The sequence below is a fragment of the Phalacrocorax aristotelis genome, chromosome 1 (genome assembly GCF_949628215.1).
Source record: "Phalacrocorax aristotelis chromosome 1, bGulAri2.1, whole genome shotgun sequence".
In the NCBI taxonomy this organism is placed as follows: Eukaryota; Metazoa; Chordata; class Aves; order Suliformes; family Phalacrocoracidae; genus Phalacrocorax; species Phalacrocorax aristotelis.
Window position 1 is genome coordinate 199,343,435 of NC_134276.1, and position 72,089 is coordinate 199,415,523.

Here is a 72,089-nt window from a genome sequence, read left to right on the forward strand (position 1 = left end):
TGGCTGGGATATGTCTCCTCCCCACCCACTCAATATTTCTAAACAATTTCAATTTTTATGACAACGTAATAATTAATAGTACCAAACCACTATTACCAGTAACAGAAAACTGCACAGCATATTCACTAATTCACATACATTTTTTACTCACACATTCATTCATAGTTACGCAGTGAGAACAATGAATGAGAGGCCAGCTCCAACTCAGTACCCAGATGTGGAGGGTTATACTGGCACACCAGTGGCTTCTAGGTTGGTGTTTACAGGGTCCTTCAGATAACCTTTTATTTCTTCATGGTCATATATAAACTTGTCATCTTTTTCTATATAACAGACATGTCTGGACATGATCAGTGTTACACAATCCATTGCAGATATTCATTTATGCTGGTGGTCTTGTGCAGATATAGCAGACTTTATCTGTCCTGAGTTTATAAATTCTTGAAGAGTCAACAAGTCTACTTAACCCCAGAGCTCATCAGTCCTCGGGAAACATTCACGTACCAGCTTCTAAGCAGGTACATATCCTCTCTTTGGCCTGTTGCTTTCTGCTAAGTAGTTCTCTATCCACACCTGCAGACCCTCATAGAATCCATTCCATACACAGAGTTACACAGGAACTTTTACTAAGTTTGCAGAATATAGGTCTAAGGAAAAAATAACAGGGAGAGATGAGCTCCTTTCTTCCTACTCTCTGATTTTTATGAAATTTCTGGCCTCTGCCATGAAACTGTAATCCAATACGTATCAATATTTCTGCAATTATATCTCAGTGGGAAACAATTTATCCATTCATGCAAAAGCATTCAAGACTTAAGAAAATAACCTAGGCATCCCTGTGAGGAAGCGGAAACTTTTCAAGTTTCTATTTTTCTTTTCAATTAACACCTGCTGAGGCCCAGAATATTTTTGTAGCTAAGGCTCTCACCTGGGGTATGGATGATCCAGTTGTGATTCTGTTCTATTGGATCCAGATCAGAGATGTCAGTGTTACTCTTTATAATTCCAGATATATATCTTCTGCCAGATTATTAAAATCTGTCCTGTTGAAACAGTTGAATTTTCTCTAAATAAGTTTTTCATGAGTTAGAAAAAGTAATGAAATAATTCAAACAACCAATCAGAGGATCATGTTAAAAGCCTCACCAATGTCATAATGAGTGGATTGCTGACAACATCATCAGCATAAAACCATCTTTCTCCAAGTATGTTGTACATCATATTTTTTCATATTATGCCTAGTTTGTGAACACAGGGATTATTATTAACATTTCTATGATTAATATTATCATAATTATTATTAAGAATATAGACTTTATTCATAGTATTATGAATTCCCTGAGAAGAAATAATTTGAAAAGCTAATTGTGTCTATTTTGGAGCTACAGAAATAAAAATAAGAATCAAGAACGTCTAGAAGGCAGGAAAATAAGATTGTAGACTTACTGATAATGGACTTGTGATGAAGGTCTGAGCTTCATGGGTGAGTTACAACAAAAAACAAAAGGGTAGTGAGCTGAGAAATGAAGAAAAGGTGTGGGTTAACCTCACATATTTATTCAGTGAAGATTCTGAGGTCACACAGAATAGCAAAATGATACAGCTCTGAGATTTACATTAGATGATTATGGTATGTGAGATTAAGGGTTACCTGAAAATTCTGCCTGTTGTAGCTGTAACCACAGAATAATGTCTATCTGAGCTAATGACATTTGAGGTGTTTTCATTACATAAATATATTATGTATTTAAAGATAACTTTTAATTTTAAGTCAAACATTACAACAGCGGAAGCTGAGAAAACTCCTCTTCAAAGATTTAATACAACAGTTCTTTATGATTTTCAGTGGAAACAGCCTATCATATCTGAAAAGTCAAAGTAAAACCTCTTTTTCCTTATTAGCATATGATTTTTTCCACAATGTTGCAATGTCTGACCATGATCCTGTTTGACTCTCCCCAGAAAGAATGCTTAGTGATAAATTCTTAATCAGAAAGAAATAAAGCAATCACTAAAAGTGAATATTAGAAAGTATGATTTGAAAGAAAATATTTTCTCTTTTAACAAATCCTATTTTAAATTAAAATTGCATGCTGGACATTTCAATACAGTGTATTCCTCTCAGATTTTTTGTTTTCAGTGATTAGAATTACTATCAGCTGTCATTCAGAGCAAATAGTGAAATGCTGTACAGATACTTGAGCATTTAGGAATTGCTGGAGAGTCAGCTCAGTGATCTCATGGGAGGAGTAACCTACCAAAAGGAAAAGATGAAAATGGACACTCAAAATGTCATGCTGCTAAATAGCAAACCCCATCTTGTTGCAGCTGCAGAATAGCATTTTGGACACAGTCCACTTATCTCCGCTTGCAAATAACTGAGAGAATGCAGCTGCTGTCCAACGTGTTTTCTACAGGGATCATTAGTGTATCAGGCCACACAGTAAAAAAAATTAAGCAAATAACTTTTAAAGGAACTGTCCAGGTTTACTTCTGGTATAACACCACATATTTCAATTTGGCTATGCTAAAATTTGTTTTGTTTTATAGATACTTTTATTTTGTATTTTTGTCCCTAGTGTTCGTACTATTCAAAATGGTAAAAAGGAGCTACAAATAGTTCTAGCAAGACATCTAACTGATCTTCAGTTACAGAAAACTTTTTAGCCAGATTATAGGAATCCTTTGATCTGAAACCTTCTAGTTACATTCTACCTCAGAGAAAAAGAAAGCAAGCACTTGTACTATTTCATCAATTCACTACCTGACAAATATAAAACAAAAATGGACAAAACATCTGCTCATTACAGCCAAATCAGTAGAACTAGATTAATGTAATATAAAACATTCACTTTCAGCAATATGTATCAGGTGTTATATTTCATGAGAGCAATTATTTCCATATGGAATCATAAAATCATACAGTATCTCAACTTGGAAAGACCCATAGGATCATTGAGTCCAATTCTCTGCTCCTCAGAGGACTACCTAACACTAAACCATATGACTAAGAATGTTATCCAGACTCTCCTTGAACTCTGACAGGCTTGGTACCATGACCACTTCCCAGAAGAATCTGTTCCAGTGACTGACCACGCCCTCAGTGAAAAACCTTTTCCTATGTCCAACCTGACCTTCCCCTGACAGAAGTTCATTCCATTTCCTTGTGAGAAGAGATCAACTCCTCTCCCTCCACTGCTCCCCTTGAGGAAGTTGTAAACTCTCACAAGGTCACCCCTCAGCCTTCTCTTCTCCAAGATGAACAAGCCAAGTGACCTCAGCTGTTCCTCAAAAGTCTTTTTGCCCTCAAGACTTTTTACTATCTTGATCACCCTACTCTGGGAGCACTCTAATAGTTTGATGTCCTTCTTATATTGAGGCACTCAAAACTGCACACAATCCTCAAGGTGAGGCCACACCAATGCAGTGTAAAGTGGGACCATCACCTCCCTTGACCAGCTAGGTATGCTGTGCTTGATGCATCCCAGGACACAGTAAGCCCTTTTTGCTGCCAGGCACACTGTTGAATCATATTCAACTTGCCGTCAACCTAGACCCCCAGATCTCTTTCCATGGGGCTGCTCTCCAGTCTCTTGTCCTCCAGTTTGCACATATAATCAGAATTACCCTATCCCAAGCAAAGAATCCCTCACTTGCTCTTATTAAATTTCATACAGTTGGTGATTGCCCAGCTCTCTAGTCTATCCAGATCTCTTTATAGGGCCTCTCTACCTTCAAAAGGGTCCACAGCTCCTTCTTTTGTCTAGTCTGGAGAAGAGGAGGCTAAGGGCAAACCTCATTGCTCTCTACAGCTTGCTGAGGAGGGGAAGTGAAGATGGAGATGCTGATCTCTTCTCCCTGGTATCCAGTGACAGGACATGTGGGAATGGTTCAAAGCAGTGTCGGGGGAGGTACAGACTGGACGTTAGGAAGCATTTCTTGACCAAGAACGTGGTCAAATACTGGAACAGGCTTCCTAAAGAAGTGGCCAATGCCCCAAGCCTGTCAGTGTTTAAAAGGCATTTGGACAATGCCCTTAATAATATGCTTTAACTTTTGATCAGCCCTGAATGTCAAACATCAAATAATCCTCAATTGACTACACTGAGGTCAAGATGGCCATCACCTGACCTGCACAGGGAGCAGTTTGGTTTCTGCAGTGCCCAGCACAGTGAACAACCTAAGCAAAATTGTTTGAGGCCAGGCTTGGTCTGTGAGACGAGCAGCTCCCCAAGACCCATTGCCTGCCCTGTGGCAACCCCAGGTGGGGATGTTTCCCCCACAACTCTCTCTGTAAAGAAATGCTTCCTAATATCAAGTCTGTACCTTCCCAGGTGCAACTTCGAACCATTCCCATGCATCCTATCACTGGATACCAGGGAGAAGAGATCAGTGCTTTCCTCTCCACTTCCCCTCCACAGCAAGCCGTAGAGAGCAATGAGGTTGCCCCCAACCTCTTTTTCTCCAAATGAGACAAGCACAGAGTCCTCAGCCGCTCCTCATAGGACATTCCTTCTGTCGTGGTTTAGCGGCAGCTCAGCCCCACACAGTTGCTCGCTCACTCCCCACCGGGAGATGGGGGAGAGAATCAGAAGGGTAACGCTCGTGGGTTGGGATAAGAACAGTTTAATAATTAAAATTAAAAGAAACAACAGTAGAAATGCAATGTAAAGGAGAACAACGAGAGGCGCAAAGCCCCGGGGGAGGGGGGAAGGGAGGGGAGAGGGGGAACGAACCGCCGAAACAAACCGCACGCGCCGCAGCCACTCGCCGCCCGCCGACCCGACGCCGCGCCGCCTCCGCGCTGCCACTGCCCGCCCTCAATATATTGGTCATGGTGTCACATGGTATGGAATGAACCTGCCATTGGCCAGTCGGGGTCAGCCGTCCCCACCATGGCCCTGTCCCTCCCAGCCCCCCCCCCCCGCCACGCGGCAGAGCGCGGGAAGCTGGAAAGGTAGCCGACCCCCACAGTGAGGAGAATTAACCCCTCCTCAGCCAAAACCAGCACACCTTCCAGCCCTTTCACCAGCTTTGTTGCCCTCCTCTGGACGCATTCAAGGACCTTCACATCCTTCTTAAATTACAGGGCCCAGAACTGTACACAATAACTAAGGGGAGACTGTACCAATGCTGAATACAGAAGGATAATCATCTCTTTTGACCAGCTGGTTATGCTCTGTTTGATGCATGCCAGGATGCGGTTTGCCCTCTTGATTGCCAGGGCACACTGCTGACCCAAACTGAGCCTGCTGTCAGCCAGCACCCCCAGATCCCTTTCTGCAGGGCTGCTCACCAGCCACTCCTCTCCCAATTTATACTTGTGCCCAGCATTACTCTGTTCTAAGTGCAGAATCCATCACTTGGACTTATGTTATTGATGATTGCCCAATGCTCCAATATCTCTTGATGCTTTGATGACTCGTCCCTCATGAGTCAACAGCACCACCCAGTTTAGTATCATCATCAAACTTGCTAATGGTGCGTTCAACTCCTGCATCCAGATTCTTAATAAAAATATTGAACAGGATTGGCCCTAGGATTGAACCCTGAGGAATACCACTGACGACCAGCCACCAGCTAGATGTAGCCCCATTCACCACAACCCTTAGCCCTGCCGTTTGGCCAGTTCTTCACTCAGCACACTGCATACCTGCTCATTCCACAGTTGAACAACTTGTCCAGAAGGATGCTGGGTGGGACAGATCAAAAGCCTTACTAAATCCAAAAAACCTACATCCACAGCCTTCCCTTCATCCACAAGGCAGATGCTCTATTGTAGAAGGATATCAAATTGATTAAGCAGGACTTTCCTTTTGTGAAGCTGTGTTGACTGTGCCTGATGATTGCATTATTTTTTAAATGCTTTTCAGTAATACTCAGTAGGATCTCCATGATTTTTCCAGGAACTGATGTTAGACTAACAGGTCTGTAGCTTCCTGGATCTTCCCTTATGCCCTTCTTATAAATTTAAATAGCAATGGCTAGCTCCCAGTCAGCAGGGACCTGCGCAAACTCCCAAGACCTTTGGCAGATCAGCAAGAGGTGTCCTGCCACAACACCTGCTACGTCCTTCAGAATTCTGGGATGAACCCCATCAGGTCCCATGGACTTATGAACAGTCAGCTGATACAGGTTATCTTTTACAATTTCACTGTCCACAAAAGGAAAATCACTGTTTCCACACTTGTGATCTTCCAACTCAGGGGACTGGACAGCCCAAGGTCTCTCAGTATTATTAAAGACTGAGGCAAAAAAGCCCACTGATCAGCCAAGCTGGTCTTCTGCCCCACTTGTTTGACTATCAACACACTGGAATTACATGTTCCTGTGTTTTTAAAAGGTGGTTCCTAAGAACTAACCAGCATTGGTGGACTCATAAGCCCTCAAAAGCAGATTCCCAGGGTGCTCTACTAGGTAGCTCCCTGAATAGCTACAAAGAGCCTCTGACCGCTTTGTAGCCACACTTTAAGTAGTGGAATACTGTGAGGAGGTCCACCCAGGCCTTCTCTTCTCTAGGAATAAAAGACCTAACTCCTTCACTCTTTCCTCAAAGGGTTCTCCAGCCCTTTAACCTTCTTGGTAGCCCAACTTTGGACCTTCTTCCATCTGTCCACACCTTTCCTGAACTGTGGGGACAAGAATTGGACACAGTGCTCCAGGTGTGGCCTGACAAGTGCTGAGTAGAGTGGGATAACCATACCTCTATCTGTGCTAGTAATGCCCCTGCAGATGCAGCCCAGGATCTGATTTGCCTTCATTGCTGCAGCGGCACATTGCTGACTTACGTTCACCTTGTTGTCCAGCAAGATACCCAGGTCCCTTGGAGCAAGGCTGCTCCCCAGCCACCAGATCTCAGCCTACACTGGGCTCTTTGGTTGTTTTGACCCAGGTGCAGGACCTTGTGTTTGTCACTTTGACTCCTTCAGGGGGTAACTTGCTTTGCCTTTGTTTTTCTCTTTCTCCTTCTCTTTGTTTCTTGGCTGGCTCACTGATTCCCAAAGGTCATGCCCACCATGCCAACAAAGCACACAATCGTACAGCTCAGCCTCTGTTGCTTTTGTGAATTGCCCAGATTTCCTCTGTCAAGTCAAACACGATCAGCACTTCTGGCTGCAGGTATTGGTTTTGAAAACCAAAGCAGAGAGATATACAAACAGCAGATCTCTCCCCAGATAACACCCACCATCTTCCACTGGAAAGAAGACACTGTGGATTGATGGCATTTCTATTTCTATGAGCAAGCACTTGTCCATAAACCTTTGCCATCTCCCCATCCATCAGCACTCATGAGCCTACTGACAGTAGTGGTTTTAGCTGGGATAGAGTTAATTTTCTTCACTGCAGCTGGCATAGTGCTGTGCTTTGGACTCTAGTATGAAAACAATGTTGATAACACACAGATGTTTTGGCTGTTGCTGGGTAGTGCTTGTACTAGTCGAGGGCTTTTCCAGCTTCCCATGCTCTGCCGGGTGCACAAGAAGCTGGGAGGGGAGGGGGCACAGCTAAGACAGCGGATTCAAACTGACCAAAGGGATACTCCATATCACATAAGTCATGCCCAGTATTTTAAATGAGGAGGAGCTGGCTGGTGGAGGGAGGCAGCAATCGCGGCTCAAGGACCGGCAGCGCCTGTCAGCGGGTTGTGAGTGGTTTTATTGTTTGTGTTTCTGTTTTTTTCCCCTTTTCCCTTTTCCTTTTTATTATATTATAATTATTGTTATTATTATAATAATAAATATTATCATTATTATTTTATTCTAGTTATTGAACTGTTCTTATCTCAACCCACAAGTTGGGTTTTTTTTTGCTTTTGCACTTCTGATTCTCTTCCCCATCCCACAGGGGTGGGGGGAGTGAGCGAGGAGCTGGATGGTGTTTAGTTGCCAACTGAGGCTGAATCATGACATCTACCCAGCTACCATGTTGCTGCCCCTCTCATCAGTGGTACACAAGGGCTGTAGGGGAAACCCCAGGCAGAGGTGTCTGCAAGCAGCCGGGGGTGACACGCAGATGGACAACACCCTCTGCACACTGCTCTCACCATAGAGGAGTCCTCCTTTTTGCTCCGGCAATTTCTGTAGCAAGTGGGAAGGCACCAGCCTACCAAGGCTTACCCTCCACAGAGCTTGTCAACATAGGTGTGCCCTGTGTTTTGGGAATCCTTCTTTAATTGGAGATTGCTTTTGTTTCCCCTCTCCCAAACCCTTTCAGGAAATATAATACAAGGTTGTTAAATCAAACACATCATCAGTGTTAAAGACAGAGGTGCAGAAGGCATAAAATATCTCTGCTTTGCCTATTTCCCTATTTGTGAGGTGACCAACTTCTTCAAGTAACGGACCAATGTTACCTCTGATCCTCCTTTTGCTGTTAACATATTTTTTAGAATCCTTTTTGTTGTCCTTCATAGTGCTGAGCAGGTTGAACTCTAATGGGGCATTGGCCACACTAATTTTCTCCTTACAGTGGCAAACAGCATCTCTGAAGTCCTCCCATGTTGCCTGTCCTTGCTTCCAATGTCCATACGCTTCCCTTTTCTCCCTAAGTTCTAGAAGATGATCCCTGCTCAGCCAAGTTGGCCTTCTTCCCTGCTTGCTTGACTTCTGACGCTTTGGAATTGCCTGCTCTTGTGCTCTTAAGAGATGGCTCTTAAAAAGTGACCAGCATTCATGGACCGCAGTACCCTCAAAAGCACATTCCTAGAGGACCTGACTAACCAGCTCCTTCAGCAGCCTGAAGTCTGCTCTGCCCATATCCAGGGTCAAAGTTTTTCTAGCAGTTTTTCTCTTCTCACCTGTGATTTGAAACTCAACTACTTCATGGTCACTGTGACCAAGACTGTCACCAATCACCACTTCACCCATGAGTCCCTCTCTGCTCACAAACAACAGGTTTAGGAGGGTACCATTCCTGGTCAGCTCCCTGCACCAAGAAGTTCTCTTCAACTGGCTTCACAAATTTCCTAGACCTGTTTCTGTCCACTATATGGTATTCCCAGTTGACATCTGGGAAGCTAAACTCACCCATAAGGGCAAGGACAGCTGACCTAGAGATATTCCTTAATTTCCTGTAGAATAATTCATCAGTGTCGTTGTCCTGGCTGGTTGGTTGATAGTAGACTCCCTCAACAACATCCACATTATTTGCTTTCCCCTTCATCCTTACACAGAGGCTCTCAACTCTGTCACCAACTGCAAGTGCCATACAGTTCAACCCTCCCTTATGTACAGCACCTCACTCTGCCTTGTCTGCCCTCCCTAACCCTCCTGAAGAGTCTGTAACCATCCATCACAGCCCACCAGTCACAGGACTCATCCATCCAGGTTTTGTTTATGTTGATGATGTCATAGCTCTGGGATTTGACCAAAGTTCTAGCTCCTCTTTTTTACTAATTTCATATATAATATATATTAGTATAGTATACTACATAATATATAGTATTACATATAATAATGCATTAATATACTAAATTAATATGCCAATATAGCTTAATTAATAGTAATTAATGTTATGTATTTTATAATTATGTCTTTTAAATAATGCATAATATATTAATATATTAATATATTAATATATGATGTTATATATTCTTTCTGAAGTTAAGATGCTTTAAGCTTTTTGCTTCAGCATTCACAACTTTTACATCCCACATTTAGGCATTTTTCTGTGGAATGCAGCCAGCCTACTCATCAGATTAAAGGAAACTGTTCTTTTCGAATTGGATGTGTCTGAGGTTTTCCAGGGAAAAAGCCACTGATTAGTGGTTGAGAAATCACTGAAAAGAAGAAGAAAAGGTTTGATTTGTTGCTAACTTGTGAGAAAGAAAATCATATCCTTCAAAGTAAATTTTGTTAATATTTATCTTTTTAATAAAAATTCTTATTTTTTATTTTAAAAGAATGTATAAATAGATCTGCTTATGAATGTAACCTAACTATAATACATAATTTAAATGTCTCCCAAAGTTTGTCCCATATACATTGAAATGTTTAAGTGTATGTGTGAAAATTTTTATTCCTGAAATAAATAGTACCCATTATCTAGATATCCATACAATGTGGAGCAGCCTTGTGCTGATTAAAGAAAAAGTAGTTTACAGTCTTCTCAGTGATAGGCCTATTTACCTACAAACCACTGGCCAAATTATCCCGTTAGCCATTGAAACTGACTGTAATAAGTAATCCTCTCTGACAGCAGAGATAAAACACCTAACGCTAAGTAGATTTGATCATTTACTGACACCCTTGATAATCTCCCACTCATGAAACTAAGCAGATGTTTCTGCTGTGTAATCCAATGGGTAGCTTATAAATATTTTTCCCACTCTGAATCAGGAGCAAATTCTGTCTTTTTAGAGCTCCATACACTCAGTGATGGATTCCAAGAACAGTGACTGTATTGATGTACCTTTGAAATGGCATTCTCAGGGGTAGTAGGGACAACACACTTTTTTTGTGGCCCCTGTTTGTTTCATACCATTTCTCTTTTTCAATCCTGTCTCATACTAGAGTCCACAAAGCAGTGGAGATACTGTGTTTATATGCCAGCTCTCTTCAGTGAAAATAATGAATCTTTATCTGAATAGGCAAGTAAAAATTGCAACAGCTCTTAGGTATAATCCCTGTCTTCTGTAGTGCTTAAAAAATAAAAAGATGTGGTAAAACAAAGAACATTGCTTGTAGCAATGAAAATATTATACAAATATAAAAGAATAGATTGAAGATGAAACAAAATACAAGCAGAATAACTGGCATATTTGTTAAAAAAGTGGAGAAGAGTGTAAAGGGACACATTATAAGATAGCTATGTAAGAGAAACCCATAAATGATCATACATTTTGCAATGACAGAGGCATTTCTTAAAATGAAAGAATTCAATGTATACAACAAAATAAAATCCATAAGGTCTTCTTGAATTAATAATAAATGTTTCCCTGCAGGATCTGCAATACTGTTATATATACCATTTGTTCTTGGCAAATGCTTTGTATACTAAGATCTCTAGTTTAATCATTTTTGGGAAAAATCCAGATTTCACAACTGAGCACTTCAGTGCTAAATTACTTTTACATCAAGTCTATGTGAGTCAAGGACATTTAATGTACTTATTGGATATTTTACTTATTCTAGTCAGAGCTTTAAAAACAGTTTATTAATCTTACATGAAACAGTTTAAGACTAAAAGGCATAGAGAACTGGAAACAAACCCTCCCTTCTTCTTCCTGTATGATCCTTTTTCCATACTAGAGAGAATGAGGTTGGTACTTGCCCTTGGTGAGAGTGGCACTCTTGTCAGCACACTCAACCAATTCTGAATGAAAGATGGACTTTCCTGTTCCCGCCCCACAGCCATTTTACTCCCACCTTTAGGAAGAAGGGGTTTGATTATCCCAAAACAGCAGAGAGAACTAGGTATAATTTATGAATATAAACAATTAGTTCTGCTGGCTCATTACTTAATTATTTATACTCCAATATCTTAAATTTTTCATGAGATATGATATTGTAAGGGTGAACATAGAAATAAATGTAACTTCAATCCAAATATGAAGGTGGCAAATAAAATTGTCAAAAAGTAAAAACTATTCTGCTCCTTGAAATTGCTATGAAACTGTACTGTGAGGCAAGAAGCAGGTCACACAGCTCAGTATCTGAAAGAAAAAAAAAATCTGAAATGGCGAGGAGACAGCTTTTGCAGACTGCTTTCATGTCACTGTTAATGGGGAAATCTACAGCTTTTCAATATTACATAAAAAAATTTTTTAAAAATAGAGGTAGATATATGTTGCCACAGTCATAAGGAAGATTATCTTCATCCTTGGCTCCAATGGCAAATTAAAAATATCCAAACTGAGAAAAGAAAACAGAACACTAAATAACCTCCTGTCCAGTCTCTCAAGACAGACATCTGTCAGTCAGCTACCACTGGTCATAATATCAATTCAGTCTATTAAACTCATTGCAGGAACTTAAGACTCTTGAGCCAAGTGATTCACAAAGTGACTGAACTCTCACAAGGTAGTTGTAGAAATTACTGAAATGTTATTCTGTTATCTGTGTGTTGCACTTATAAAGTAAGCTCTTTTATTCTCCATCTGAAATTAAAAAAAAATGTTATTCCACTCTTATCAGCCATCTTTCCCTTGCGAAGAAGAACAAACATTTTCCATGATAGTTTTTCAACTTATTTTTTTCTCTTATTGCCAAGAATCCACTGCTGTTACATTTGTAATATTCTGTATCCAAAAGCTCATCAGAAAGGCATTGCATAAACTTGTTAGACTGTTGTTTTTTTCCAGTGGATATTGAAGTAGGCATAAGCCCTTGTTATCTGCATGTCCTAATTCTGCTACTTTACTAAACAAGCAGGTGGAAGGGAAGAGGAAAGGGGAAAAGAGAAAAAGGACATTCTCCCTTTCTGTCCCAGTGAAAAACTGGTTCACTTGGCTTAAACAAAATCATTGTCTCAGCAATTAATGGATTTATTAACCAGTAATCAGTGAACTACATATTCAGGATCAATGTCTCCCATAAAACAGACAAACTGTATTTAATTAACATGTCAAAAATTGTAAATATCTTTCTAAAACTAATCACAAACACTTCTAACACACCCATGCAACCTACCCTTCCCACCCCCTCCCAGTGTGTGTGTACCCCCCAGCAACACCCTGGGCAGACGCAGGTGCTCCGGCTCCAGGGGTGCCCTGCTGCCCTCCAGACCCACCTCCCCATGGTGAGGCACCCCCAGGGGAGGCAGTGCTGCCTGGCCGGTGCAGAGTGGGCAGCACCCACCCACCTGCCCAGCACGTTTCCCCCCGGGGTCTCTTCCCCATTATAAATCTTCATGTTTCTCCTATATTCTTCTCAAGGTGACCCCTTCTTTGTTTCAGAGTTTTCTGGTAATCCCCTGGTAACTGCTTAATCCAGCTGATGGTCATCTTCATCTTTAGCAAGATCAGTTTGGGGAAAATGCCCTCCCAGAATTTTAGTTGTCACGTGCCGTTTATGCCCTCTCTGCTATCAAAGGTACGTGCTCTGACTATCTTCCTTTTCTTACTTCCAGATATTTTCAACAGGTCTATCTCACAGTGCACATTAGGCCTTTGATTTGTATGTATTTCTTTACCTTTTGCCTAGTCTTCTTGAACATTTCTACAGCAATATGCCTGTTATGTTCCTTAACCGAAAACACTGTTATGCCAATTAACTCGTAAATTTGCTTATATGCTAAGACTTCTAGTTCTTCCAGCTTATTTTGTCTACTTTTCATACTGGTACACATAAATTTAAACTTCTCAGGAGACTGAAACACTTTTTTTCCTGTCTGCTATAAGACCTTTCCATAAAGGGCAAGAACGTGTCTTTTGTCATTTGCTTTTCCTCAGACTTCTAGATTTTATGTTTAGCTATGGCATTATGTTTCCATCTATGGTTGTTTATAGCTTAAAGCCTTTCCCATGAGAGTACTAAGCCTCTGTCTTTGTGACATAGACTCATTTCTGCTCAACAACCCTCATACTTTCCCAGCAACATCAGCCACCCAGTCTTGTCATATAACTGTATGCCTTTCCCTACATGTGCACTCTTGTGTGGTCTAGAAAACCTCAGCTAAAGCAGAACATAGCAGTATCTGTTTTTTAAATCACTCATCTGCTTATGGTTATTCCCAAATGCACTATTAACTTTCAGATGAGTGAACAGCACAGCGTAGTAGCCGATGAGTGGAGGTGGAGCAGGATCTACTTTCAGAGCAGCCTGAGCTGCTGTCTCAGCAGCTGTCTCAGCAGCAGTGTGAGGTAGCACATTATCCCAGCACTGTCAGTCAAGTGTGTCAAAAGGCTCGTTCATTTCAGTCACTAGAGAGCTACCAGCCACTACATTTCATCTCCTCTTGAGTATAGTGACCATGACTGTGACAGACTTTAGGGTTCTATTTGTTTCCTCTCTGACATCAAGGTGGGACAATGACACCAGAACAATATAACTTGTTGATTTCAACAACAGCAACGTGGGAAAGACCTACCTCTAATTAAGGCTAACACTAGTTTCTTCCTATGTTACAATACCTTCTTCTTTGTTGTTTCTTCTCTAGCCAGCTTATTTATATTTCCTTGGAAATCTGGTTGAGTGCCACAGGGAGTTACCGTAATCACCAGTGCTGGCCACCAGCATCTAATGGTTTCCCACCTGTTTCCTAGAAGACTCCAGATGGAAGCTTACCTGGCAGAAGGTGTCTTCATGTCCTTCAGTGTTAGGGAAGTGCTTACCATAGCCTGTGCAACTAATCTAGAGAGTGGAGTGCAGGCTCTGGTTGCTCTTGTAGAAGAAGCTTTCACAGATGCAACAATACACTGACTTATCAGCAGCCGTTGAAGTTTCTATCTTCACAATAAGTGAAAAACTTTGTTTCACAAACTGTCTTCAATTGCCTCACAAATTTTCTTGCCCGTTGTTTTTGTTAATAACACCAAACAAGTGTTAAAACAGCAACAAAAAAAGCCCACAATACCAAACCAGAAACATAATACATCTCATTATTTATTATGCAATGTTAAAAAAAATAAAGATGTTAACAGAGAAAATGTGTTTCTAATTATAACCAGTGTACAGATGAAATGTTTAGCTTACTATCACCAAAGTTTATCACTAAGATGGAAGTAACATGATTTTCTTCCTTACAACACTCGCTTTTGATCTTGCATGTCTTGCTCTTATTTTACTATTTAGGCTATTAATTCTGGATCAGCTTTCTTGGATAAAGAAAATTCACCACTATAAAGAGTAGTCTTCATAGACTTTCCATGAAAATGATAGTGTTATGTAGCTATGAACTTCAAATTCATATCTCAGATGACTGTTCAATAGTTTCCACAGACGTAGATGAGCTAAAAGTATTGTAAACTTCAGTTATATTAGTGTAGATACCCAGATTGTTATTGAAATAAAAAAAAAAACCCGGACTCTTTTAATTTCCACAAGATTTTAATTTGATTTTTTTATGTGTAAGGTATAAAATAATGTCAGTGTGACCTAAAAATAGTAATTTACTAAAGTGCCTTCATCTGGGCTTTTTTGCCTTTAGGTTATGCTGTTATGTTATACCTCAACAACTAAAAAATGACTGTAAACAAAAAACTTTTAGAATCATAGAAAATCCTGTAACTTATCAAGTCAAAAGCACATTTTGTTAATTTAAACAATGTTTATGAAAGGAAAGTGATTTGTCCTTTGAACTATGTGCTACATTTATGCTAAAGTTAGCAACCAACAGGAAGCTTAAGTGGTGGGAGAGAAATTCTGAAGTTGTAATGTTATTCAAAAGTGTGCACATAGACTGTTTCTCTAGAGATATTGGTAACCTATACGGCAGGTCCTTGAATACTTCAAATTATATAGATTAAAATTAATTGTATGTTATAGTATATATTTTTAAGGCACATATACATTTATTGTAGTCATGTCAGCTTTTATATTATTAACCTCTACTTTTAGTCATGCCTACCTTAGCCACACAAGTGCCCCATGATAGAACTGAACTTACAGTGAAAACATATTTTGTTATTAATTTATTACAGCTAAACCTACATGTATAAAACCAGAAAGTTTTTACTTTATGTGAACAAAAGATTACAGATTTGATTTTTTTTCTTTCCCCTCCCTTTCTTCTGATTTTACTGTATAAAGATTCTCTCAAAGTTTTTAGGTTAAGATATCTTTTTAAACAAAATATTAACTTTTCCAAAGTGCACCCATGATAACCATTTTATTTTGTAACCATCTTTTAGCCCAATCCTTTTCTTAAGTCACAGGAATTATCCTGTATGTCACACATATGTAAAATGGGATTTGGTTGCACATGTTGTCTGTTACTGGCTGAAGTGACAGGCAGTTGGATCCTTCAGAACTGGCTATAGAAGCTGCTGCGCCATGTTGAGTGATCACTCCTTGTACCATTGTGTCTCCCTACCACTATCAGAGCTTACTTCCAGTATCACTCATTTCAGTTAGATAATGCATTTGTATTTTCACACAAGAGCTGGAAGAACAAAATGAGCAGCACAGCTGCTCACTGTGTCTGTTTTCCTTCATTCCCTAGTTCCCTTTGACTAAGGACAATAGCAACACGTTTCACTGTCAGAAATAAAAAAAAAACAGTAGTTAATATGCGACACAGAAGTGAAGCCCATATTTAGCAAACACTCTGAGACAAGAGCTTATATTTTTTAACAATTTTCAAGCATTAGTCTGAAACTCATCGCTTTCTGCTCACCCTGCTCTCTCATGTCTGTATTTGGAGAGGCCTTGCAGTCATATGCTAGAAGCATGGGTGACACCAGACGTGTATATGGTCCAGAGGCAGCAAGACCTACTCTTCCTAGGGAGCAGAAAGCCCAGTATGCCACAGTGTAACAAACAGAAGAACATGACTTCCTCTGCTTTTCCTCAGTGTGTCAAGCACCATTTATAACCTGTGTCGCTGTTGGGGGAAAATTTTGTATGCAGGATGTCTACAGGGAGAAGAAGGGGGAGGTTTAAGGCAGAATCTCAAGGAGCACTGCTATCAGCTACAGTTAATCATCAAAGAGCAACTTACTCTTACCTAGCCTTTAAAAGCCTGGTTGAAGATCCATGGTTAGGTGTAATTATTTAAGTGGTATAATATTAGCTTTATGGATTTCTGTATAATGAAAACTTTCAATCTGTTAAAAAGCCAGTTGAGAGTAACAAAAATAATCAAAGGGTTGTAAGGTGTTACACAAAATTTAATTTTATGTGAAAGTTAAAAAGCTTTATTCAGTATAGTAGCAGTTCAAAGGACATCACAGCCACTGAGGATCTTTATATCCTGTTCAGCAGAAAGTATAGACTCTAGCCGAATATTTCCATGATATTGGCAAATTGCTTAAAAATCAACCTCTATGTACAAATAACATTAGCCTCTTCTATGTTGTATCTAACCCCAAGATTGGAATAGCAGCAATGTCATTGATCTAAAAGTTAAATATTCCATTGCTGCAGATCCCTTAACCATTCAAAATATTGACTTCAATTTTATTTACTGCCAAGAAAATACATTTTGCCTAAAAAAGGAAACAAGTATCAATAAAATATTAGAGTTTTAGTTATTACAACCCATAACTTCCTTTTAATACACTTTCAAGGCAGTTTTCTCAGTAGAATTAGCAAAAAATATATTGTTTGTAGGGTTTCTCTCCTCTCCTCTCCTCTCCTCTCCTCTCCTCTCCTCTCCTCTCCTCTCCTCTCCTCTCCTCTCCTCTCCTCTCCTCTCCTCTCCTCTCCTCTCCTCTCCTCTCCTCTCCTCCCCTCTCCTCTCCTCCCCTCTCCTCTCCTCCCCTCTCCTCTCCTCTCCTCCCCTCCCCTCCCCTCCCCTCCCCTCTCCTTGTAAGAGAGACTCCTTTCACCTTCTAGACAGCGACTGATCACCTTGTTCAGAGTATTATATTTCTTGTATAATTATTAGCCTATTGCAAGAGCTCAAAAATTCAGGATTTTTTAACAAATGTTCTGTGATTGTCTGTGCAACAACTTCTAATTAAAAAGATGCAAAAAAGAACAGGTCCACGTACCTATATTTTCTTCTGAGTATAACAAACATTATGGCTGAAAAAGGCAGCTTGCTCCACCCCTCACGTCCAAAGCAAATTGGAATTAACACCTTTCAGATCCTGTTCCATAGCTGATTTGTTTATATCTCCTACAAGGGGTAGTTTGTTATTCAAGCTCTTGTAACTGATTACGCTAGAATTATTTGAAGTAATAATCAGTTGAAACCTTTACATGTAACTATTATTGCTGCTTTTACTGTTAATGTGTAAAAACCAAATACTGTAATGATGAACTCATTGTGTTAAAAGGTATTAGTGAATGATTTTGTGATTAGCACCACTGGGTATTTTAGACTCTAAGACTAATTTGATTCACTTTAAGATTTTTCATCTGTGATGCACAAGTCAGATGGAATACTTGCAACATATATAGCAATATTTTGTTTTAAAATAATTCCTTAAATCATTCTAATTCACTTACCCTGATGATGATGACTGTTCTTTGAAAAGAACTAGGACTCTGAAGAGAAGATGATGCTAATAGTTCTGACAAAGTTCCTTTTTGACCTCTAGAGCTGTAAAAGATCCTCAGGCAAATATTCTTACTGTTACAGTATCATAGTAAATTGTTTAACAAGAAAAGAGAAAATCTACATAAGACACCTAGATGTAATAAACTATCCTCAGGGTAGGAAAAGGGTGAGAAGAATGCTTTATATATCTCTGTTGTCATAAAGCTGTAGGGAGATCAACATATTCTATGGTTTGAAGGATCTGCTTGTCAGTGGCATATGCATGTCCCATGTCAAGAGGAAGTGGCTGGAATAGTCCTTCCTACACATTATTTGAGCTATGCTCTTGAGTTATGGCTTTCTCCTTAGTTTGACCCTGAATTTTCATAGGCATTGAAATGACAATCATTACTTCAAATCCTAGACACCATTACTTTAAGATGTCAACCTGCAAAACTTTCCAATGATAGAACACTTGACTTTATCAGTAGCATATGAATAGAACATTTTGTCACACCATAGTATTACTTTCTCAGTTTTTTCTTCCCATGGGTAAATAAAATGTAGTTAAACTGAATTTTAAAATATGTCTGTACCATGGGTAATAATTGAGATGTTCCAACTTATGGATATCCCATTAATGACTTCTGCCATTAAAAAATATGTCGATGTCTTTATTAGGCAAAATCATTTTGACAAACAGAAATGTAAATATTATATTTTCTAAGGTGTTACTGCAATATTAATGCTCAAATGAATAAGCCAAGGAGAAAACATAATATATTTCATTTTATAGTAGTAGGAAGAAAAATATTAAGTGGATATCATTAATGTGCATATAGATAGGAATTCTAAACTGCCTACAAATATTTAACAATATATTTGAAAGGAAGAATGTGATAGCTAGTACTGTCTTTTAAATAATTCAAGAGTAAAGATAATTTTTATTACATGTTACAATATGATAATAATGTTAGTACTAATCTTGTAGCTCATTTCTTAAACAATCCAGTCTGTGTAGAAGAGAAATAAAGTTTTCTGTTTCCTAAATGCAGGTGAATTACAAAAACACCTATGAAACTGAGGTTCAGTTCATCCCCACTTCTCATCCTGAGGTTATCTAAGATGAGAGTTTTCTAAGCACAGTTATTTCTTGCACCACCCAAGAAACTACAAAGAGCACATGAAATCAAGACTGAGGAAAATAATCTTTTTTTTGCCAACTATCAGCACTCCTCTCCTAAAGTTCCCCTTTTAATCAACCCTCCTCTCCCTCTACTAATTTATGAGATTTTGGAATTGGGCATTTGAATAAACTTTAAAATGTCTTCATTTTACAGTTAAAAAGAATGAAAAAAATTTTAGTATAACATACTAAATATACTAAATATAGTGGAGCTATAGCTGTGACTTATTTTTATCAGATTTATTAAAGATCTTGAAATTCAGATAATTTCAGGCAGAAGTAAAAAATATTTTAATTTTCCAAATGAAATTAAAACCTGGAAATATTTTGGATTGCATAAAATTAAATCTTTTTGTCATAAAACAAGATTGCTTTTATTTCTAGTAAAAGTTGAATTTAAGAAGATCTGTAAATGAAGCAAAGATTCAAAATAAAGTCGAGAAAATGTTAAAATGTTAAAATAAACATTTAAACTTTTAATTTCTAATTTTCCTTTATTAAAGCAAGTTATGATAAAAAATGACATAATCTCACAATCTCTTAACAATCTCATCTATATATTTAGTGATAGAGTTCAAAATTCTGCATACTGCAGTTTTCACTACTTAACGGGCAAAAATGTTTTTCTTCCTAATACCCTATTAGAAAATGATTTCTTAGGATCAAGCAAGAGATTTAGCAAACAGATCTCATATCTAAACCATGTAAAATGCATCTAGGCAGTAAAGTCGTTTTACTGCTAGATCAGCATGGCTTGTCTTTACTCAAGCATAGAGACATATTAATTGTTTATTATACATGTGAAGCATTAGCTGATGAAGTAATAATAGTATCTAAGTCATTGGATTAAATAACCATTAATGAAGGTGAGTATTACTAAGGCACATACACATAATTTTACCCACATGCCTAGCTATATGGCCATTTTTTTAAAAAAAAGTTATTAGTTTTAGCACTATTATTAGTTTAGTGACATCCATCAACACAGATAGAATCTATTCTATTCTAATTTCTATTTTTATATCACATTCACAACTGTAATAATGAGCAGCTTTTAGTGATGCATAAAGTATCATTAGTAATAATTTTCCTATGAGTTTTGCCCTCTCTCATCCTAGATAATGATTATAGTGATATCAGATTTTCTGTATAATAAAATTTAATACATCCTTGACTAATTATGCACCAAATGACCATTTAGTGGCTTTTAACTCCTGTAGACCTTTGGACTCATAGCAAGCATTGGGATGTCAATGATTTTTAATGTTATGAGTATTTGTTTTATCGCTGCAAAATTCATTGGGCACCTTTTCTAGCAAAGCAGCCAAACCAGTAGCTTTTATTAACCCTCTTTTTCAGCTGGACTGTTTGTTATCTTAGTAAGAACTGCTGACAAAATATTAGAAATAACCCAAGGGTTCATGGAAAGTGTTCTGTATGAGCCCAGACTAAAGACACTTAAAACCTGGCAAGAAAATATATCACATATACACCAACTGCAAGGCTTTTGGTCCATTCATGCACTAATTATTCCTTCTGTGTTCGCTTCTCAATTCACACACATTTAAAAAAACAAATAAGGAAATTAAAAATCTGAGGTGAAATTGACTTTGTGTTATCAAAAATGTCCACGAGACAGAAACATGTAAAGAAGTCTGAATGTCTGTGTTGTACAATTGCCTTAAAACATCAGTAATAATATTTGAATGTCATTAATGATGTCATAATCTTCATAACTGTAATAATGATGTCATTAATGAGCACCACAAAAGACAAATAAAATTCTGAGTATCCAACATTGACTTTTTTTTGAACAAGGTAAACTCAATATCAAGAAGTTAGAAGTATACTGCACCTTTAAAAAAAACAACATATTTGTTATCTCCTGGGCAAATGGCAGTACAGGCTTTTACTAAGAATTATGGAATATAGAATTACTTTAATTCATTTTGCAAATGAGATTACATTCTAGCTTCACCCTGTTGCCCCCCCCAACATTGAGTACTTTGTAATTACTATGAATAAGATTTATAAAATGATTTAATTGCCTATCTCCCTTTGAAATCGCACCCTTGCCATGAGTCTGTAAATCACAGCCCTCAGGCTTAACTAAATCTTCAGGCATAATCATACACAAGTGGGGAGGTAAATGAATGGAAACACCTTCTGTATAAACTGAGGTGACACCCTGCTTCAAAGGCACCTAACTGAACACCAATAACAGCTTCCCAGTCATTCTGGAGTAAAAGTCTGGTAGTCCAACTCACTGGTATGTGTTTTGTCACAAATGTAACTGCAGCAAAAAATGTTTTTATTCTTGGATTGTGCCAGCATGTTCCCTTTTCTATAAATGCCTGGGGTTTTAAAACCATGCTAGTTGTTTTTGACTGATGTTTCAGGAAGGCATTGCTAATGCTTGGATTGGATGGTGCTGTAAAGTAAGGGCAAGATCTTGGAAAGATATTTCCAACTCACAGCTCAGAAATTCCAGAATTCAAAAGTTATTTTCTGCTAGCTTTCATAGTTTTTTCTCTTTTTTGTCTAGTCTGTGTATTCCTGAGGACAAATAATATTTCATGGTTTGTGTTGGTGTGCTATTTAGTTCATACTCATCTCATCATATTAACCATTTATTAACCCCGTACCTCTGTATTATACCCTTGCATACATATATACCCTTGTGTATATCCCTGTGCTAATCCATCTCATTGTATTAACCCTATTTAGTTTAGTACAATTAAATGGAAGTACCAGCATGTGAGCACAACAGTCCATTTGGTCCCACTGAAGTTCCACTAAGGAAGAAGAAGGCAGCTGAAAATGCTAACAAGCTCTGTGCTGGCATTCTCCCTGGGCTGAGCTGAAGCATGAAGCAGTGAGACATCAAGCTCAGAAAGCCTTCAGTGGCATGGCAGCATGATTAATGGCAGACACATCAGAAGTACAGGCGCAGCTCAGACGCAAGTTGACTGAATCCTGACTCTCAGAGCAGAAAGCAGCCCTGGGTGATGCCATTTCCTCTGGAGGTACACCTGATGGTTGCTGCAAAGGGACAGGTTAGACATAAGGTGGAGCAGTCAGATGATTTTCTGATATAAAGAGGAAGAAACAGGATCAAACCCCAGAAATATTCCAATGATGATGTGGATATCATTAAGGTTAGCTTATTCAATGTGACTAAAGAAAATTCCTGTGCATCTCTTTCACAGAAACAAATGAATAGCTTAGTTCAAATACCTGGAATAACTTCAATGACACTAGAAGCACATGCTTGTAAAGGACATCAACTCACTCACCAATTTTTTACAGTGCTATAGAAAAGAAATCAGCCAGAATGTAATAAATAACTGTATTGGATTGCTGACATGAAAAGAAAGAGAGACCTTTTTTTGTCTGAATTGACAAGTGGCCTTTGTTTTTGTAAACACAACTTTGCTCTTTCTAATAAATGTGTCGAAAAATCTTATTTTGCCTGAAAATCATATCGCTGAGCCTAAACCCCTCTGGAATTTGGAAAGAAAACCTCTTCTTTAAAATTACCAGCATCAAGCTTTTAACTTTTTGATATTATTTGCATTCACAATGAATTGAAGATATAACTATTTGCAGATGCAGAGTTATTTACAAGATAGCAGATTAAATCGAAGCTTTTAAACTGAGCTGAACTGTATATGTGGGGTCTGTTATACTACCTGAAAAGAAGAAAGTGAAGAAGCAGAAAAAGGTTAGTGATGACTGATAATAACTGCTGTTAGATGAGACTATATTATGACTGTTATTATTTTTGTTCTTAATAGTAGTAACATCATGTTTGCCAACTCTTCACTCAATTTTTATGAGCATGACTGTTATTGTTCCCAGAGTGGGTAATTATAGCTCCTGAAGAGCAAATCTTTCATCAAACATTTATTTGTACCCCATAGCACATTCAAAGCCTGATTCCTTTAGTTCTTTCAAGATCCCACTGAATTGTTTATGAAGACTTCTCATGTCAAAGTCCAATACTGACTACATATTTTGTTTAGGACAACTGGATCTGGAGATACAAGTACATGGTTTTAAATCTGAGGAAGCAAATGTATGTAGGTAAGTGTACAACAATGATCCATTTTCTTGTTCAATTACAAAGTAAGGTAGTACTTTTCTTGCCATGAACAGATATAAGGAAAACACATTTAAAATAAGTACAGCACCTGCGTATTTAGATGATTTCTTCATTTAGTTGTGGCAAAGGCTGAAATGTTTGAGAAGTTTTTAGATTCTCTGGATCTATGGATAACTTCCTCTGATCATTTTACCTGTGGAAGAAAACTGCAAAACAACGGTAATACAGTGACCCTCGAAAATAACATTTTTTACATTAGCATAAATATTTCAAGATAAAACAGAGGGGTCTAGAAGATTTAATTTTATTTTTTTCCATGGGGATACATTCTAAATTTTTGAATGGAACAACATCTATATTACAGCTTCAGAAGTTAATTGGTGTTTATACGAGTTATACTATAATCACAGGAATGGGGTAGAAAAGATGTTTGACAAAGAATTTTTCTTGAATGGTCACTAAATGAAAGTAGCTAGGTCTTACTCCTGATACTTGCTTTAGCTGTAGTCTTAGAGTAGCTGGAAGAACAGAAATATCTCACTGCACTAGACATGTCTTGTAATGGTACTCGTGTTAGGAGTGGGATTAATGTGGCTGCCCAGCGACTAGATTGCCTAGTTCAACAGACTGATACATTTTACACTGTAAGTACTTGAAATTAAATGGATCTTCTCTCCCTGTCTTTGTAGGCCAGCTAAGTACACAACACAATGGTACTAAGAAGTGCACCAAAGAAGTTCATTCCACTAAAATTTTAGCATATCTGGAACACATATTGTAATTGTGGTCTTTTCAGAGTTAATAGGATTACTGAATTTAAGAAGGACATATTCTTCTTATGGCAGGCTAATGAGCAATTTATGATACCTTTGCACATTTTACTCATGCACATTGAGCTATACATGTTGAAATTAATTTCCAGCACGTAAAATTACTGAGTTTTTGTGAGCAATGTGTGCTTTCATTTCAAGTGCTGTATCTGTCTTTTGTTAAGCATTGGACTGAATCCATATGGACTGAAATATACCTGAACAGATGCTTCATGACTTCATGATCTAATTTAATCTGTAGTACTAGAGGTATCTGTGTAATTAAAATCACATTTTTATTAGCCGAAAACTTGAAAATTTTCAAGGATAGAGAATTTATTCCACTGCAAGATATGCATATTCGCATGTTCTCACAACCTCATATATTCTCAGAGTTTATGTTCAAAAAGAACAGATATGATCTTCTCCATATAATGTAATGCATATTTTACCCCAGAATTGGTAGCTCCTGAAACTGAGGTATTTGCAGTTCACAATGGATAATTTAACTAGAGCTTCTTCCAGAAGTTATAACACATCTCGCCTTAAAGGCTACAAGTAATGAAGCACTTATCATTTCAAGTTCTGAAATTCTTTTTCAGAAGCTAATTGTAGTGTTTGTTAAAAAATGTCCTTTTATTTTCATCTACTGAAACGTTATACAAGCCATTAGGCGAGTTGGTGTATTAAAAGAACTCAATAATCATTTAAACCTTGCCTCAAAGCTGCCTATCCGTCTGACATTGTGTTTCACGCACCTAGCTCTGGGTATTTGGGACTGAAAGTGTCCAGACACCTTGACTGCTAGCAGAACTTTAACATAGTTTCTGCCTCCTTATGCCTGGGGAAACCAAACCGTGAAGTAAGTATTCCCTCAGTAGTTCACAGTGAAATATAAAAGCAACCCTGCCTTGCATAATTTTAAGAGATAGTTTGGAAACCTGCTGTGAGAATGCCCTAAGCTAGCCAAAGCAGTGAGGGTACCTGCCTAGGACCTTCCTTAGAGCAAGCTCTCTCTAAAGGAGAAAACAGCTAAGATAGCAAATTGGATCACGGTCTTAGAAATTACTTCTTTTTTTAAAAAAAAAAACACAACATGCATTTGATTTGCAACTTATACGTTGTACTACATTTAAAAGCCAGGGCATTCATTAAGAATGTGAAAAAGAGGTGGCTTACACCCATGTGTATGTCTTCCCTTTGGCACAAGGCAGTGTTTAGAGTAAATAGGAACAAGAAACTTGCTTTTATCTTAATGAAATTAAAATTAAGAGAGCACCTCCAGGTACCTAGGCAGATATTTACAAAACTGTAACATGATGACACGTTGACAGTCATTTTAGCAGCTGTTAACTCTCGTTCTTAAAAATCCAAGTTGCAAAGGTACTGAAGAAATGTTTGACTAACACAGGGTTTGATTATAAAAATGTGATTTTCTTTCAGTAGACCTGGAGCTATTAGTGCAAAGACACAGTTAAGTGGACCTGAAGGTATATTTAGGAATGATGCTGTCAATTTTATAATCCAGGAAGTATTAAAAGCCAAAGGTAAATTCCTAAATATTGTTTTTGATTACATAGAAAAATGGCTTTGGAGAAAACAAAATTCATTTGTGGCTAGATAGTGGTTTTACACAGAGCGTGAGATTTCAGCGTACTTATGCTGGGTCACAATCCATCTCCTGGATGCAGAGGTTGAAAGCAAAAATGGACAGAAAAGAAAGTCAAACATTGTCTCACTTTAAAACCCAGACAGGCAACAGACAAAACTGAAGTCTAGGCAAAACAGTAACTCACAGCTGCCCTCTTTACTGAGCCTCATTTACTTCCATTATGGGGTAAGGAGTATGAGTATGGAGATTATGAGGGATTCAGTGCTTTGTGTATGTAAAAAGAATCAAATTATGAGTACTGTTTCATGTGTCCCATCATTTTTTACTTAATTACTTGGGCACATGTTTGTGTAAATATTTTAAAGGGATTTACAGACCACTCAGCTGTTACCCACCAGAGGAGGCAGCACATCTCTACAAAATTTGTTACATCTCAGCCTTCCTTTTTTTTTACAAACCTGAACTATGTAAACGTTAAAAAGCCTTTAAAAGTTTTTATATTTTCCACCATAAGGATATGAAATGTGAACAACAGTGTTTTCTGGTTTTCTCAGGGCAACAGTCCTGGCACTGCTGATGAAGCAAATGCAGCAAAAACAACCAAAACAACCAACCAAACAAACAAAAAAACCCCACCAGATTTTGTCCTTCTAGTCTACAGTAACCAGCAAGGGTGGTCACTTCATTTCATCCTATATATTAGGTTCTACCTTAGGTCAAAAGGAGTAGTATAGTAAATTGTGAAACAGTTGTGTTTTCAGCTTTGTTCTGTTCAAAGGCTTCCTTATTCCCATTTGAGGTTAAAGATATCCTCAAAGTTTATTTTCTTATTTGAAACTTCAGTGATACAACTTTTTTCTGAGACCAAAGACTCAACATATTGTTTATAATCAAACAGAAGATACATTTTTCATGATCCTCACATAAATGATACACTTTTTTTAATTTACCCATATATTTAATTTTTGTCTTTACTTCATGTTTATTGTCATAGCCCAAAATTTCATTCAGTTACTCACTACTATCTCTGACTACTCTTCCTGTGCTCAGGTTTGAGCTGTAAACAAGTGTCCAACAAATACTCAATTTCTTTCAGGCTGCTAGTCCACTCATCTTCTACAACACATTACCCATTATTCTTATGAAAAATTCCACTTAGCCAGTGGCATTCCTGTCATCCTCTACCTTTAAGCAGTACATAACTTTCCTCCTGCTTGTGTCCACTGTAAGGCTGCTTATTTTTAAAATTTCTTTCTTGATTTTCTCCCCCTGAACATGGAGCATAATATTGACTGATGTTTATTATATGTGCCCATATTTATTATATTTCATAAACTCCTGCATTAAACTCAGTGTGTCTCTCTGTCTCAGGTAACATTTCTTATTTTGGTCTATTAACCATATGTATCCTGTACTAAAAAGCCATTCACACTTCATATGCTTCATATTGAACAATGTCTCTTAGTTTGTTTAGTGTAGAACTCTGGTTAGTGATTTATTCCAAATCCTTATCCAGGCTTCTTTTACCCTTCCTTTTCAGCCTAAAGGAAAAAACAAGAGTATATCAAAAGCCTGGTTCAATAAAATGGCAACAGGAAAATGAGAAGGGAAGAGAATATTTTGGTTTTTGAAAGGCTTCGATAGATATCCAGAACCAGTTATTTTGAAAATTACCATGGCCGCACACATAATAATTCAATAAAAATAGCTTCACAGTCTGTACTGATTTGTAGATAATCAAGAAGTAATGCTTTCACTGCATCTTTGGTCCAATAATAGACGTGTTTTTCTTTTGTTCAAAGAAGCGTATCATCACTTGTGCAAATCATTGTGATATCTATCCCTCACAAGGAGGTTGTGGGAGCCTGGGGCTGTTTTTTTGTTTGGGGGTTGCATGTGTGTTTTGTTTTGATTTGTTTTCCCTGAAATATCTAATGCTTTTGTAAGCATGTTTCTTGTGGAAAACAGAGGGAGAGGATAGAGGATAAAATGGGGGGTGAGGGGAAGCAAAATAAAAAAAGCAGCTAAGCAATAGGAGAGTTGGGCAATTATTGGAACTACTGTAGCATGTTATCCTATTACTTCTAAGTACAAAAGTCTCTGAGCTTTTGCTTCCAAAATGTCATGTCAGACAAAACATGGATTGCAGCTAAAATTTTTTAATCTTCAGAGTAGAGAAGTCCAACATTTTTATAATAGGATGTGAGCAGTGATACTCTATTGTCAATGACAATGCTACAGTTTTTCCGTTAACTTTGGCACTAGATGTATTTTGTATCTGACACTTGGTGTAGTGAGTTATTTACACTTCATTTTCAGGAAATGTTTATTAACAACATATTTCTATAAGATCAAATTTTAAACATTGCTTATAATCAATTTATGTAGTAGAAAATGGGGTTATAAAGCAATATGTAATTTGTATTCCTGCCATATTTGATGTTTTGCAGGAGCTCTTTAACTAAACAAGGCCAAATATGACCAGCACTAGAGATTAAATCCCTCAAGGGCATTACAAGAACTGCAGAGTTTACTAGTGGTTCTGAATTTGCCCTGAATCATTCACAGTATGACCTAATGAGAGTTTCAATACTGGAAAGCAAGAGTTTCACAGCCTGTTGAAGTCAACAGAAAGCCAAAGCACTGATAGGCAAAGATCAGTAAGTCTTTGTAGCAAAATCATTAGCTGTAACATATTGGCTAAATTTGAAATTTTATGTTTACATTCTCTCTACTTACATGCCCTGCTTGGTAACAATTAGACACAGTGGGGCAGATTCTATCATCTGTTGTTGAAGACACCTGTCAAAGGTGTACCAAACTGAAGGAAAATGTGTCTGAAAGTATAAACATGAAATAAAATATACATTGGTTATTAGGACCATCACAACAGAAGTGGGGAGAATAATTAATTCTTCTATACATTTTTTTTCTTTTTTTTTCCCCCAAGATGAACAACCTGGTTGTATACACATATATCTTCTGAACTACTAGATGTTAAAAAGTAGGTGTAGGGGAAAAAGGGTAATGGAGAAGATTTATGAGTTTTATTGCTCATAAATGTGAGTGTAAAAGTTCATGAGGACCAGTTAGTACATATCTGAATTTTTTTTTTTTTTTTAGATTAAGGTGGCTCACATATCAAATGGCACCTAATAAAAAAGACACCCTGCCCTTCCTTTCTTCGCTGCTTCTTTCTTTTCTTCACTTTTCTTCTCTTTTTTTTTTTTTCCCTAAAAAGTCTGCAAAAGAGAGATATTTTGAAGTATATTAAAAATATTAATGATTGATTATCTCATTCAGGGAGAAGAGCATCCCATATCCAATGGACCACTACAAAAATTCAAAACACCCCAAAACAAGCAGAACATGAGTATGGATCACTGAAAAATAGTAGACTACGCTGCCACCCGAAGGCTCTGTTGAATAAATCGGTTGGTTTTATAATATACTGAAATAAGTTTCCAGGTGGAATAAAGATTTAGTTAGTTATTCCTTTGTTGGTAGTTATTATGAATGATGTGCCAGCATCAGTAATTTTATTAAAGAATTTTTGTGCTTTATTTTAGTGGTGAAGTGGCTTATAGCTCTTTTGAAATAATTTTTTTTTAATTATTAAAAACCACTTTCATATTTTTCTTTTACTTTTGTCAGCTAATGTTTTCTATTAAGGTGTTATCTGCTTAGAGTCAATAATAGGGTTTTCACATTATATAACTTTCTCTCTTCAACAAGCAAAGAGTATAAAAGACTAAAAAAAAAAAAGAGTATAAAAGCCACTGGAGTAGAACTAGTGGTATCCTTTTGGAATAGGCATGTATATCTTGTTAGTTCTCTCTCATTTGTACAGAATGATTGATCTGGATCCCACTTGATAACTTACAAACTGTTCACCTCCTTATTTTATTATGGGTGTTTTCTTGTCCACAACATATGCATGTCTAATTTAACTAAGTGTGACATATGGCTTTTCCAGAACACTCATTTTGTCTGGAAGCTTATGTGTTGTAGACAGATTTGGAAATCCTCCTCCACTCTTTCTTCTACTGTGTCATTGAGTGATTGTGTGCTGTATAATTTGACAACCTCTTCTATCAGCTCATCAGCATAACCTGCAACATGCATAATAATTACAGCTTCATTTCAGGTTATACATGAGAAAGGGTCAGAAATGTGTCAATCTGTCTAACTCCTTCTTCTACCACATCTGTTCTACTTAGTAGTTGGACAGAGTGGGACTGCCTTATAAAATAATAATGCATTTTTAAAACTGGGGTAATCTTTCATGCTGTCACAGTGCTCATTCAATATTATCTTATAACCTGTCTTTTTGAGGATTTTCTTATAAAATGTGATATTTTAATAATATTATATGAAAAACGTTATGACCACATTACCATATACACATAGTCATCTCCACCAAGGCTTGAATTATTTCAATACAGGATAAAAAGTTTAGTGTAAAATTTCTTTGTAAAATTTAGCATTATTAAGTGGGCCACAGTTAATGTTAACATTCCTGTCTTACATGATTTATAGGTTTATAAAGTCTGTTATAGACATCTGTTTTATTATAAATATATCACCAGAGGTATATAAGTAGATGGGTAAAAAACACAACAATTTTATTAATCTCCTGGAGTATATAACAGTTTCATTAAATGTCTCTAGTAAGTTTGTTAACTTTTTTGTGAATGTGACTTTGATATAAATTATTCTCTCTAAAATTTTTGTGTATACACAAATTGTGTTATTATTGCTATTAAATAACTGATCATTAAATAATATTTTCAATGTTTTTCAGAAGACCATTTTTTGCCATTAGATTTGATTCTTCTTTTTAATTGTACAATAACTGGACATGCATATACGTCATATGTGTTGTCTAATGTGTATTAGAATTTTTTATGTTATTGCTACAATTAATGCAAACCTTATTTGTGATTAATTTTTCTGATAAACTTTAGGAAATGCTGAAATGCTGGTTCTTTATATTTCTCATTAAACTTTCAGATTTGATTGCTTTTTTTTAAGCAAAACATCAAAATTACTTGCAGAAGCAGGAACAGCAAGTTGTAATTCATTGTCTGTAATTCATGTCCATTAACAAGTATATGCAAATAATCCTCAGAAATTGTCAGAGCTTACAGCCTGTAGAGAGAGGAACTTCTAAGCATACATGAAATTAGATCCCTTTAAAACAAGGGTGCATTCCAGGGAAACTATTTTTCTTATAATAAAGCTGCAGAAAGAAAAGCTGACATTGCAATAGACTTGTCAGAACTATTTTATAAGTGGTGATCTGTTTTCCATCTGATGAGAAAGCTAACATCAAGGACACTGTCCAGCTTGGCATTTTTGTCAAAAGTTCCTGGGAAAAAAAAATTAGTTTTAAAGAAAAGCAAGCTTCTTTTTCAGGTTTTGATTTACAGTGAGCAACAAAAATGTTAAATATTACAGTGAGAAAGGTGATGAAAAACTGTCTTCAACAGGTTTGTTTTTGTATGAATCCCTGTGGTAGAAAAACAACCATTGATGTATTATTCTTTTTCACTGAGACAGAAAAGAAGTCAAAGACAAGTCAAACTATGTGCTAAAGTTTGAATACATTTATTAAAATATATTGATATGCTACATCAAAGAAGTGTTAAACAGTGATGGGAGCAAGCCTTGTATAGATATTTACATACAGTTAAATAGTCTGAACTCCTGAATCTGAATCACATTGGTGACCAAATTCTTATTTCCTTAGATTTTTGTTCATATAAACAAGAATATTGGAATCAACTTCTGGTCATAATTTTTTTTTCAGGGTTTTATTTCAGACCAGGAACATGGACCAGACGTGGTGCCATATTTTGTTATTCAAAAGCTGCTGAGTTGAAAGCATGCAGGTAAGATCTTCTGTGAATTTTAACATGGAGAATATGGTATCTGAGAAACTGACTGTGCGATACTCTCCAGAACTGAAAAAAAAGAAAATAAATTTCTGGGTAATCTTTTATTAAAGAAGCAAAAACTTTCCTACCTTCCTCTTTTTTTGAATATATATATAGTGTAATACTTCCAATTCTAGTGTCTGAGAAACACTGATGTTTTGGTTGTTGCTGGGTAGTGCTTGTGCTGGTCAAGGATATTTCCAGCTTCCCATGCTCTGCCGGGTGCACAAGAAGCCAGGAGGGGAGGGGGCACAGCCAAGAGAGTGGATTCAAACTGGCCAAAGGGATATTCCATATCATGTAACATCATGCCCAGTATGTTACCTGGGAGGGCCTGGCCGGGGGAGGGAGGCAGCAGTGGTGGCTTGGGGACGGGCAGCGTCTGTCGGCGAGTGGTGAGCGGTTGTATCGTTCGTGTTTCTGTTTTGTTTTCCTTTTCCATTTTATTATATTATCATTATTGTTATTATTATCATACTCATTATTATTATAAATATTCTTTTTATTGTAATCACTAAACTGTGCTTATCTCAACCCACAAGTTCTTTTGCTCTTCCAATTCCCTCCCGCATCCCACAGGGGTGGGGGGAAGTGAGCGAGCGGCTGCGTGGTGTTTACTGGCCGACTGAGGCTGAACCACGACAGCGTGTGTGTGTGTTGTGGTTTAGTCAGCAACTCAGCCCTGCACAGTCGCTCGCTCACTCCTCCACCGGTGGGACGGGGGAGAGAATCAGAAGGGTAAAGCTCGTGGATTGAGGTAAGAACAGTTTAATAATTAAAATAAAACAAGAACAACAAAAATGCAATGGAAAGGAAAACAATGAGAGGTGCGAAACCCAGGGCAAGGGGGAAAAGGCGGGAATGAACCATCAAAACAAACTGCATGTGACACAGCCGCTCACCGCTCGTCGACCCAACACTGCCAGTCCCTGAGCCGCAAGAACCCCCATGCGCCAGCTGCCCCCGTTAATGTGCTGGTCACGGCGTCACATGGTATGGAATGAACATCCCATTGGCCAGTCGGGGTCAGCTGCCTGGGCTGTGGCCCCGCCCCTCCCGGCCTCCTGCCCACATGGCAGAGCAGGGGAAGCTGGAAAGGTCCCCGACTACTACAGGCACTACAGTGAAGAGAATTAACCCTTTCTCAACCAAAACCACCAGTGTGTATACATATATGTAAATGTATGTGTATGTATGGATATGTATAATCACACTGAAATCTGAGAACAAGAATTTTAATCTCCAGTGGCTGCAAAGGTCTTTTGAACTAGTTTTTCTTGGTTGCCTTTTTTTCACCATAACAATTTTAGAGAACGCTATGCTTTTACTACGGTTGTGAAGGGGGAGTTACATGGTAGTTTATGACAAGGACAGCATCAGGTTACTTTTAATTAATTGAATATTTTTCTTTTTTTTGAGATCTTTGCTGGTAGGTGCTGTGCAATAAACCCAGTGTGTACCTCTGATCCTTTTCTGATCTTTAAAGTGAACATATTAGTTTGATTCTCCCATACATTTTACTGTTGGGGTAATATTTCCAATCATCATTCTTAGACAAATACCTAGGTAAAAAATCCATTATGCCCAGAAAATCAGACTAAATTTTCTTTTTTTCTTTCAGCATTTTTGTCTTTTGACTAAATCTACAATGTACACCAAGCTATGTTTTTCATCAAACAGAAAATATATTTAGCAATATTACTTGAAATAAGTATGTTGATTTCACCTCATCATATATATTTTGTTACAGTTAATATAGAAATCCTTCTTGAATTATAGGATGAAAACATATTCAATTTTCATTCTCTTAAGAGAGCAAGGATTTTTGGAGTCAGTTATAATGGTACTGTAAATTGGAGTAATTAAAGTAATTGTATTTTATTTTGAGTCACTGATAAAATTTTAATAAGCTTAACAATAAATTCTTAGCTCATATACACAGTGTGTCCACTGTAACAGGATTTTTGATGTAACAGATGGATCTGTTTTCTTTCCTAGGAATATCAAGTCTACAGATCAGGAATATAATTCACAAACAAACCTTAAAGTCCAGGGTAACATATACTAATAAGTGTAATTTTTAATTCACATTTTTATTGCAGAAAAACATCAAATAGCTAATTAACAACTTTCTATACTTTAAAACATATTTGTGCTGATCAGGCCTAACTCAAACAATCCACAATTCAATGTAACAACTCACTGTCATGGTTCTTCTTCTCAGCAAATTCCCAATCATTTTGAGATTAATTGTGGAAATGGATAGTTAAATATTCATCTTTATGTTAAAAACGTATAAGATGCTTAAGGACAGAAATGAATGGAAAACTAGTAGCCTGGAATTAGTCATCCTTATTTAAGCCTTGATGTGTGTCTCAAATGACCATGTACTACTCTGTAGTAGACTTAATCAGAAATTAGCATGCTGGTAAATCCTCATGCTCCAGAACAGGAAAAACTAAAGATCGTCTTGCTTTATCTACATGCTGTTATTTGAAGGGCTTTCATAGCACTTTCCTGTTCCGCTCTTGACTGAGGTCAGTATTCTTTGTTTCTGCACTGCTGTCAACATGGTCAATGTTAAAATCATAAAGAAATCATGCCTTGCACTCCTACAGTTCACTCAGATTAAAAGGTATCTTCTTGATTTAAACAGATTTGTAGCTCTTTTCCTACTTCTTCAGCAGGCATGTTGAAAATGCCCCCACAAATTTCAGCAAGGACTCACTCAAACGTGATCAAATTCATTCTGGTTGGACTGCCAGCACTTTATGGACTAAGACACATAGTCTTATGTTGTTTGCACATAACTACTTATCAAATATTTTAAAGGACTTACAGAACTTCCATGAAATGCTTTCTCTGTGATGAAGTTAAAGGCAAATGTTGATCTTCTAATTTGATAAAGAAATATGAGTGATCTTTTTTTCATTATATCTTTAATGGATTGGTACTAGGTAAGTATGTCAGATATCTCATACTGCTCTCTTTGTACAGTGCTATGATTGAGTAGTGTTATTACACAATAATATACTTAAGGTGCTTTTATTAGGCTTTTAAAAAAAACATTCCTTAAATACATAAAATGATTTTACAAGTGTGTAGTCCTATGACTCATTCAAGCCTCTGTTTCTCCCAATGTTTTATCATTCCTCTAATCATATATGCTAAAGCAGACAATAGACATCTCTTGTGCTCAGTACTTTACATGACTTTAACCAGGGAGAGCCTGCACATCAAAGGGTTCAGTATAAGACAGTATAAGATTCTAAAGAATAATCAGGATTTTATTTTACAGAAGAGGCCTAAATACGTTATAAAGCATGTAATAGATTTTCAAAAGCACCTAGGCAGATTAGGTACTCCCATTGACTTCAGGACAGTCAGATGTCTTTGCGATCTGTGAAACTGAAAATATGACAAGACAGATGATGTTTGAATTACCAGAGTGGAGTGACACCTCTAATATTGTATCAAAAAGCTGATCTGTTCGGCTGGTGGGGAATAAAAGTTGGTTGGGCAGAAGTGGAAGATCTGTGGAAAGACGGAATAATTTAAAAGGTAATTAATGAAATCTGTGTGTGTAAGGTATGAATCAAACTCTTAATGCTATTATAAATACACTATTAGGAATACCATGGCAATTACATAAAGTCAGGATGCAGGTCTCCAAGACGGTCTCTTTTATACAATGTGATATACTTCATACGACACTTACTGTAGAGGAACTAGCTCAAAATCAAAACTAAGGACAAAACGTTACAACAAAAGAGAGGGCTTGGTAAATTTCTGTGTGAATTATTTTGTGGTCTGCCAATTTGATATGCTGTCAAAATCACACAAGTAGCATCTGATTAAACCAGATCTATCAGACAGATCTTTTTGGTGTAGTTTTCAGTGAAATTCACAGAAGTATGCCCTTAGCTCCCAAAGAGTGTCCAGATGCGACCATGCTCAGGAAAAAAGATTTTTCATTTGCTTAAAGCTTTCTTCAACGTCAATTGAAACAAAGATTTCCCGTCTTTAAAATCTGACTTCCATAAATTTCAATGAGCATTGAGTCAGACACTGGAAAGTTTTTCAACTGTGGAATTTTTTTTTTTTTTACTGAAAAACTACCCATTGCATTTGGTGTGATCTTAAAATCTCAATACGATTTTTAAAAACAAATTAAATAGCAAGCCAAATCTTCAGGTTTAAATATAAAAAAAAAAAATAGATCACTGAGATGACTATCTGACGTCCCACAGAGACTACCATGTCCTTCTTCTCTTTACCAGTGGTAGCAATGTCATGTCTCCTTCTGTACAAGTTTTTCTCTCAGTGTGGAGATCCATACTCATATGATGTTCATACTAATAAGAGATTTCTTTGTGTTTTCTAACTGAAGAAAGTCTCTCTATATACGTACGTATATAAATCTGGTTGAACACTACTTCAAATTTTTCTCTATTACAGTAGTATTTTTAAAAACAGACAAACAAAGCCCATAGAAAAAGGGGGGAAGCCTTCATGGTAAAACACTCAGCCCATGAGATAGAGGAAACAATTTAATGTCCTGTGTACTTACTCCCAGGTCTACAAATTATATCTTCTTTCTGTCAGATGCATCTGTTATCCTTGCAAAATGAACTAAATAAAAACTTAGAGCACAGAAACAAATGAGAAATGGGAAAAATGCAGAGTTTTTCTGACAGAAATTTCTCTATTTTGCTTAAAACCAAGCCACAGCCTCTTTTCACTGCAGTAGGTCTCATTTGTAAGAAAACTTTAAGAGTGTAACCTTCAAACAAGATATGGAAACCAGACGTTCATCCCCACTTCCCCTGTAAATATGTCCATGTTCACATTGCTAACAGGTTGCATCACTGACAAATTTGCCCTAAGCCCCTAACTGCCAATGTTCTGTGAACACCTAGGGATACATGGGAAGCTGGAGGTACTCATGCTCCTCTTTTTGAAGCTCGTTCATGGTATGGCTTTTGCTGGAGCACAAGCAGAATCTAGATGCATTGTATCTCAAGAAAGTGTCCTGCCTTCAGACTGAAGAATCATTTAATCTTTTTTGTTGTTGTTGTTTTGGGGGTTTTGTTTGTTTGTTTATTTGGTTTTTTTTGTTTTTAAATACGTCTGTATTTTGCTGATAAATTCATAAGGCTTTGCTTACAGTCTGTCATATAGAAAACAGGATCCTTGTTTTATGTTGTTACAGTTTCCTCTAAATAATATTTGGCTGTGATGTTTGAACATACTCACTAACTGTTTGGACACAGATCCCTAAAGTGAAGAAAAGTTTCATAGAACTACCTTGAAAAAAGATGTCATAGCTCTAGCTTTTCTTTCACATGACTTCCCCTCCCCACCCCCATCCTCCCAGGAAACAATAGGAATTTGGTCATTCTTGTAAGGTTTCATTAGATCTTATTGAGCTACAAGAATCTGTAAAACCTATACAAATGGCCGTGGCACCTGCACAGGTCATCTATATGGCTCAAGTGCATGAAGAGTGATGCATCTCACCCTTTGGACTTTTGAAGCAGCAGCTGTGAATTTAGTGTATTTGAGCAAAATAATTAAAACACGGTTCTTGCAACACTGCAACGATTAAGGTAATTTTTATTGTGGAAAAAAACACAAAGTGGACCAACATATAGTACACGGAAGCAGGTGGATTTGAGCTTGGCAAGTCTAAAGGTGTTCTTCTGTGGTTTATATAATCTTTCTTGCCTGTTTTTCTATACTGAGAGGTACCCTCCACATTTACACCGGTAAGAGCATTCACTTGAGGGAAAGGGGTTCCCTAGATTTTCTTATTCTGTCAGTTCCTCAACCAGCCAACCAGTATTAACAAATTCTTAAACACTAGGAGAACTCCAGGTTGGGGCATTCAATAGATTTCTTGTATCACATCCTTCCTCTCTCCCATACTTTTACTAGGCATGGCATCAAGACTTTATAATAATTTCTTTGCTTATTTTATTTTATTTTTTAATTATCCTGATCTAGCCATAAAAATATGTGTTGGTAGATTACATTTCTTTGTAACTTTTTTCTTTTATCTTCTGTTTAATAACCTACCTGGAGCGGGCAGTTATGTGTCCATAGAAAGTGCTTTCATGCTTAATGGTACCCCAGCTGAGACAAATACAGATAAAAGCTGTTTAAGAGTTTAGAGATCAGACACTCTTTTCTAAGTACAGATTCTGCCAGCAAAGAGAAATGAGAAAGATCTATAGGTTTTTCTTTACAGTTAATTAAGCGTGTATAAGTTTTTGTTTTGTTTTGTTTTGTTTTATTTTCTTGGTTTTGTCTCAGGAAAATCAATACAGTTGCAAGATGAAAATTTGCTCAGTGGTACATTTGTACTTTTGCTCCTCCCTTCCACTCTTCTGTATGAAATATGGCCACATTTTTCATTATCTGATTCAGATCCTTCAGGCTTCATAATAGCTCTCTGATGCAACAATTAACAGTCAATTTAAATATAAATATCAGGCCATCTCCAATTTTGGCTAGAATCATTGTTTTAATTTCCTAATGACAGAATAATTAAATAATAGGCCCTAAGTAGGAATGCAGGCAACCATGCGAAACCATGTGCCAAATTGATATTTCAGCAACTCTGGTAACTCATTAGGATGACGGCCATGGGATGTCACAGAGGTGAATGATAAATCATCAGTCTGTTCCTTTCCTACTTCTTCTTTAAAATTATTTTTCTATTGCAAAATTAATTGGCATTTGTGTTGACAGTGTCATCTTTAGTAACATTTAAATTCAGAAACTCACAATGTTACTAAATGTTTTGAAAAAGTAAAACAAATCATCTTGTACAATAAACAGGCAGATAAAGGGGGCTGAAATCCATGTCACATAGAGCCAACCCAAGTCTGACACATCATTTAAACTCATTCATGGCAGGATACAGAACTTAGGTACTGCATAGGCCTATGAGCAAGGAGACTTGCACAAAAGAGGAGTAAATTGGAAAAGTACGTTTAGAATTGCAGGCCTAAAAGCACAAAATGCCAATAGAAGTGGAACAAATACATCTGAAGGCTGAAATAGACTTCTAGTTAAAGGGTAGAAACACAAAGTAGTCATGAACCTCCTGTGAAATATTCATGGTCAAATATGTTTTCAAGTGATTAAAAAGGGTCATCAAGACTTTAATGAGAAAACTAATGTCAGTTATGTATATAGGTTAGATTCTATGTTTTCAAATGAACAGAGGAATTCTTGAAATTAATTAACAGCTGTGCAGTTAAATTATCTCCTATTACATTCAGCAGCAGTTTTATCCCTGATTTTAGAAGGTCCCAAAGAATCATCTTCCTTCCTTCCTGAAAAATATCACTGATCCAACGCAGCCTGTTGATGTTTTTCTCCCATCCTTGTAGTGTGCTAAATATTGACAGAACTGTAGATATTTCAGCTAGTAAAATCCAACCTGCATATACTTCGCCATGCTCCCTTCCTCTAGATTTTGGTTCAGAAAACCACTACAGAAGTTTTTCCTTTTTTCCATTTCTTTTTGCTTGACCAAAAGATGTACGATTTTCAGATTGTTTGTATATCGAACAAGCTGGGAATGCTCCATGGTAGCATTGGTGCAGCGCTATTCCAACCTTAGGTTTTTAAAACAGGTTATGTATTAATTGTTTGTAGTGCTTATAACATGGAGCAAAAAGCTCTACCTAAAATATAGACAGTGTAACTCCTGAACAACACTAAGAATCAGGATCAGCACTCTGAAGATTTGTTAAGCAGTATATGAAGGCAATATACCTTGTAGAACTATGCTGCTGCTGTTCTTCTGTATATTTTGATTCCTAGTGCTTTTTCACTGTGCCTAAAGAATCTGGCTTTGAACAAACAAATGCCTTTGAAAGTTAATGCAGATGAGGTGTTTTGAAAATTACACTCTCGGGTACAGAAACAGGGTGGATAGTCTATAGACAAGATGGGTACATTCCCTGAAGCATTGCTGTCCCAGAACTCATTTGCAGGTTTGCAACAAGCTTTGTGTAAGGGGAGCACACATTGTTTCTGTTGCAAGAAGAAACCCGGGACTGGACTGTGAGGATGTACATCTCACTAATGTATAATTGCTGAATGCATATCCCAAGCCCTGCCCCCCCACCCCAAACCCCTCAAAACCAAACAAATTAACTAAAGAAATCTGAGTTTCCCTAACACCGTATCTCTAGGTGGTTGTGACATTTTAATAGGTGAGGGAAAAAAAACTTGTAAAATACTCGTTAGAGTACTTTTTATACTAAAAGTAATAAAATATACCAGTTGAGAAGTTTAAACTTTCAGGAATGTTTTCAAAGGTTAAAAAATACAGTTGGAGCTGGTGGTCCCTGTGTGAGTTAAAGAGACACTTGTGTTAGTAAAAGAGATTCCTAATGCATTCAAAATAGCTGAAGTTATTTGAGACATTAATTCTTTCTTCAGATACTGTAATGGATGTATAAGAATTTTCTCTGAGTAGTAGAAAACTTTAAAATTTTCAAATAAACCCTATCATTTATTATGAGTGAGGTAATTCTAAATAAACAGAATAATTCAAAATGTGAACAAAAGGACCAGAGACTTAACCTTACTAAAAGGTCAAATTCTGCCCTTCATTCTGCATGAACTTTGAAGGAATGCTCATGGGCAGAGTTTAGGCCCTCATGTACATAGTACAAATTTAGCAAATGTATATTGAACCTATGACTCTGTAAAGAGATTTCAAAGTCGTGTGTTAACTATGTTGCATGGGGAATAGGCCTTTGTGAAAAAACCCAAGAGGACTGCAAGTAATTCGCTGTTGAAGGTAATGATAGTCCTAAGGATTTCTGACAGTTTAAGGTGACATGACTGAAATAATTTATTAACATATAACTTACAGTTACATTGATGAAAATAATTTAAGTGTGGAATTATATGGACAGTTACTGGTGCTCTGATATTAAGTTTATTCAATTTTCCTTTACAACCTACAATTTTCAGTTGCATATTTTATTTCCAGGCTTCAAGACTATGGATTGAATAAATTGATACTTGGCTTAAAATTGATTTTTTAATTATTATTATTTTTTGAGTTCAGCAAAAAATAATCAACAGCTGTCATAGATAGTTCTACCTGTTTTGTTTGTTTTTCCATTACTCTTTAGAAAAGGTCTGTCGTGAAAAGTGTATAATATTTGGCAGGAAAAGATCTGCAGTCCAAATTGTGCCTTACTAGAAATTCTTCCCCACCCAGCTTTGTTTAAACAACTGGAAATTGCTATGTAAAACAAAACAAACAAACAAACAAACAAACAAACAAACAAACAAACAAAAAAACCAAAACCACCCAAACAAACAAAAACACCCACCAAAATACACACAAAGAAACAAGCCAACAAAAAAAGCACCCCCAGACCTCTCAAAACCAGAAACTCAACCAAAAAACACACAGGGAGGGGAGACAAGTTGCTCTTGTGTATTGAGTATGAGTGCTTAAAGTGTTCCAACACTGATTTTTGAGATGAATGTTCAGTTTCCTCATCCACATAGGAAGAATTAAGACCCATGTCCTGGGAAAATGATTTAGGCAAAAAGCTTTGAATAGATTTTGTATAAGAAACTAGGGAAGAAGACGACATTAATATCTCCATTTGGAACTCTTCCATTGTGCAGTGAAAATGAGCATAATTTTCTAGTTTATTGTGTAGGGCACTAAATAAATGGAGGTTTGTAGGTCCCAATCCCCAGTTCAAAGCTTGGTTATGTAGTATATTGAATGATCTTTTTAATATAAAATACATAGCCAGTCACTGAAGCCTAGACATATTTGTTGGTTCTTGCCAGAGCAGCAGCAGCTGATAATCAATCGCCTCTGATACTGATAAAAAGAGAATGTGGGTTTCATCCAACATAAAAGTAAACCCTATGACAGCCAGAAGCCATTGAATTCCTTTATAGGAATTAAGGAACTCAATTTCAGTACAAAACCTACAACAAAGTGGTGGCTGTCATTATGGGGTTCTAGGGACAATGAGGGAAAGAGAAATAAAGGAGAGGTTTTGGACCCTGATTATCCTAAGAGGCAACCAGAGGCTGGCAGGCAGGTAAGCAGGGTTTCAAGATTTCAGCCCTGGGTACTTAGGTACTTTAGTCTGAGGGATGTAAATGCTTATTTTCCTCATAAGTCCTACTTTAACTTCCTAAAAAATGGTTCCATATAAGCTGTTAGAAATGTTAGTCTCAATGATTTTAATGGGAATGAAGTTTCCAGATTCCTGCCTGGGCTGGGATGACCATCAGCTTCTGTTTTTTCTTCCCTTGTGGAGAAGCCCAGCTTTTGCTCCTCCCTGACACACACATTGTGGACCTTAGTGAAGTTAGTAAGTCATTTGTCTCTGAAATGGAAATCAGAATGGAACTGTAATGTCATGATACTCTTATTCACACACTTACATCTCATCTGAAACTGTGTATTCACTTGTTCATTATCATTCATTAACAGCAAATGAAGTTAGATTAGTTAGACGCTCTGCTATTGGTCTTCAGTATCTTAGATTTTATTTAATAAAGTGGTGTTACTCAAAGGCTCTGGATGTACTTTAGGATGTTCATTACCTTGCAATGGTTAGCATTAACAGAGATTCACTTGTTTGCAGAGCTGAAAACTTCTTGACAGTAATGACATTAAGGCTTTCTCTTTAAAAAATGCATGCACTCAATGTGTTTTAACAATGTAGTGTATCAGTCAAAGACATACACGAATTCAGGTTCAGCTGAAATAACACCACCCTTAGAGGAAAAATTCTTCTTTAAAATATAAAGAAACCAAAAGAAAGTTCTTTGTAGAGATCCATGCATTAATTTAAGGAGAATCTTTAAGTTGTGATGGTGTTTTACTTGCTATGTATTCTTATCAAGATGAAGAAATACAATGACATTTTTTTCTTTTATTGTATTATTTTCATTTTAAGTCCCCACCAGAGACGAAGGTAGATATTTCTAGTATCATATAGTATGATTTTGACACGGGACACTAGTGTGGTAAGAATTGTGTAATACATGACAGGCATTAGGTAATGACTAAGTATTAGACAAGATCTTATGCTGTTAGTAGAATCCTATTACTTTATGATACTATAGACTTATATCCTGCTATTAGTATAATATTTCTTACCATGGATTCTTTCTCTGATTGAAATATCATAGCCTGTACTTAAGGCTGCATTCTGCTATCATAAACATTCATTTGATCATACATTTAATCAAGCAGGAAAACAGAGTTCATTCTAGAAAGTCATTCTGAAAGTTAGTCTGTTGAGATTTTTACTAATTTAATTTTAATTTGACTCTGCAACCCCTTTGGTTTATCACGCAGACACATGAATGCATGAACACTGCCTTTTAGTTAGTAACATCAGAAGCCTGCAATACTTCTGATTTCATTCATCCTGCTGGAAATTATATATTAGGTCTCCTGGCACAACCTTTTGTTATGCATGATGACAGGATTAAAAGAACTGTAAGACAGCTGTCTAAGTAGATTTTTCCATAATATTAAAAAAAAAAAAAAAAAAAAAAGAAAAAGGAAACGTAGATACCCAATGGCAACCGACTCCATTGTTAGTGGTTTTCTAGAGAGTTAGTGTGTAACATTTTCCTTTAAAGATATGATATACAGGTCCTAAAAGGTATATTTCTGAAGAATTATGTTATTCTTCAGCATATTCATAAAACAACATAATATGTATAGATTATTCATCCTTTGGTAATCAATAATGAATTTATTTTATTTTGTTTATGACATCCTTTCATATCTAAGAATTTGGAGCATATGATAAATTCTAGGAATAACTAGTTACACTGTTATCTATCTTTGATTATTCATCTACAGAAAACAGCCGTAAGTAATACTGGGACTTTTTTTAGCTATTTGTGTTAATATTGTTGAGAAGTTTTAATAATATCTTCCTGCTCTACAGTATAATAACTTTTCAATATTTTTATTCTATTTGGGCATCTGGAACAAATAGATTAATTATAACCCAACTACTCAGACAATATCTCTTTCACAGTCCTTGTAACATACTTTAACATATTGCATTCATGTTAACTACTAGACACAAGGCAGAGCCTATGTTTACATTTGCTATTGCACATTATTTTACCTGAAACATGATGTCACATTTAAAAAGTGTCAGGTATCGAGTTGCCCGTGACTCCACTGACATTCATGCAGTGGGAACAGCTCCCTCTTCTCATGTCATTATATCACTGTGAGAAGTGGTTTGGGAGAAAAATATCTGTCGTGTTTATGCTAGAGACCTGACTTAAAAACAAACAAACAAGCAAACAAAAAAAACCCACAAAACCAAAACCAACCAACCAACCAAAACCACATTAAACTATATGAAAAATATTTTAAAGTATACTTTTATTTGTTTAACCCAGAAGTATTTAATTTTTGAAAAAATTTGAAATGTGTTCTGACAGAAAAATGGTACGATTTCCTTATAAATAGCTCAGTCATTTCACAGGAAAAATAAAATGTCATGAACTATTAGTCATTTTAGTTTACAGAATCAATATTTTTCAAGTAGTTTCCCAGTTCCATGTAATGATAATGTATTTCATTGTTTTCTACCACCTGAAAGTCCCATCTCTATATCATCTGTGAAAAGATGAAAAAGCCTCCAGTTAATACTGCAGTCACCATACTGTTGAATTATGAATTTTGCTTTCAAACACACGAACTGCTAACTTTCCTTATGTGAGTAATATTAACCAAAAGCCACATAAGGATTCAAGTTTCACTCAGGTTCACTAATAAAAGAAAAAATAGTAGGAAGAAATAAAGGAGGGAGACTAATGGGAGTACCCTGGGTCAGGAATGGGCACTCCTGAGAGATTTCAAATAACTTACTGGCAATTTATAAAATAACACACCTTTGAGAATGTATGAAAAATCCTTGTCAGTTTTTTCAATTGTCTGTGTAATCAGGGTGTAAATATGGGGAATAATACTATGCATAAAAACTTCTACATCAGCAATGCAGTCTAGAGAGAGTAATTACAGCTTCAAATTTTAGTTCAAAAATGTGGCTTCCACTGCTTAGTCACATGGAGTTATTCTTGAAATATCTATAGGAACCTATGAACTAAGTTCCCAAAAATAATCTGAAAAAATATTTTGTGATCCTTTTTTTAATGCAAACAAGCAAGCAAAATTAAGCGATTCCTTGGTTACAGTATATTTTGTAGGTCATTGTGCAGGGATTCCAGTGAAATACATTTGCTTCTTACACTGATGGGGGTCTTTAGATAAATTAAAACCACAGCCCATTATTGGAATTATGGGGTATGGCACTTTCTTTAGTGCCACTTCTGGTTTTTATGCAACGTCTGTCTAAGTTAAATTATATATATAAAAATAAGGGATTGAGTTCTGAGTCTTATACCTCCCATTAAAATTACCTCCCTATAGGCCAGAAAAAAAAAAAAAAGCATATTTTCTTATCTGTTTTAGTTCAAGGAACTTTCTTTCAGCAGAGCTGCATAGCTTTTAAAAAAGGATGCTTTTTAATTCCTTCCTGCTTTCCTCATCTCCATCCTTGTCTACAGCTTGCTCATTACAGCACACTTCTGGGAAGCAGCAGACGTGGGTTCAAATCCTGGCAGACTGAAGTGAGAATAAAATCAAGTCTTCCACCCCCTGGAAAAGTGCACCCTACCACTAAGCTATTATGAAAATAAGCTGGTGGTAGTAGCAACTTTTGAAAAGAAAGTACAGCTACTACAGTATTGTGTGAAGTGCTTGATCTTGTTACTATGTGTTAGGGTTTCTCTGAAAAATACTACGAGGTGAAGCCCCTGAGGGGATTTGCACACAAAAGTGTTAGTTTCTGAATTCCGGTCAGGCACAGATGTTTATATGACAACATATATTTCAGCGACCTCAAGTTTGAAGGACCTGCAGCTTATTTAGGACAAAAAGTTTCAGGTACTTAAGGAGTGCTTAAAATTAAGACAAAAAACCCCCACATTGTTATGAAAATTAGATGTCACTAACCTCAGGTGGATGTTTGAGTTTTCAAGATCACAGCTTTTAACAGAGAAGACTGTATTCTATCTAGCTAATTCAGGGTCTATATACATAGAAGGAAGGGAAAGCGGGCAGGTGGGTTTAAACCTGTAATATTGTTTTATTCTGGAAACAGATTAACAGATTCAAATTGCTTGCAAAAGGTTTTCCTGAAGTTAGCTAAACTCTCAGATTTCATGACCCAGCTTGCAACTTGCACCAATTTCTGTGTATTTTATTAATTTGATTGAAGTGGCTAATCAACCAAATATTCACCTAAACAAGCATATTAGTACAATTAATTAATCTAATTATAGATAGAACAATTTTAATCGAGGTCACAGTGAAGGCTGAGCCAATAAATGACTATTTTCAAACATCTGAATCTTCAGATAGAACAGGTAAACACTGAATTATGGGTTTGGTATGAGATGAGGTTATTTTATACTAAGCTTGCGTTAGGAAATAGAATTCAGAGTCTTTAAAACTGGGGAACAAGCAATTCCAGTCACTGCAGTTAAAATTTCCTACTACAGAAAAAGCAAAGAAATATGCAAGATGTATGTGTTCTTTGTTTAAGTGTCTGCTCTGAGCTAATCTACTTGACAAAGTTTTTAGATTCTTAATCAAAGGAATTGTCTATTCTTTCTAGCTGTGCTAGTTATTAAAAATATTATTTCCTTCTAAAAATATTTAAGTAATACCATTTATTAACACCTGTGTCTATTGATTTACTTATTGGCAGATGCATTTATTTTAGAAAACTACAAATTATGTTTTTCTCCTACATACCTACATGTGTGCATAGATACACAAAAAAGAAAAGCTGATTAATGTAAAGTTTAAGCTGCTTCTGCTTTGTTTCTGTAAAGAACTTGAACTCAGCTCATTGATGTTGAAAATTTGTGTATGGAAGTTCGATTGGAACTCCTAGAAAATGTTTTTGCTAACAGCCAGATTATTGGTACCAACGAGACAAGTCTTTTATCTGTTTCTCCTCTCAGTGTTATGCCAAAAGAGGGAAAAGGCACACAGATATTGTCATGGGAGCCAGGTGGGGTTGTTACCAGAAGAGAATCACACCATGCAGCAACGTGTCATCTCAAGTTTATTGACTTGGCAGGAGGGGCAATAGCAATAGCAGGGGAATAGTCATTCCTGTTCCCTAATGCACAAGCACACATGCAAATCAGAACTCCAGCTCCTCCAGGGCAGTTTAGCTTAGCACAACCCTATTCAGGGGAGCAGGACACTCTGCCCTTCTGAGGTGTCAGGTCTGTGGCTGACAGTCCACCCTTTGTACATAGCAGTTCTTCCTCAGGCACCAGCATCCACAGATATCCCCGAATTCTGCCTTGCTCTTTTGAACTATTTATTAACTCTTTTTAACTGTCTATTGATTTCTGTGGTAGTTTGTCAGCATAGGCTATCAATGGCTTTGTAGTTCTGTACCACCAGACCAATCTGCAGTTGCCATGGTGGTTTTTATCACCCTTTGGCTTCCACGAAAAATGTCACAAAAAAGAAAATTTTACCTTTGTTATTCAACTCCTTTGAGATTAATCTGGTTGGTTTGAGCTTGGCAGCTGCAGTCCTTAATCTAGGTAGCAGCCCCAGGTAGGTTACACCCAGGGGCGTTGCTGTCTAGAGAAATCCCTTCTGTTATTCCAGTGAGAAATCCAGGTTTATCCTTTCAAGGTTTAGGGACACCAGGCTGTAGCCTGTCTGTCTGTTGGGAGATAGTTTTATTTAAAAGAACGTACATATGATCTGGACAAACAGTATCATATATAGCAAAATGATGACTCTTTTTACCAGCAGTCCCTTAAGCCAGATGGCAGTCAGTTCCTGAATGAAGAGGGGTTGCATAATTCTTTTCATGCAGGCTTCTTCTTCTTATGTGTCAGGACAATGAAAAATCACAGCTTGTCCTCTCTACTTCACAGGAAAACTAATTATTCAACGCTTTATAGCACCCACTCTGACAGAAAAAAACAATACATATTCCATTTCTCCATTTTAAATATGTATAATTTTTTCTGCAATTATTTGCAAATTCAGATTTAGGGAAGGCAGAGGACATTTATGACAGTAAAGTAAAGGTTTGGACCTACGTTTTCTATGCTTGAACAGAGTTGGAAATATAATTCAAAGAAATTCAAGAAATCCTGTTAAAATGCTGAAATAAAATTATTCTGAAATATTTAAATTTGGACATCGCAAAAGGTGCTGTTTATATTTCTTACCATTGTATTAAAAATTCCCTTTAATGATCTTCTGTTTATTAAGGTACCAAGGGAACTGACCAGGAAAGGTGCCTTCCTTGACTTGCTCCTTATTAGCAGAGAGGGCCTCATGGGTGAAGTGGAGATCAGGGGCCACCTTGGCCACAGTGACCATGAAACAGACAAGTTTAAAATCTATAGTGACAGGAGGAAAGCTGCCAGAAAGACCTCAACTCAGGACATGAGGAGAGCAGACCTCTGGTTGCTCAGGGAGCTGCTTAGTAAGGTGCCCTGCGAAAAGGCTTCTGAAGGTGCCAGGGTCCATCAGTGCTGGTCAGTTTTTAAGTACCACCTCCTAAAAGCACACAAGCAGGCAATCCAAAAGTGTAGGAAGTCAAGCAGGAGAGGCAAAAGACTGGCTTGGCTGACCAGGGATATTTTTCTAGAAATAAGGAGAAAAAAGAAAGTATATGGCTAGTGGAAGAAAGGTCAGGTGGCATAGGAGCTCTATAAGGATGCTACTCACCACTGCAAGGAAGAAATACATGTGGCTGAAGCTCAAATAGAGTTGAAGTTGGCCAGTACTCTGAAGGTCAATATGAAGAGACTTTTAAAATACATTAATGGCAAAAGGCAGGCTAGAAATAACATTGGCCTGTTGCTTGATGAGAATGGTCACCTCACAAGCAGAGACATAGATACAGAGACATTTAATGCTTTCTTCACCTTGGTCTTCAACACTGATGGAGGGCACAGGGACTCCCAGAGCACTGGGCTAGTGAACCATGACTGTGGGAAAGATAAACTAATAAACCCTGAACTTGTGCAGGACATGCTGCTCCTGCTAGGTCCTGCTAGATCCCTGTAAGTTGATGGGGCCTGAGGAGATTCACCCAAAGGTACGTAAAGAGCTGGCTCATGTCACAGTGAGAACTCTCTCAATGATTTTTTTCAATGCTCTTGGGAATCTGGAGAGGTGCCAGTTGACTGGAAGCTGGCAAATGTTGTCTCAGTTGTCAAGAAGACCAACAAGGATTACCCCAGTAACTACAGTCCTGTCAGTCTCACTTCTGTGCCTGGTAAAATTATGGAGAAGATTATTCTGGGAGTTATTGAAAAACACCTGAAAGACAACACAGTCACTGGTCCCAGCCAGGACGGGTTCAGGAGTGGAAAGTCCTGCCTAACAGATTTGATTTCCTTCTATGACAAGGTTACCCACCTAGCTGACCAAGGGAAGCCAGTCGATGTGATCTTGGATTTCAGTAAAGCTTTCATTACTGTCTCTCACAGTATTCTCCTGGACAAAAAGTCCATCATACAGCTGGATAAACACGTAATGCATGGATGAGCAATTGGCTGATGGGTCAGGCTCAAAGGGTCACAGTAAAGGGGTTACCTCAGGCTGGCAGCCAGGCACTAGTGGGGTTCTGCAGGTTCTCTTTGTTAATGACTTGGATGCAGGACTGGAATGAATACTAATTATGTTTTCTTTGACACAAAACTGGGAGGAGCTGTTGACACTCCCGAGGGCAGAGAGGTACTGCCGAGGGATGTGGACAGACTGGAGAGCTGGGCAATCACCAACCATATGAGGTTTAACAAGGGCAAGTGTCAGATTTTACACCTGGGGCATGGCAGTCCTGGATGTACATACAGACTGGGAACGAGAGGCTGGAGAGCAGCTCTGCAGAGAGGGACCTGGGGCTTCTAGTTGACAGCAAGTTGAACATGAGCCATCAGTGTGCCATGGCAGCCAAGAGGGCCAACCATGTCCTGGGGTGTATCAACAACTGTGTTGGTGGCCAGTTGAGGGAGGTGATTGTCCCACTCTGCTCTGCGCTGGTGCAGCCTCACCTTGAGTACTGTGTGTAGTTTTGGGCACCATAGTACATTAAGGATATAAAGCTACCAGAGAGTGTCCAGAGGAGGGCCACAAAGTTGATGAAGGGTTTAGAGGAGAAATTGTATAAGGAGCAGCTAAAATCACTTGGTTTATTCAGCCTGGAGAAGAGGAGACTGAGGACAGACCTCATCGTGGTCTACAGCTTCCTCACAAGGGGAGGAGGAGGGGCAGGTGCTGATCTCTTCTCTCTGGTGATCAATGGTAGGGCACAAGGGAATGGCAGGGAGATGTGCCAGGGGAGGTTTAGGCTGGGTATTAGGAAAAGGTTCTTCAGCCAGAGGGTGTTGGAGCACAGGAACAGGCTCCCCAGGGAGGCAGTCATGGTGCCAAGCCTGATGCTAGTCAAGAAGCACTTGGACACCACTTTCAGAGATTTGGTGTGAATTAGGGGTTGTCCTGTGCAGGGACAGGAGTTGGACTTGTTGATCATTGTGAGTCTCTTCCATCTCAGGACATTCTATGATTTTAAGAAGTTATTAAATATTTGCTAAATCAATTAATTAAAATATTTCTATTAATTTACATTAATTACTGTTAATATTTTGATGGTTTCTTACCTTAGAACCGATTAAATCATCAAAGAACGTTATTATTTTGCTGTACTAAGCATTTTACTGGTCAAATAACAATTAAACGAAAGGCCTGCATTTAAATTTGTTACTCCTCAATGAAAGGATGGTTTAAAGAACCAAACTGTTTTTCTTAGGGAAGTAGAAGCATTATTTTAACATGACAGGCACCTCCTGGAAATTATTTTACAGAATAGATGCTTTTGATGTCAAGTAATGAAGAATTTGAAGTGTTTATAAAAGAAATAACTTCTACATGTTGTCTCTAAGTTTCATCGTAAAAAAATAAGGAAGGCTTTTTTGTCCCTACTTCTGTGAGTCCATTGTAGACAGAGGCATCTATCCTCATTCTGAGAAAACAATTTACAGATGCAACATCATCAGCCAATACCTACGCTTAGTGTATATTTATAGCTTACATCTAAAAACTCTAAGCAAATACCTAAGATGACATAAAAACATAAATAATGCAAACATATATATATTACAAACTGCATTACAGACATTCTCTGATATTTTGAGGAATCTGTATGGATAAAGTACATGAATACTCCTTGAATTTTGAGTCTCAATATGTCTCTCAGTCATACCCAAACTCTCCTTAGACGATAGAATTGATTTGGATTTTCTACTGAATTTCATTTTTTTCATCTCCACATTACAGTATGGAGGGGTAAAATGACAACTGTTGTAGCATTTAATGAGACAATCTGGAATTACAAGAAATTTTATCTTTTTATGCAAAACATCATTTGAATGCAGTTTATCTTCAGGAAGGTTGGTTAAAAGACAGTCGCCTAAAAGCTGCTCAGGCTTTGTAGTAATAGTAGTAGTGACAGTAGTTTGTATTAGTTCTCAACGTTCATTTGAATTTAACAATGGAGGTACAGCTCTTTAGAGGTCTTTGACAAGTGCAAAGAACAATTAAGAACACTAACAAACATGGTAATGAAATGAATATAGGTTTTTGTTTATAGAAATAAAAAGAAATATTTCATTTTAGGACTTTTGAAAAATATGTGTTTCCAACAACTTTAAAACATGGTATAGAGGTCTGGGAAGGGCATTAACTACCAGTAAGAAAATGATTCAGTGATTCTGGTCATCCACATCTCCTGTGATAAAATTTTTCTTTTTCATACAACAGGATCAGACAGAGCCTGAAGGTGCCCACGAGATATTTCTGATGTCAAGAAAAACATTGTTGTGACTTACTGGAGCCATTTAAAACTGTTGCAAGGAGCAAAATAGGGATAAAGGAAGAAGGGTGAATATGTCTACAGAAGGGAAAACCTCACAAGCACCAACGTACCTCATGCAATGTCCTTCTTTGTCTAACCTCCATCCATTTGCCATCCATTGCCATATACAATAAACACCAAAACCAGGCCCTGCATCTGCAGAACCTGAGATAAAATTCTAATCTCAGCCTAAAGTATAATGGCCTGCATATTTATTTTACTCTTATTTTCCCGTAAATATGCAATGATTTTTCTATTTTCACTTGCCTACACAAAAACTTTCTTGCTCCTTATACTCACAATTTAATATCAGAATAAGAAACACAAAATGTAAGCAATTTGTCCATTATGATCAACATGAAAAATGATTATTGAGCTTTAACTTGTTTGCTATCTTTTGTCCCTCCCCTGTAACAATCATAAAGTGCCATAAGCCTGATTCTTGCCCTGAAGTAAAGCTGACACTTCTAGCTCTTTGCCCAGTCAGAGGTCTTTTAAGTACAACTGTTTTGATGATTTAAGTAATGAGAAAACTGGGTTGCAAGTGTCAGTAACCAGAGGTGTGTGTTCAGATGCAGAGCACTGAATTCTTGGAGTGTGACTTAACCAACAAACCCCTGGTGAAGATGAGATGACATTTGTTTCCCTACGTCTAACTGGAAATGTGCCATTGTGAAAAGAATATCGGATCTAAAAGACCAGAAAGTGAATAAGTGATTTAGCAATCTAGGGATGCTGTTGAGGGCACTGCTCACTTCCTCACTTCTTTTTCAATCATCCTAATAAGCACTTAAATACTCCCCTTACTCTCCTCTACCTGTTCCCAATTAAAAGAAAATGATGACTCTGATACAATGATGTTGTGTCACAGTACTGTAGGATTTCAGCAGTTCTGAATTTTTTAGCAGCTTAGAAGCTCTCCAGAACAATTTCCAATTTGTATTTCATCACTACCTTAATGGAGGAACAGCAGTAAGCTTGTGAATTAAAGCTTGCTAGATTAGGGATTTTGTGCACAAAATTTCAAATCTCTGGTGAATGGCTTGCTGCAGCTCTACAAATCATTCTGTCAAAGCAAATTGTGCTGTTAAAACACACATTTAAAACAACGTTCCCCAAATACATAACATAGAGGTAACTGAAAAACCCAAAGTGCATACAAATAATTCGAAGGAGTGAGCAGTGAGGGAATAAGGAACTAAATTAAAAAAAAAAAAAAAAAAGAAAAGAAAAAAAAAGGGAAATGTAAATAAACATTACTGTAGAAAGAAAAATATATCATTTATCACCAACTGCAAATAAACCACATACTTTGGGGCTTAACTTCTCACCTATTCTGCACACAGTGCTATCTACTGAGGTGTGATGAGGAATCATGGGGAAAAAATGAAGAAAACTTTATGCCTCATAAGCCTCACACTGAAATGCAATGAGAAATGCGTAATCTGTACATGCCCAGAAAACATCCAGCTAGGAGATCTTCATTTAGTTAAATGGCATCATTGATTTCCATGGGAAGTTACAACTAAAAGAGAAAATAGAGGCCAAAGACAAATGTTAATCCTATAACAATTTTTTAAATCAAGGAATAAAATAATGAAAAAGGAACTTCAGCAGTGTAGAAACACCAAGTGAGTTTGTAACATTTATGAACCCTGCAATAGGCTATGCTGTATCAGTATAGTAAAAAGACTTATCTGTTCAAGTATTTATCAAAATGAGCTGCATAATCTAGTATGTGTGCATACATCTGGCACTCATCATAAATGCTAAGAAAGAATAAACTTGAATTATTTTTCTCTCCTCTGCACCCCTTCAGTATGAATCTATGTCTTAATAAGCAGGGGACATAATCACTAAAATCAGCTTAAGAGATTTATAGGTTCATATTTTTAAGATTATAAAATGTGTACTGAATATCCAGTTCAACTTTCTATATAATTAAAAGCACAAGTTTTTAGGTGAGATAAAGATGGTAATTAAGGGCTCTGTTGAGTAGATCTGTTTCCATTAAACACCTGGGCCAACATGGATCTCTTCTTCATATGCATGGGAAGGAAAAGAGAAAAGCTTAATAGAACAGCATGAGCAATGAGGTTTTATGGATTCAACTGAAATTTAAAAAACAGGCAAACAAACAAACAAAAATCCAAACCAAAACCAAAAAACAAAACCACCTTTCTTCTTCGAAAGGAAAATAACAGTTATCTATACAAACCAATGAATTTATACTGAAATTCCCTTCTCTCCCACATGTATGCTTGACACCTCATTTAAAATTAAATAAATACATTGAATTAATTTAATCATTTGTGACCTTTTATCCCCAGAGTTCTTAATCAAATGTCCCGTTTGATTAATAGGTCTTTATATGACCCTAAATTATATTGTTCAAATCTTGTCTTTTTCCTCACTGTCTTTAAATATAAATTAATTCTAAAGTAAAAAGGAGTATCACCAAATGTTTTGCCATCCTCTAAGACAAACTTCATCCCTTAAATAAGTTTAGTGGAATACAGACAACATAATTTCTGAAATTTCTATTACAGTAACTTCAGCAGAATTGTAGGATGACTTTGTTAAAAGTAAAGCATCTGCATTGTTCTCCCTACCCTCAGGGCCATATCTCATATATCGCATAGTTTGGTCCTCAAGATTTAAAACCAAAGATGAGCTCTTTTTGTTGGATTGGCTTTGCTGGTTTCATGCATTTTGAAAGCCTTGGCATACCACCATTTCCTTTTGAAAAAAATGATATGATTAGAAGATATAACAAGAGTTCTATCTTCTCCATCTGGAAATACTTCCACTTCAATCACTCTGTGGAAGTCCCAGTCCCTCACTGTAATTTAGCATTGATTCTCTTTTATGTATGTAGAAAGTAATGCCCTAAAATGTTTAAAACTTCTTCCACCTGTTTCCTTCACTCTGACAAACATGGTGTAACACGTCAAAGAAACATGTCCTGTTTGCTTTTTCATATCAACCAAAGCTGCATTTTTGTTAAAATCACAGAAAAATAAAAAAAGTACGATATTATTTTTACAGAACCTATATGCAAACCTGTGGGTCTTGTAATGACCCCAAATTTTAACACATTTAATTGATCTCTTCCAGATGAAGCTGTACACAGGAATGTATTACTGACAACTGACAACTACGCTATTGCTTTTTTTTCTTCAGTGTCGTAACTCCACCTGTTTAACCATCTATTGAATACTGCACAAGAAGGTAGAGTATTTGCATAATTCTTGCAGGTCCTCATACCATTCAGATATGACAGTTAAGCATATTTTAGTCATGGCAATAAAATTTTAGCTCACAGTTCTCTCTTTCTCCTCTCTTCCTTTTTCCTTTTTACACAGACCGTAACCATGATCATATTTCTTTATTTATTTGTTTGTTTATTCATGTAAATTCATATGCCTATTTAATGTAGAGGTAAAAAGTATTTTAAAAGTAGCATGAGGAAGAATTCAAATATGGAAAGAATTAGAAGGGAAAGAGAGGGGGGAAAGAAGTACTTCTATGAATAGTTAATTAATTAACTGATGCATTTCCAGATAGGAAAGGAAGCATAATAAATATTAATGTCTGTGGGATATGAATTGAATCCATTTTTCTCTTTCCCTAAGGAGCAAAAGTATTTGAACCAATCTTGGCAATGTTTGCCAAGGGTTTTGGTTTTGTGTTCTGGAGGGGTTTTTTTACCTGCCTTTCTGTGCAATGTACATTTGTTTATCTCTTCAGATCATTCATTCTTGAAATTTTGCTGTAAATGAAGGAGAAAACAACCCTAACCATTATGAACTGACAAATAGAAAGACACAGTCATAAAGACATGAAGGAAAGTAAATCTTTTCTTTGAGTACTATAAATTGTGTCTCTTGATCATTATACAGAGTCTTAGATCTCAAGATAGCAATGATAGAAATGATGTATGGGTTTAGATAATGATTTGGGGTATTGGGACACACTAGGAAGCTCAATGTAGTCCCTGCTGTAGCAGGTAAGTGAGGGATTTAGATCATTAATGATATTTTGTTTCATATAATAGTGATTGGAGTTAGGTAGACTATGACATATTAGCAGTACCAGGGAAAACTGTCCCCATTCACAGTGAAATAATGTTTTAAAGTTTGTTTACATATTTCTGCCTTTTCTTTTTTTTTTTTGTAATTATCAAATTAATTGTTAATAAAATTAAATATAAAAAGAACATTTGTCAAAATTACAAAAATTTTAATGATTTCAAATAAAATTTATGAACATTTTTTAATGTAAAAACATCTTTTTTAAGATTGCTGTACTTTTAAAATGTCCACGTTGTTGATTTTAAATGTTTTAAGTCTGTATACCTTCTGGAGGCAAAAAAGTTAAAGTATTTCACACTCTTTCCATTGTGATTCTCACACAGTAGAGCAAATTCCTTCAAAAATGACTAGAAGGGGAAAACCTTTCTTAATTTAAGTCTAAGAAGTATTTCCTTAATCAGAATCAGTAGTTCTTAGTCTTAAAATAAGAAATTCCTCCATCGGTTTGTGGGTATTTCTAACTGATATCTGGGCTATCTCACAGTAAGCAGTTTTGCTGTCAGCTTTAACATGTTTTGAGGGAAAAATATCACCTAATTCTAGTGAAAGACAATAAAATACAGGTAGTCTTGTATTTCAGTTTAGCCCTCAACATAAAAGCTTTCTGAACTTTTGTTTAATTCATTGCTTTCTTTGCTTTCTCCAACTGCAAAATTGAAGTCTTCCTAGATGATGGGTGAATTTGTCTTCTGGACTTGCTGACCTCTTCTTCAGTTGAAGAACAGTGTGCAGTCAGGACAGCTGGACAACCCTTGAAGTGAAGCTATTCCCTTCTTCCCTGTCAGAGAGTTTTTTTTGAGTGTAATATAGACATTTCTGTAGTTATTCTTCATTCTTCCCTCAAAATGTTAATTGAGACAGATAATAGTAATGATTTTCCATTGTATGGGTGCATCATCAAATATCAAAATCCTTAAAATAAAGACAACTATCATCAGACTCAAAATTTAAAAGGCACTTTGAAGATAAAAAGTCCTCCGGAAGTGTTTGGTGTTGAAAATGCTTTGTTGGATGTAGAGTGTATACAAATGATTGAATAAGCCATAGGACCAAGTTATAACCTAAGCATGTCATATAATTGTTATTTTATGTATATCTATTTCATCCATTATACACATATCCAAATTTAGAGCCATGTCTCTGAACATTCACTCACTTTTCAGTAGTTTCATAGGCACCAAAAACTGCATCACTATTCATAATCTGATCTATCTGACAGATGAAATGGCAGGTAGGTTAACTCGGATCTAAGCCCAAGTAGAACCTACAAATTGAACTTTCTTTTGACCTTAGCCCACTTACAGTGTGAGTGGGGACACGCTGACAGCAGTCAGGTTTTCCCCAATAAGCAGCTGCCTCCAAGGCTGACAGTAGGGCTCATGCTTTCCTCCTAATTAGCCAGTAACTCTGGGAAAAGTCACAGGGAAACAGAGGGAACTGGAGTGAATGTTCTCTCCTGACCACAATTTCTGCAATTTTTGGAATTGCTTGGTCTGAACACTTACATGTAGAACTGTCTGTATAAAATCCCTGAAGTCTTGAAAAAGAAAGAATTTTCTTCGCTTCTAAGGAGGTGCATTAACACTGGGATATTTCCTGTGGTGAATTTAACATTGCTTTGACAATGTCAGCACCAATAAAGCATCTAGTTTATTGTTTGGCTGCAACAAGTGCATGCTTAGTCATCTGGTTACAACAAAATCCCTTTCTCATTTTTCTGTCATGAAGAAGATGAGCCTGACCTAAGCATCTAAACTGAGGATAAATGTTCATCAAATGTTCACCAACATTTTTTAGAAAAAGTAGGTAACTGTCTGTGTGACAGAGCTAAAGACTTGGCCTTCCATATGGGCAACCTTGAACAAACTGTGCAGAATGCTGTTTGGTAAAGTTTTAAATTTTGTAGCACTTAATAATCAACAATTTCTTTACCGGGTGTCTTGTGTTCCCTAGGAGGGATCATGTTTTATAGTGGATTGTTCTATAGTGGATTTAGCAGAGACTGTTCTGAAGGTGGGACATCTGTTAATAATGATTTTCAGTGCACTTTGTGTTTTGAGAATATCCCCCTGTGAAATGATTACTGGGGGTGAAATTATTGAGTTATATCCACATTTCATAAAAGTTAACTTCTAGGGTGAAATACGGTTGGCACGCTGAAAATTGGTTCAGTGATCATTCCCTGAGCAACACCACCTGCAATCTTAGATGTCGGCAACACTGGGGGAGCTCAGTGTACGAGCTCTAAGAGAGATAATTGGAGGAGGGAGTGGAGCGAAAGCTCTACCGTAAAACTCATCCATAAATCACTTCAGGTCCAGGAACTAGATGGAACCACAGAACTGTGCCCTGGCCAGCACTGTACAATTGCAAAATCATGCCCTGTGGATGAACTATGCTCATTAGAACCTCATTATAATACCAAAACACACATCTCCATCCCAAAGATGCCTGCCTCCAAGGTACGACCACCCCTCACTGAGTGTGTGTTCTGAATTTCTCTTAGTCTATACCTTTAAAGCAAAGCAAGGAATTTTTACACCAGTCAGTATCAAAGGTATGTATGACTAGAGTCACTCGAGCTTCACCTAAATGTAAAGTAGTATAAAATGACCTCAAGAAAGAGAGATGTTAGGGAAGATACCATCATGACTATGAGCTGATCAGTCAACGGGCTGAACCTGTCTTTGTCCCCATAGGGGTGTCTATTGGGTAATACTCGAACACTTGGTTATTTGGTTACTTCCCTGGGAAATTTAGAGAACAAGCTTGTTATTTTGTATTTTGCATTTTAGCACATTATACTCGCATGTGCTTTGAAGACAGCGTATGTTTCACCAGCAATCCAATAAGAACCTGTATTTCTATTGCTTCAATAAACTGTACTATTAGTGGGTCTGGTTGTGAAAAGTTATTAGGCACAACTAGACTAATAATGATCATACTGTTAGAGCATCCCTTGACTGGACTGACAGTGCTGAATTTCCACCTACTAACACAACATACACAAATATGTTTCATTCAGTAACACTACCTTGCACCTAAAATGAAGTTGTGTTCATGATCTGTGATCAGAATTTGTTATTTTCCTATAACAGGAGAAAAACAGAAATTTGAACTTTATGCCTTAAGTTTCTCCTGCTAAGAAAAGTGACATATTGCATCCTTGGATAACAGTGTCAAAGGAAGTGATCCTTAGAAATACTTCAGTGACTGGCATTAGCAAGGCTTTGATACGTACTATTTATAAAAAAACTATTATGCTTCACTTAGTTCCTTTGATGTCCTTGAAAGAGATGGCACATAATTCCCCATGTAGAAAATGTGCACAGTGCCTTTTAATGAATAGGAACATTTTCCTTTACACACTGTGGAGTGTTTCATGTGCAGTGACTAAGATTAATGCGGAAGTTTGAGAGACTGAAACATGATGGTAACCTTGCAGTTAGGAATGAGAGTAAACTGCTGGTTAGGTTATGGGCTTGGGCTTCAGATCTCCTCGATTTGCATGCTCCTATCTATGGCAAGTATAGTAATATATAATTAAAGATTGGACAACTATGATGATGAAGTATGGTATATTAAGGATGCAAAGCTACTAAAAAGTGACGAGAGGAGGGCCACAAAGTTGATGAAGGGTTTAGAGGAGAAATTGTATAAGGAGCAGCTAAAATCACTTAGTTTATTCAGCCTGGAGAAGAGGAGACTGAGGACAGACCTCATCGTGGTCTACAGCTTCCTCACAGGGGGAGGAGGAGGGGCAGGCACTGATCTCTGCTCTCTGGTGATCAATGGTAGGACACAAGGGAATGGCAGGGAGATGTGCCAGGGGAGGTTTAGGTTGGGTATTAGGAAAAGGTTCTTCAGCCAGAGGGTGTTGGAGCACAGGAACAGGCTCCCCAGGGAGGCAGTCATGGTGCCAAGCCTGATGCTAGTCAAGAAGCACTTGGACACCACTTTCAGAGATTTGGTGTGAATTAGGGGATGTCCTGTGCAGGGACAGGAGTTGGACTTGTTGATCATTGTGAGTCTCTTCCATCTCAGGACATTCTATGATTTTAAGAAGTTATTAAATATTTGCTAAATCAATTAATTAAAATATTTCTATTAATTTACATTAATTACTATTATATGATTCTATGATTCTATCATTTAATTTGTGTTGATTAATGCACAATTGTTTGATTATCCATTATAAGATAGTTAACCATTTGTAATTTCAAAAGTGTCTCTCAGAATTCCCCTTCACTATTGATCACAAATAGGTTTTTACTTTACAGGCTGATAATTTTTTTTTTGCTTTTAATAGCTATCATCTGTGTATGTGTGATTAAAGAACAATTGGCACATAAATTTTTCTCTCTTGGCACGACAAAATGTCAGCAGTTACCCCAATATCCTTTTATTGTGTTGTCTGATTTATAAAAATTTGCTAATGATTCACTAAACTGTTTTCCATACAAAGTGGTAGAAGTGACATATTTGACTTCAAATATTATGTTGTCTCATTACTGTTTCAAGAGCTGGTGATCAGTTAGCTGTGCAGAAAACAGCTGTCTTAGAAAGAGTAAAATTAGTGTTTTGAATTCCAGCAAATTCCCAACTGCCTTTTCTTTCAAAGACTTTCAAGAACAGATGATATAAATAGTTAAACAGAGAAACAATAGATGAGAGACTGGGGATTACTTAGGAGGCTGGAAAAAAAATATCAAGCTACATGAATATATGATGGAAGTACAGAGGGATGATGAAAAGCTGCAAAATATATAAACTGAAAAACTTATCACAGTTTCTCAGTAAGTGCTAGAGAATTTCATCATAACTGGAAGTAAGATTTTTATCTTCCAGTGTATTTGGAAAGAGATATACAAAGCATTTTACTTAGGCTATATTTTGTTTTAACAACCAAAATGGTGCTGACTTCACATGATGTTTCCTCAGGATATTTCCCACTGTATATGCTTGAGATTATTATGATGGATTGCGACTTACTGTACACTAAGTGGAGCCTCCCAAGTTCTGCTGTATTCTCACAGAGGCAAAACGGAATTCAGTATGGAATACTGTCAAAATTCAGTATGGAATACTTGTCAAAAATAAAGGAGCATCCACCCACCCACCTACACTGACTGTGGCCAGTCTACTTTTTCCGTCAATTTGGAGCAAGCCTCAAAGGATGAAAACAGCAGTTTGGGAGTGAGTTCTCTGATGTTGGATAAAAATGTACTGGTGTGACTTCAAACTTTCAACACATTTCTTGATTCTGCTTCACAAAAATGGCTGTTGGAGTAAAAAGAAAAAAAAACTGTGAAGCTATTAATTTTATCATTCCTTAACTTTCTATATTTAGGCTGGTCCTAATTACCAGTGGAGTGCTTGTTATTTGGTTTTTAACTTAATTTCAGAAGAGTCTTACAGTGTGAAAAGAGAAACTTTAATTCTCCTATATCTATTTCATGCTTCAAGAGAGTGCTTTAGAAGTCTGTTTTAACTTATTTAATTTATAAATATTTTTATATATTTGTGTTAATTATTTATATAATATATTTATTTTCTTAAAATAAACATTCATCTTATTGTTGCAGGATTCAGTGGATCAATTGCAGTACAAAACAAAGATGGACTGAAAAATAAATGTGTAATTCAAATTATTTTTTAAATAAAACATTAACAGTATCTAGACAAAAATATTGCTACCACAATTGTCACAACAGCTTCAACCTGAATGGCTTTTGTTTGACTCATGTCATCAAGTGATTCACTTGTGTATCATTTCTAAAAGTTCTGTCTGACGCTGTTGACATATGTTCTTTGAGTTTCCCTGTCTTATTCAGAAATCAAGGCAAAAAGTTCAATTCATAAATTATTAATAGATGCAAGTATTGTCTCTGACCTTACTTGATCAAAGTGGTTAGTGTCAAAGATTAATTGCATTTCATGTGTTTTGGTGACATCTCTAAATCTTTCATGTATTCAATAAATTATTAGCATCACAGGAAGATCTCAGAGAGACATAATATAAAGGAGAAAATTCTGTAAATGAATACTTGAGACTTAAACGAAAATTTCATTTATTTAACCTTAGCTTTTTCCTCCAGTTCCTCATAAAGATCAAAACCTGAAAAGGACTGTTAGGCATGGAATATTTGGGACATTTTATAGCTGGACTTAGAAGAAGAGTCCACCTTAATTTGAATAGATACTGTGATAATCTTGAGATCCCAAAGGTTGTTTGCTCCTTTGGATTTTTCTGCTAGACTGTTGTCATTTACAGTAAGCAGTCGATTACTGGTCTTTCTACTGAGCAGACATGCTGACATTCATCACAGTCCTTTCTCTTCATTGAAAAGGATTCAGTTATTTTGTTTCCATCCTTATGTAGTTGGTTTCCTTCTCTAATAATTTTATTAACAGTTTTACTAGTATTGTACTTTGCCTTCTAATGCCCTTCTGGACCTATGTTCAACAATCTTCCTGTTGTGGTTTAGCCAGCAACTCAGCCCCACGCAGCTACTCGCTCACCCCCTCACTGGCAGGATGGGGGAGAGAATCAGAAGGGTAAAAGTGAGAAAGCTCATAGGTTGAGATGAGAACAGTTTAACAATTAAAATAAAAAAAATAATAACAACAAAATAGTAATGCAATGAAAAGGAAAATAACAAGAGAGACAAAACCTGGGGCAGTGGGGGGAATGAACCATCAAAACAAACTGCACATGACACAGCTGCTCACCACCCGCTGACTTAACACTACCAGTCCCTGGACCTGGACAGGGACAGTGACAGCCACACCCACCCCCATGGACCAATTGCCCCCGTTAATGTGCTGGTCACGGCGTCACATGGTATGGAATGAACATCCCATTGGCCAGTCGGGGTCAGCTGCCTGGGCTGTGGCCCCGCCCCTCCCAGCCTCTTGCCCACACGGCAGAGCAGGGGAAGCTGGGATGGTCCCCAACTACTACAGATGCTTCTTAGCGACACTGAGCTGCTACTTAACAACAACCAAAGCATCAATGTACCATCAGCACTTTACCAGCTGCAGTGAAGGTTATTAACTGTATCCCAGCCAAAACCAGCACACTTCCTCAGGCAGTGGTGGTAAGTTGTTAAAATTAGTCATCAGTGTCCTGTGGTCTTTGCTGGGAAGAGTATAACACAGGTGATAGAGTCACTTTCTCATCAGTCTTGGATATGTTTGAGTTTATTTTCTTATGTTTCCTTCCCTGGGGCTGCTGCCTTCTGGCTGCTCCCAGCTGAGTGAGACCATGGCCCCACAGCCTCTCCAGGCTCAGCCCCACCAGGGCTTTTGTTTGTTGGGCAGTGACCAGCTGGGTTTGCCAGATGCTTCCCACAGAGGCTCTGGCAAAGCTCAAGCTCAGGCAGGGGAGGCAACTTGCCTCCAAGACAGGAGCTGTAACCAGTTCAGCCCAGCTCTGTCCAAGGTGAGCCCAGGCCAGCCCTAGACCTGCGCTCGCAGCACAAAAAGTCATATTCACTGCATTACAGCACCACATATGGAATTCATTAAATGCTTACCTGTTTATATTTCTAAGAAAACTTTTCACTGGAGCTTTTCAAGGATCACCTTTATGCTGTGACTGCAGAAATGACCATGTCAGTGTAACTGAGGGAGCTGCGAACCATGGTAGATGGGCAGGGATGACAAGCCACAGGCAAGAACATCACTGTAGTAGGAAGCTTTGAATTTAGACTGCCCTTTTTTGTGGACAGGCTTTTTATACTATTGTATACTGTTGGGTTTTTGGAGCAGGCTTCATGGAGCTGAAGCAGCCACCAGCAATAAATTTATCTCTTTTCCTGCCAGTTACATGAAAACCATGTAATTCATGAAAGGGGTTGACTTCTCTATGCCACATGAATTGTGAGATCTAGAGTCTTTCCAGTCTAACAGAAAACAATGTCTAAGGTATTCAGCAAGACATCTTAGATGGTCATTTGTACCACACAAAAATAATATCTCCCTTGTACATGCAAAGTGCTCCTCTCCCCTTTTGATGACTTAATCATTCATGCATTATGGGCAACCTTAGCCATACAAAAGGCTTAAATGGTTCTAAGATGCACGTCTTTGGAAACTGCATCAAAGAGGGCACTCCTGCAAGGATAGAAGCATCAGTTACCCAGGGAAGTAAGTAGAGCAAGAAGTTACCTTCAGTTTATTTTTGTTGAGAGCAGCTGATCAAAGCAGAATGAAGAAAGGTGCAGAATTCTGGTGGAAACTTATTCAGAGACACACACATAGCCACCCACCCAAACTTATATGGGTCTTGGCTACTCTGCAGACTGAGCCAAAGGTCCATGAAAAATTGAGATTGCTGCAGCAGGTGCATCCCACAGCTCCAATTCAGTGTGTGCAATAGGGCAAATGTCCCAGCAGCTCCTGGATTCTGCCCTTTTTTTAGCTCTAGGCTACCAGGTCATGCCCCTACTAACATTCTGGGCCATCAGGAAAATTTCTTCTTGGGGCTGGCTGCACTTGCATACCCAATCCAGGCTCAGCCAATACATTTCAGGATGGGGTCTTTATTGGGCAAAAGCTTGATCTCACCAATTCTTCCTCATTACTCTGCAGAGAGGGACCTGGGGCTTCTGGTTGATAGCAAGTTGAACGTGAACCAACAGTGTGCCCTGGCAGCCAAGAGGGCCAACCATGTCCTGGGGTGCATCAAGCACTCTATTGCAGCCAGTCGAGGGAGGTGATTGTCCCACTCTGCTCTGCGCTGGTGCGGCCTCACCTTGAGTTCTGTGTGCAGTTTTGGGTGCCAGAGTACTTTAAGGATATAAAGCTACCAGAGAGTGTCCAGAGGAGGGCCACAAAGTTGATGAAGGGTTTAGAGGAGAAATTGTATAAGGAGCAGCTAAAATCACTTGGTTTATTCAGCCTGGAGAAGAGGAGACTGAGGACAGACCTCATCGTGGTCTACAGCTTCCTCACAGGGGGAAGAGGAGGGGCTGGTGCTGATCTCTTCTCTCTGGTGATCAATGATAGGACCCAAAGGAATGGCAGGAGGATGTGCCAGGGGAGGTTTAGGCTGGGTATTAGGAAAAGGTTCTTCAGCCAGAGGGTGTTGGAGCACAGGAACAGGCTCCCCAGGGAGGCAGTCATGGTGCCAAGCCTGACTCTGTTCAAGAAGCACCTGGACAATGTCCTCAGAGATATGTGTGAATTAGGGGTTGTCATGTGCAGGGACAGGAGTTGGACTTGTTGATCATTGTGAGTCCCTTCCAACTCAGGACAAACTATGATTCTATGTTTCATTCATACTGGGCAGCTAGAAATTTTCTTTAAGATACATTGGAAGATGTGGACATCTTTGAATGAATTCTCAGCATAGAAGTAATCGATCAATAATAACAAGTGCCAGACACACCATATCTGCAGTCTTCCTCAGAGCAACACTTCTTTAAGAGGAGTGACTCTCACTTCATTGATATGATAGGATACAAGTTACTCTGTAGCAGTCTGCACCTTCTTGAGACAGGACAAGTGACCCTGATAATTTTTAAAGGACACCATTTAGGTCCAGCTTCAAGACTTCTGGAAAATACAATACTTCCTGATTAAAAAAAAAATAGTAATGTCTTAGACACATAAGTATAGATTTATGTATATGTGTATATTTAAATGTATATAGAAAACACCAAACACACACTCATAGACACAGCAAAATTGCAACAACTTAATTTTGTCTTGAGATATCATCATATGAGAATTTCAGCAGGACTGAGACTAGTGATGGACAAGGAGGGACAGCTTTGTCTTTCATCACCATCCATACTGTTGATTATTTGTCTAGAGATTTTATGGCAGAAACTTGAATTAAGTTACTTCTTTCGAGGTCCTTCAACTAATCAGATGTGAATGCTGTTCTGTTACTGAGTATGCCAGTATCAGCTCACATATGAGTTGTGAATGGATAGCAAAATGCATAAAGTGTCATGTTAGGTATTTGTGATGAGGATGAATCATCCTGGGCCATTGTAAACAAAAATCTAGTGCAATCATAAGTTCTTGGAAAAGCCTCGAGAACAAGAGACTTGGAAAACAATACATTAATTTACCACTGTCTTCAAAAAGGTGTTGATTCATTAGCAATGCTTTCATGGGAACAAAGCTCTGATATGCTTCAGAAAGATTGCTAGTGGGCCTAGGCTGCTTAGTCAGGAAGAATAATATTATTTCCCCACAAGAAGAATCTTTTGTCACAGTCTGCTCATGCTGAAGAATGAAAAGAAATCACTCCGGCAACCAGTTTCTATTCTGGCTGTGTTTTCAGACTGAATTGTGCCTTTATTGGATCACTGACAATCATTTCTGACCTGAGGAGACCAATCAGGGAATGATTCCAGTATCAGCTTTTCAGAAGAAGGTGAAAGTACTTTGACATTTACATCAGCAGCCAGCTCATCATGTCAATTTTTCTGGCTTGCAAACAGCTATGCAATCAAAGGGACCATCTCTGCAGTCATCAGGATATGACTGGCAATGTCAGCTTGTCTTTCTCTAGAACATACTCATGATCTGTGTGAATCTCCACCTTACAACTATAGACATAATTTAGAATTTCAATAGCAAGCACTGGTCTCGTGCATAGCTTCATTCAGTTGGTGTCAAAGTTCTTGAATAGTAAATGATAAGCGCTTCATTCCCGTCTGGTTATGTGTAGCAGAGATTGACTCCAATGGCATAAACTGGAACATCACAAATGATAATCAACAGTGTCTTTTTACCATAGCAGATGAGTGGAATTGGATGTCAGTCACTTGCTCACATTTTTGAAATGCACTTTGTGCCAGAAAGTCCATTTCCATCGAACTGTCTTGTCAAAGAAGCAAAGAGGTTTGGTGATCATTGCTTTTTGTGGCAGGGAGATATAGCAGAAGTTCCAAGGAATATCCAGAGACCTTGTTTGTATTTTGACTGAGATAAACCTAAATTTGTCTTCACTTGCTGCTGTGAAATATATATGTATCTATTTATCCTCTTTCTATAACTGCAGTACCTAGGAAGGTAATAATCCCTTAGACCCTCCTGTACTTTCACTGTTGGTGGAGCCCTCTGTGGGCGGAAGAAGGACAAGCTGCATCACCGTGGTCTTCTCCATGGGCTGCATGGAAATCTCTGATCTGGCACCCAGAGCATCTCCCACTTTTTCTCCACTGATTTGGACTGTTTCAGGTTTTCCTCATTCGTCTCCCTCGCAGTTCCAGTGCAGTGTTTTTTACACTTTCTTAAGTATGTTATCACAGAGGTGCCACCAGCATCACTGATGTGCTCAGCTTTGGCTAGTAGTGGGTCCATTTTGGAGCTGGGTGGAACTGACTCTGTCTGACATGGGGGCAACCCCTAGTGTCTTCTCACAGAAGCCACCTCTGCCTACCCTCCACTACCAAAACCTCTCCAGGTAAACCCAACACACATAGCTAGCTGTGCTTTTGGGAAACTTTCGTTCTTGTTCAGCAGTTGTGACAAGTTTTCAGATATGATCTTCTGCTCTTGGATGCAGCTCAATGATTGCCACTGTTTATCCTGAAACTTCAGCAGGTAACTGCCATCCTTGTGACCAGAAATTTCAGTTGTGGTTGTGTAACAGAACACTTAGTGCTGAAGTTCATCAGGTGAACATAATCCTATGTGCTAACTGACCACATGAACAAGCACATAGGTAGGACCACCTGCTTTTCTTTGGCTGCTACTAATTAAATAAAGTGAGAAAGGGGGAAGATGTGATGTCAATTCTTTCTGCGTCAATAACAAACCACCTCCTATGTGCAATTCATACTGTGCAAAATGAGTGCAGTAATGGAGTGTCCTTGAGCAAATACAGCATGCACACTCACAGGACATAAAGCGGAGACTGATGTTCTACCATTAGAGAAGTACAAAAAGATAGTTAAAGACATGCAATGCAAAAAGATGGCTTTCCTTCTCTCCTTGTTTCCTACATATCTTCTCAATATACTGCTTTCTTACATGTAGTTACTGTAACCTCTACAAAATACTGTTTTCCAGCACCATGTTTACCCAGTGAAAGAAAATTCAATTACTAAAACAACACCCCCTCTATATCACTAAAAGTTTTTAAACTTTGCAGCTGTTAGTTGGTTTGTGGTTTTTATCCTGCAGTCATATGAGAACTGTTTTCTTTACCGAACAACTGGGGTTTTTTTCCAACTAGCTTATTCAAAAAGTAGAAGGAATTGGTGAAAAGCCTTCAGAAATTCTTTACATCCAGTTACCTCTTAACTGAAAGATTATCACTGATTGTCCTAGAATTATGCCTGATGGATTGCACAAACTTTAGAACTGGGGAACCGAGCAGGCATTTTTGTACTCACAGAGCCACAAATACTGGCTCCATGTGTTAGAAATACTTACCATGTAGTATATTTAAAACACATTTCAGTATTTCATGTGCCTTTTCATCATGAATATTGTTTTTTCAAGCAACAGAACTGTGCATTTTTAACTCTGAAATTTGATATTTCAGCACGTTTTAACTCTTTTGAAGAAACAGTTTGAGAAAGTAGATATACAGAGACATATAAGACTAAAACTTAATGAAACCAAAATAAAGTTTGAACTATGAAATTTAAATTAATGTCACGGGTGTCTAGACTATTCACAGAATCACTCTAAGTGACTATCTATTTGTTCCATGGTTCATGTCATATATAGTTCAGCAATGCTAAAAGCATTTTTGTATATTCTGTGAGCAGTTGAAAACAGAAGTTAGTGCACCCATAATTGCTAAAGTGAATTACCTACAGATGCTTCTCTATGGGCTAGAGCAAAAGCAAGTGCCTGCAAAACTTGATGTGGCCTCAAAATCTCAAAAGTGTTATACAGCCACATTTTAAAATGAATAGTTTTTCTTGAACATGGGTTCGATGTTTGATCTCCGTTTCTCCAATAATACTGGATGAGCAGTGCAGATCAGAATGCTAATAATTCATCTAGCACCACACAGGTACAATATAGCTAGTCTTGAGGATCATTTTTTCCCATTATGTTTTATTTGCATAAGTCATTCCAACAGATAGACACAGATTGCCAGTTTCACAGTCAAACACCCTAAAGGCTGCCCTCCCTAGTCTTCCCTGATACCAAGGCCCATACCTGCAATGAGTAAAAGTACTTGCAGCTATAATATTTTTATATAAATTGAATATATAATCTTCAAAAGTAACCCAGATTCTACTTTTTCATAAGTATTTGTTAGTTTTAAGTTCACTTTAGATATATTTGTGTAAGTTTGCGCTCATGCAGCTTAAAGACAATTAGATAGATATAGGAAAGGGAAGTTAACACTAGAATGGTACTTGTCAACTGGCTTAAAGTACAATGAGATGTAAGTTTTGATAAAAATACACAGTGCTTGATCTTAGATATCATTGTTTGAAGACAAACTTGAGTAGATTTCAGTGTTCATCCTGAATCTAGATATATACAGTTTTAAGACTATATTATGCTGCATATTAATGGAGCAACGTCTGATTCCAGTTTTATCTCCGACTGCATACAGTATTTCATGTTGTGAATGTAAAGATTGAACTTCTACTCTCACTTCCAGTAGAGGGAGGGTATGCCACCTACAGAAAGAACCATTTTTCCTGAGTGTACAGAAAAACCATAAGAACAGTGAAAGAAGTCAGAACAAGTACCAAAAAGATACATTAAATGAAAACAGGAGAAATTAGAAATAGAGAAAGAGAGAAAGAGAGAATGAAAGAATGAATGAAAGAAGGAAAAAGAAATAGTGAAAGAAAGAACAAAAAAGAAGGAAGGAAGGGTGGAAGGAAGGAAGGGTAGAAGGGAGGAAGGGTTGAAGGGAGGAAGGGTGGGAGGAAGGGTGGGAGGGAGGGAGGGAGGGAGGGAGGAAGGAAGGAAGGAAGGAAGGAAGGAAGGAAGGAAGGAAGGAAGGAAGGAAGGAAGGAAGGAAGGAAGGAAGGAAAAACAAACAGTGTGTTCCCATACCCACTGCTAGTAAGAAAAACATCCAATAAAGACTTCATGAAAAGGTTATTAGAAAAAACTGTCCAAGCATACACTCTTTTAAAAATTGAATCTGTAATCAAAATAAGTGAGTTTGGGCATACCTATGTTCTAAGGTATGTGTTTTGTAAGTTTGGTACGTAAGAAAGAAGAAAGCACAGCAATTAAAGGAAAGTAGAACTGACTGAAATGGCATGTTAATTCTGTTGGTTGACAACTGGCAATTTGGAGAAAAAAAAAATTGTTCCCATTTGAATAACAGACTAATGAATTCAAGAATATTTTAAGCTCTGCAAAATATTTTCTTTGCTATAACTATGTCAAAATGAGATAGAACTCTTAATTTAAAGCAATTTTTTTTCTTTTGAAAATGTAAAAAATTTATATATGCTTTTCTATTTCATAATTTAAAAATACACAATCATTATTTAAGAAGTTTCAATATGGCTGAGTCTATATGATTTGTAACAATAACACAGAAACATCCACCTATTATGTCCAGTACATTTGCACACACACACACCCTCAACTAATAAGTGTGTATGAAATAGGGAAGGGAAGAGAATTGCAGAGAAACTACTGGTGACTGGAACACAATGGTGTTTAATCAGTCAAAAATTAGCAAAGTGTTCAGTGAAGGCACCTACGTCAAAACAGGCTCAATGGAAAGAGCCATGGTCTGGCTGAAGGAAACAGCACATTTCACATTTTGGATTTTGGTGGGGCCAGAAGTTTTCTGTTTGCAAGGACTCTAACAGAGTCCCTTTGGGAGGCAGTCCTGAAGGGCAAAGGGGTCCACTGCACCCTCAGTAAGTTTGCAGATGACACCAAGCTGCGTGGAAGTGTCAATCTGCTGGGGGGCAGGAAGGCCCTACAGAGGGATCTGGCCAGGCTGGATCGATGGGCCAGAAGCCAACGGTATGAGATTCAACAAGGCCAAGTGCCGGGTCCTGCAGTTTGGTCACAACAACCCCATGCAACACTACGGGCTTGGGGAGGAGTGGCTGGAGAGCTGCCTGGAGGAAAAGGACCCAGGGGTGTTGGTTGACAGCCAGCTGAACATGAGACGGCAGTGTGCCCAGGTGGCCAAGAAGGCCAACAGCATCGTGGCTTGTGTCAGGAATAGTGTGGCCAGCAGGACCAGGGAGGTGATCGTGCCCCTGTACTCGGCACTGGTGAGGCCACACCTCAAGTTCTGTGTTCAGTTTTGGCCCCTCACTACAAGAAGGACATCGAGGTGCTGGACTGTGTCCAGAGAAGGGCAACAAAGCTGGTGAAGGGTCTAGAGAACAAGTCTTATGAGGAGCAGCTGAGGGAGCTGGGATTGTTTAACCTGTAGAAGAGGAGGCTGAGGGGAGACCTTATCACTCTCTACAACTACCTGAAAGGAGGTTGTAGCGAGGCAGGGGTCAGTCTCTTCTCCCTAGTAACAAGTGATAGGACGAGAGGAAATGGCCTCAAGCTGCACTAGGGGAAGTTTAGGTTGGATATTAGGAAAAACGTCTTCACCGAAAGGGTTGTCAGGCATTGGAACGGGCTGCCCAGGGAAGTGGTTGAGTCACCATCCCTGGAGGTATTTAAAAGAAGGGTAGATGTGGGGCTTGAGGGTATGGTTTTGTGGTGGACTTGGCAGTGATAGGTTACTGGTTGGACTCGATGATCTTAAGGGTCTTTTCCAACCTTAACAATTCTATGATTCCATGACACATATTCCTGAGCTTAAACACATATCTCCAACTATCTTCATTTCTGTATAATGCAATGTTGTGAGGTCTTTGTATTCCAGACAAGTGTCATTTAGCTGCACCCACTTAGAAGCTGGCAGAAATGGAAGTCTGTTTAGCAACATTAGTTAGCTGAGCTGTTCTGCTCCCTAAACTCCTGCTGATGTCTCTTGACACTCTGGAAGATGCATTTTTTAGTTGGTATTTAGTAACAACAGACATTAAGTCACAGTTTTATATTTGTCAAAGGCTTTTTTAAATTTTACAATACCTTGTCTCCCCAACTAGTTATAGCTTTGTCAATCAGTGAAATTAGATAACAAGTTAATTCACATTTCAGCAAATGTGTTAAGTCTTTTGCAAAAATATCTTTGTAACTCAACCTTAATTTTGTCCAAACTGTTCCACAGTGGAATATCATCAGTCAGCAGATGATGTAAAACTAGTTGATGCATTGTTGAAATGCAAAAAAAGGAAACACACTCTCTGTGCTGTATGG